Source organism: Mustelus asterias, chromosome 19 (assembly GCF_964213995.1).
Source record: "Mustelus asterias chromosome 19, sMusAst1.hap1.1, whole genome shotgun sequence".
NCBI classification, from domain to species: Eukaryota; Metazoa; Chordata; class Chondrichthyes; order Carcharhiniformes; family Triakidae; genus Mustelus; species Mustelus asterias.
Window position 1 is genome coordinate 24,330,282 of NC_135819.1, and position 71,685 is coordinate 24,401,966.

At 49.3% G+C, this 71,685-nt stretch overlaps 2 protein-coding genes across 2 annotated transcripts in view; both read right to left on the reverse strand.

Annotated features, from left to right (window-relative positions):
• Nucleotides 1-10,784: 10,784 nt before the first annotated feature.
• LOC144507654 (zona pellucida sperm-binding protein 3-like) lies at nucleotides 10,785-31,099 on the reverse strand. The gene is made up of 10 exons (XM_078234811.1): nucleotides 30,962-31,099; nucleotides 30,224-30,352; nucleotides 16,068-16,388; nucleotides 12,252-12,367; nucleotides 12,061-12,164; nucleotides 11,792-11,969; nucleotides 11,578-11,704; nucleotides 11,409-11,497; nucleotides 11,207-11,328; nucleotides 10,785-10,921 (listed from the first exon to the last, which is right to left on the reverse strand). The coding sequence occupies exons 1-10, from the start codon at nucleotides 31,097-31,099 to the stop codon at nucleotides 10,785-10,787; spliced, it is 1,461 nt and encodes a 486-aa protein (XP_078090937.1).
• A 39,881-nt stretch (nucleotides 31,100-70,980) lies between these two features.
• LOC144507655 (zona pellucida sperm-binding protein 3-like) overlaps nucleotides 70,981-71,685 on the reverse strand; it is a 2,976-nt gene continuing 2,271 nt past the window's right edge. The window contains exons 6-8 of the mRNA XM_078234812.1: nucleotides 71,612-71,685; nucleotides 71,403-71,524; nucleotides 70,981-71,117 (exon numbers count right to left, since the gene is read on the reverse strand). The exon at nucleotides 71,612-71,685 is cut by the window's right edge and continues 15 nt beyond it. Coding sequence (XP_078090938.1) covers nucleotides 70,981-71,117; nucleotides 71,403-71,524; nucleotides 71,612-71,685 — 333 coding nt within the window. The remainder of the gene's footprint in view (nucleotides 71,118-71,402; nucleotides 71,525-71,611) is intronic.

Below are 71,685 nucleotides of genomic sequence, written 5' to 3' on the forward strand. Positions count from 1 at the left end.
GATTGACGAGTACTCACGATTCCCTTTTGTCATTCCCTGTTCTGATATGACCGCTGCCACGGTTACCAAAGCATTACGGGATCTTTTCACCCTGTTCGGTTACCCCTGTTATATCCACAGCGATAGGGGCTCGTCGTTCATGAGCGACGACTTGAGGCAATACCTGCTCTCACATGGGATTGCCTCTAGTAGAACCACGAGCTACAACCCAAGGGGTAACGGACAGGTTGAACGAGAGAATGCTACAGTCTGGAAGGCTGTCTTACTGGCGTTGAGGTCTAAAGGTCTTCCAGTCTCCCGTTGGCAAGAGGTACTCCCTGATGCGCTCCATTCCATCCGCTCACTCCTGTGTACGGCAACCAACGCTACTCCTCATGAGAGAATGTTTTCATTCCCGAGGAAGTCTTCCTTTGGGACCTCACTACCGTCTTGGTTGACGTACTCAGGACCTGTCCTCCTGCGGCGGCATGTTAGGACCCGCAAGTCCGACCCTTTGGTTGAACAGGTCCATCTCCTCCACGCCAACCCTCAGTATGCCTATGTGGCATATCCTGACGGGCGAGAGGACACGGTCTCGATTCGAGATCTGGCGCCTGCAGGGGGCTTGGAAACCCCAGTCACTCCCACACCCCCAGCTAGGGAACCCCTGACCATTATCTCTTCTCCTGACACGGCGCGGGCAGTATCGGGACCACCACTTAACCCTCTTACTCCCGTGTACAGCTTGCCTGAGTCCAGGAGATTGTCGCCACCTCGAGGCGTGCTCGAGTCCAGCGGATTGTCACCACCTCGTGGTCTACCGGCCCGTGAGGAATTGGAGGAGTCACTGGACACCGCCTTGGAGAGAAGGTCACCGCGATCGCCTGAACCGGCGTCATCGCCGGTGTTAAACATAGAAACCCTACAGTGCAGAAGGAGGCCATTCGGCCCATCGAGTCTGCACCGACCACAATCCCATCCAGGCCCTACCCCCACATATTTTACCCGCTAATCCCTCTAACCTACGCATCCCAGGACTCTAAGGGACAATTTTTAACCTGGCCAATCAACCTAACCCGCACATCTTAGGAGGTCGCAGCGACGGTGCGGTCCACCAAACCGTTTGAACTTATAGACAGATACAGTTGTTCTGTTTTTTTTGTGCCCCGCTGGCCTTTGTTCTAAAAGGAGGGGTGAATGTGGTGAACCATTGTTGGTTACCAACAAGAGTGCTGGGCCATGGTTTGGCCAGTACTATGAGTCTGTAGATATGTTACTGTTGGGGTTAGGGTTGGGCTGTTCTACCTGTTAATATAGTCCTATGGTACAGTTTGCTCTGCCTTCCAGGAGTGGTATAAAGGTCACTGCTCTGCCTGGTGACCCTTTCGTCTGGGATTGTATATTGTATCTCGTAGCTCCGTTATTGTTGGCAATAAAAGTCTTTATTTCCCGGGTACATCCTGCCTCCCGTGTGATTTATCGCGCATCACAGGGAAAGTGCAGGGCTGATTAGGGACCAAGGGGGCAATCTGTGTGTGAAACCTCAGGACATTGGAAGGGTGTTAAATGAATCCTTCTCAGTCTTCACTCAGGAAAAGGAGAACACAAATATAGAATTCAGGAAAAGGGAGTGTGAGCAATTTGACATTGGAAGTGAAGAAGTATTGGAGGCTTTGACTGGTGTACAAATGGACAAATCCCCAGGCCCGGATGAATTGCATCCCAGGCTGCTGTGGGAGGCGAGGCAGGAAATTGCAGGGGCTCTGACGCAAATTTTAAAATTCCTGTCCACAGGGAAAGTCATGATGTGGAGATGCCGGCTTTGGACTGGGGTAAACACAGTAAGAAGTTTAACAACACCAGGTTAAAGTCCAACAGGTTTATTTGGTAGCAAAAGCCACTAGCTTTCAGAGCCTTAAGCCCCTTCTTCAGGTGAGTAAGAATTGTGATCTTATTGAGGTCTCTAAAATAATGAGGGGCATAGATCAGCTCGTCAGTCAACATCTTTTCCCAAAAGTAGGAGTCTAAAACAAGAGGGCATAGCTTTAAGGAGAAAGGGGAGAGATACAAAAGGGTCCAGAGGGGCAATTTGGTCACAGAGGGTGGTGAGTGTCTGGAACAAACAGTTAGAGGTAGTAGTAGAGGCGGGAACAATTTTGTATTTTATAAAGCGTTTAGACAGCTACATGGGTAAGATGGGTATAGAGAGATATGGGCCAAATGTGGGCAATTGGGACTAGCCTGGGGTTTTAAAAAAAAGGGGCAGCACAGATGAGTTGGGCTGAAGGGCCCGTTTCCATGCTCTAACCTCAATGACTCTAGATGGATTTAAGCAAAGCCTTTGACATTTCCCACATGGGAGACTGATGGAGAAGGTTGAAACACATGGAATTCAGGGAAAGTTGGTGAGATGGATCCAAAACTGGCTTAGCAATAGGACACAAAGAGTGGTGGTAGAAGGCTGAGTGACTGGAAGCTGGAATCCAGTGGTGTACTACAAGGATCATTCAGTGCTGGGCCCATTATCATCAATATTACTTATGTATATAATGTGGGGAATGATAACCAAGTTTGCAGATGACACCAAGATTGGTAGGGTGGTTAATAGTGAAGGTCGTAGTTTACAGGAAGATATAGATGGATTGGTCAGATGGGCAGAGCAGTGGCAAATGATATTTAACCCTGACAAGTGCAAGGTGATGCACTTCACAAGACAAGGGAGTATTTAATGAGTGGCAGGACACTAAGAAGTTCAGAGGAACAGATGGATCTTGGGATACTTATTCACAGATACCTGAAGGTGGCAGAGCAGGTGAAGAGGGTAATGAAGAAGGCATATTGGACACTTGCTTTTATCAGTCATTGCATAAGAGGACAACAGCAAGGAGATTATGTTAGAGCTGTACAGAACATTGGTTAGGCCACAGCTGGAGGACTGTGTGCAGTTCTGGTCACCTCACTATAGGAAGGATGCGGTTGCACCAGAGGAGGTTCACTGGGATGTTGCCTGGGATGGAGCACTTGAGCTACAAGGAGAGATTGGATAGGCTGGGATTGTTTTCTCTGGAGCAGAGAAGGCTGATGGGGGTGGGGGTGGAAGCATGATTGGGGTGTACAAGATGAGGGGAATGGACAGGGAGAGTAGGAAGCAGTGTTCCCCTGGTTGAGGGGGCATAGTTTTAGGCTTAAGGGCAGAGGTTTCAGAGAAATATTCTCTCAGAGTGGTAGTAATCTGGAATGCACTGCCTAGGGAGGTAGGGAAACTTTACAACCTTCAAAAAAGCATTTGGATGAGCACTTGAAATATAACATTCAAGGAGCTGGGATGAGTGAGGCTTTAGTGGTCATCTCTGGTGCAGACTCGATGGGACGAAGGGTCTTTTCTGTGCTCTCCAACTGACTAACTCCTCCGGTATCCCAGCCTGCACTTCACCCAGACATTCCCACACAGCCAGGGAGGACAACACCAGCATCCCAGGCTGCACTGTACCGGGCCATTCCCTCAATGACAAGTCAGCCACTACCAACGTTGTGTATTCATCTTGTTGGAACAGGGTCAGAGTTTGCTCACCTGACGCATTGATGGCATCATTGGCAGTTTGGGCAGGCCAGTCTAATCGAGCAGTCTATTTCTAAATACCTTCCTAATAAACACTCTGCTTGTTCCATACCTTTGGTTTAAAAGCCTGTATTTTGAAAATACCACAAAGAAACTGGCAACGAGGTGGTTTAAACAGCTGAAAAAGAACTGCAGAAATCTGGAGACAAAAATCATCAAACACTGCAGCCAGCCAAAATGGTTCAAGATGATCAAACCTTCCCTCCAGCAAAGCTGGCCATGGAGCGGTGCTGAAAAATAGCAACCACCACCATCCAAAGCACCAGTTAAAACAAAGATTTCCGTGACACCAACTTCAAAAAAAGCCTTGTTTGCCACATGCTCTGCTGGAAAGTTCGGGTGTGGAGATGCCGGCGTTGGACTGGGGTGAACACAGTAAGAAGTCTCACAACACCAGGTTAAAGTTCAACAGGTTTATTTGGTAGCAAATACCTGGAACAGTGCTCCCTCTACTGTGAGTAGCAAGTAAAGTAACAAATTAATGGAGACCAAAGGAAGGAACAGGCTGAGCTCAGGATTACAGAATTAAATAAGGTTGTTCTAAAGCTTTGTGGCACATTTGCTTTTCCACAAGACCTTTCCATTGAAGGTCAGGGAATTTAGACAAAACCTTTTTCACCCATAGGGAGGTGGGAATGTGCCATCACTGCCTGAAAGGGTGGTAGAAGTGGAAACCTCAACATTTAAACATCAAGCTGAACACTTGAACCTAAGACCAAAACAAGCTCATTAGAAGAGAGAAAGAGGAAAGTTGCTTGCAGCATGAGAAACAGTTAGAGTTGATATAGAAAGAGGAGCTGGCCGACTAAGGGAAATGTGGGACCTCAACTGAATGAGGCGGGTGAATTGATAACAGCAAACAATGAAATGGCTGATATGCGAAATAAATTTTTTGCATCAGTCTTCACCATGGAAGACATTAGAAATATCCCCAAGATCCTTACAAAAATCCCAATCGCAAGGGATAGAGTATTAGAGAAACCCAAGGGGCTAAAGGCGGACAAGTTGCCAGGACCCGATGAACTTCACGCTAGGGTTTTAATGCAAGCGGCTGCAGGGATAGTGGACCCATTGGTTAAAAATTTGCATCACTTGCTAAATTCTGGAAGGTACCAGAAGATTGGCAATCACCAATGTGACTGCCTTGTTCAAAAAGGGAGAAAGACAGAAGGCAGGGAGCTCTTGGCCAGTTAGTTTAACATCTATTATTGGCAAGACGCTGGAGTCAATAATCAAAGAGGAAAGAGCTAATCATTTAGGAAACCGGAATAGAATCAAACTTAGTCAACATGGTTCGATGAAAGGTATATCATGCTTGACAAATTTGCTGAAATTCATTGAGGATGTAACAGGGAGAATAGATCGAGGGGAAGCTGCAGATGTCGTGTATTTAGATTTCCAAAAGGCATTCAGCAAGGTGCCACACAAGATGCTGGTGCAAAAAGTAAAATCTCATGGAATTGAAGGGAGTGTGTTCGCATGGGTTGAAAACTGGCTGTCACATAGAAAACAGAGTTGTAATAAATGGGTCCTTGTCAGAGTGGAAAGATATAACCAGTGGTGTACCACAGGGATCAGTTCTTGGCCCACAATTGTTCACTATTTGCATTAATGACCTGGAGGAAGGAACAGAATGCGAGGTGTCCAAATTAGCTGATAAGATAGGTGGAAGGGCAGGTTGTGATGAGGAGATGGTGATTCTGCAGCAGGATAGAGATCGATTGGGTGACTGGGCAAAAACCTGGCAAAGGGCGTTTAATGTGGGGAAGTGTGAGGTCATGCACTTCAGTAGGAGGAATGAAAAGGCAGATTGGAGAGAGACTGCAGGTGACTGAAGTACAGAGGGATCTGGGTGTTCTAGTGCATGAATCAAAAAGCTCGCAGGCAAGTCTGTACATTTCAGGGCAATCCTTCATACGTTAAAGGACTCAGAAGAAATCTTGACAGTTTAAAAGTGACCAACTCTGGCTACTGCCTGATGGAAACCTTCCCAGAAGACTCGGCAGGACAAGCATAGCCGGCCTCAGACTGGGATAAGGAAAGGTGTGAGCCAGCCTGGAATATGCAAGCGGCCAGTGGAAGTAGAAAGGCAGACACACCTGTGATCTAATCATTGGAACAAAGGCAGATGGAGACCAGCAGACGAATAAGTAAAGAAATCAGCGGGGGGCAATGGCCATGGAAATCGGCCCATCCCCAGAATGGGACACCATTCAGGAAGCTACAGAGGGACATCAAAAGACATTAAAATATCAATCAAGGCAGTTTCAGCCTTGTGTTTGGACTTGACTCAATTTAAACCCAGACTGCGGGTGATCGAAAGCCCCATTGTCTTTGGAAGCATCTACGGGGGCGGAGTCGATCGGACCCTTTTGAAAAGTCAAGACTTAAAAGATACAGGTTCAAGGCAGAAGTCAAGAGCAAGAGAAGCAGACAAGCAAGAAGGAGCTCTCTTCCAGAATCGCAAGCTGAGAAGCAGACAAGCAGGACCGAGCTCTCTTCAGTTTCGACCCTGCACTAAGACATTCGAGCCGACCACAAAGGAGCCCCTTTTAGAATTGTGAGTATCCCAGCCAACCTTGTGAAGCCCCCGAGGATAGGATAGAGGTTGAGGGAAAGGGGAGGGGTGGTGTACTGTAATTTTAAAGTTCAGTAATCTTGTTTGAACTGTGTAAAGTAAGATGTTACTTGTGTCCGTTAGCATTTCTCCCACAGTGATAGCATAAAGCATAAGTTTTATTCATGTGTGGTGTGGCATTGGAGAGGTTGATTCTGTTGTTAAATAAATCACTAAGTTTGAAACTCGTTTTGGAGTTCGTCTTGCCTCTTGTTCTCTCATCAGCGCACTCTGGTGAGGTCAGTTTCAATATCCCTTACCGTAAATCCGGAGTCCAGAACCGAGGGTGATCTGAGCAATTCGAACCCGCTCACTCCAGGGAGACTGCTGGTCAGGAGATAAAGGATCAGAGTCTCTGTTTCTCTCTCTTGGGAACCCACTCGAGTGGTGTGGGTACAGGGTGGCTATTGTCCCACCGACAAGGGAGAGAATCACTCGGGCCTTGGTGGCGGTTTTGGGATGGCTGTGAGATACAAGGATCAGGCTACCGGTCAGGTATAAACGGTGAGCCTGGTTCAGCGCTCTCTCCTGCAGAGTTACCCCAGTGCGGCATTCCCCGATTCTTTGAAATTAGTAGGAGAGAGACACTCTCAGCTATCGGCAGACCCCCAAATACCGGCCCACAAGTGGAGTAAAAAGAAAGATCCCACTACAAAGTCCAACAAGCTGTCAAGGCAAATGGCGTTTTGGCCATTATTGCAAAGGGGTTGGAGTTTAAAAATCGGGAGGTTTTGCTACAATTGTACAGGGTGTTGGTGAGGCCTCACCTGGAATACTGCATACAATTCTGGTCACCTTTCCTAAAAAGAAGTGTAACATTGGAGGCAGTCAAAGGAGATTCACCAGGCTAAATTCTTGAGATCAGAGGGTTGTCCCATCAAGAGAGATTAAGTAGTCTGGGTCAGTATTCCTTGGGAGTTTGGAAGAGTGAGAGGTGACCCTTATTCAAATATACAAGATGCTGAGGGGGCTTGACAGGGTAGATAGTGAGATGTTTTCACTAATGGAAGACTCTCGAACAAGGCGACATAGCTCCAAGATAAAGGGCTGGTCATTTAAAACAGTGTAAAAATTCCTTCTGAGAATGGAATTCTCTGCCCCAAAGTGGGGGGGAGGAGACTGGATCTGAACACCTAGAAACTTGAAGCTCTCAAGCATTCCCACTTGATTCCTGTTGATGTAGACAGGGGCATGTCCTCCACTACACTTCCTGAAGTCGATGACTCTCTCCTCAGTTTTACTGACATGCAGAGATTGCTGTCACCAATTCTCTTTCCTGCACTCTCATGGTTTGAGCTCAAACCCCCTACAGAGCGTCATTAGCAAATCTCAAAATGGAGTCAGTTGGGGGGTGGAAGAGAGAAATTTTGTCACAGCTGTAGATCGAAGGAGTATAGAATTCCTACAATGCAGAAGGAGTCCATTCAAAGATTATAGCACAGGAACAGGCCCCTTCAGCCCTCCAATCCTGCACAGACTATGCTGCCTGAGTGAACTAAAACCCCCTACCCTTCCGGGGACCATATCCCTTTATTCCCATCCTCGTCATGTATTTGTCAACACGCCCCTTAAAAGTCACTCCTGTATCCGCTCCCACTACTCCCCCCAGCAGTGAGTTCCAGGCCCTCACTACTCTGTAAAAACTCTGCCGCATACATGTCCTTTAAACCTTGCCCCTCACACCTTAAACCTGGTTCCCCTCGTAACTGACTCTTCCACCCTGGGAAAAACCTTCTGACTATCCACACTGTCCAGGCTTCTCATAATCTTGTAGACTTCTATCAGGTTGCCCCTCAACCTCTGTCGTTCCAGTGAGAACAAACCAAGTTTCTCCAACTTCTCCTCGTAGCTAATGCCCTCCATAACAGGCAAAATCCTGGTAAATCTTTTCTGCACCTCTCCAAAGCCTCCACATCCTTCTGGTAGTGTGGGGTGACCAGAATTGAACTCTGTATTCCAAGTGCGGCCTAACTAAGGCTCTATAAAGCTGCAACATGACTTGCCAATTTTTAAACTCAATGCCCCGGCCGAAGGCAGCAAGCATGCCATATGCCTTCTTGACTACCTTCTCCACCTGCATTGCCACTTTCAGTGACCCTGTGTACCTGTACACACAGATCCCCTTGCCCAATGTTTCTGCCATTTACTGTACATCTATCTGTATTAGACCTTCCAAAATGCATTACCTCACATTCAGCCCATCAGACTTGCACTGACAACAATCCCACCCAGGCCCTAACCCCAGAACCTTGCATATTTACCCTGTTACAGTCAGGGGGGCTAAGAGGCAATTCAGCATGGCCAGTCAACCAAAACCACACGCCATTGGACTGTGGGAGAATGTGCAAACTCCACACAGACTCTCACCTGAGGCCAGAATTGAATCTGGGTCCCTGGCACCGTGAGGCTCATTGCTAACCACTGTGCCACAATGCTGCCTGAATAGAGTAAGGGGCTGAGGACACAGCCTTCTAAGGCACCAGCGTTGCTGTCTCTCCTTGTTGGCTGAATGGCAGGGCTGTGGGAGCCTTGTGAAACAGACAGGGGTGCCTGGGAGGATTAGGTGTGACATTGAAAGTTCATAAAAATCACAAGGGGGAAATAGGCAAGGCAAGGTCTTTTCCCCCAGGGTAGGAGCAACCTTTCCACAGAGGGTGGTGTGTATGGAATGAGCTGCCAGGGGAGATGGGTACAATTACAACATTTCAAAGACATGTGACAGGTACGTGGATGGGAAAGATAGAGGGATATGGGACAAACTGGTCCATGGACACAACCAGGTTTCCGAAACCAAACTAGTCCCATTTACAAGTCGGGCTGAAGAGCCTGTTTGTTGTATATCTGTCTGATACCAGAGTCAGCCTATAGGGCGTTGATCTGATCCATTGGTTGGGAGATTGCTTAGTGTTGTCCTGCAGGCTGCTTCCACTGTGAGGCATGCAGACAGTGCTCACACCAGAAGAATTGCTAGATTTTTAAATCTCACATTGAGCACAGTGCTAATGTCACACAGCAATGGGCCGTGTGAAGGGACTGTGGATGGACACTTGAACCAAAGCTGTAATGGGCAGATGTATCAGTGATGTGGAGATGCCAGCGTTGGACTGGGGTAAGCACAGTAAGAAGTCTCACAACACCAGGTTAAAGTCCAACAGGTTCATTTGGTAGCAAATACCAAAAGCTTTCGGAGCACAGCTCCTTCGTCAGATGGAGTGGTTATCTGTTCTCAAACAGTGCAAACAGACAAATCAAATTACAGAATACTGATTAGAATGCAAATCTCTACAGCCAGCCAGGTCTTAAATGTACAGACAACGTGGGTGGAGGGAGCATTCAACACAAGTTAAACAGATGTGTATTGTCTCCAGACAGAACAGCTGGTGAAATTCTGCAAGTCCAGGAGGCAAGCTGTGGGGGTTACTGATAATGTGACATAAATCCAACATCCCGGTTTAGGCCACCCTCATGTGTGCAGAACTTGGCTATCAGTTTCTGCTCAGCAACTCTGCGCTGTCATGTGTCGTGAAGGCCGCCTTGGAGAACACTTACCTGAAGATCCAAGGCTGAATGCCCGTGACTGCTGAAGTGCTCCCCCACAGGAAGAGAACAGTCTTGCCTGGTGATTGTCGAGCGGTGTTCATTCATCCGTTGTCATAGCGTATGCATAGTTTCCCCAATGTACCATGCCTCGGGACATCCTTTCTTGCAGCATATCAGGTAGACAACGTTGGCCGAGTTGCAAGAGTAGGTACTGTGTGGAATTTCAGAATTTCACCAGCTGTTCTGTCTGGAGACAATACACGTGTCTTTAACCTGTGTTGAATGCTCCCTCCACCCACATTGTCTGTACATTTAAGACCTGGCTGGCTGTAGAGATTTGCATTCTAATCAGTACTCTGTAATTTGATTTCTGTGTCTGTTTGCACTGTTTGAGAACAGATAACCACTCCATCTGACAAAGGAGCTGTGCTCCGAAAGCTTATGGTATTTGCTACCAAATAAACCTGTTGGACTTTAACCTGGTTTTGAGAGACTTCTTACAGATGTATCTGTGGCAGGGAGATTGCAGAGGATGTGGCCAGGTAGCTTTCTCCCTCAACATGTCACAGACAGTCCAGCAGATATGTCCAATAGGACTCAGCCAGCTTGACCAGTAGAACATTCTCCCAGGTCAATTCCTCATCTCTGTTCACTCAGTGAAAGTGATGTAGAGTTAGGCAGCCAGGGAGGACAGCTGGTTTAGTGATCTGACCCACTCCACAGGGTGAGCATCACCATGGGAGAGAAGGAGGCAGCCCCAGGAAACAGCCACAACAGCCAGGCTCAGCTCCACACCTGATCACAACCCTCCCCCATACTGGGCTCTGAAACAGACAGAAAACCAGCAGCAGCACCCATCAAATCCAGAGGGTTAGTGTTTCTCTCTCAACCCTCAGGAAACCAATCATTCATCCCAGTTCTGTGCTGGGATTGGCTCACACCAGCCATTAGTCCCATGAAGCCATCAAACTATGTGGAGGACACAATAACCAATCAGCTCTGAGACACTGGAAACAAGGACCGAATGCTTTATTGATCATTTGATGACTGGTTGAACAGAGTTTGTTTGTGTTTCCTGTACAGGAACAAGGTGATCAATGAAGCAGAGATCAGAGAGACAGCTGTCACAGTCAGGGTCACAATCAGGACCACCTCAGACTCCACACCTACAAAGCAATGAGAAACCAATGGTTACTGAAGCTAACACTGAGGGGGAAATGGAAACCAGCAGTCAGCCAACTCACCCCCTGGAGACCTCTCCTGTATCCTTCCCTCAGCCTCATTCAGGGAGGCTGTTGCCAGGTTGGTCCCATCAGTATCCAGAATGAGCAGGGGTCCAAGTGAGGCCTCAGCCTCCCACTTCAATCCAGCTTCACTCTCTGCAATATCAACCATTCCAGTTAGAGAGGGGAAAGGGGGAAGCTCCCACATCTAGAGGATCAATGTCCTACCAGCTTCAGCTACAAGATCTCTCCTTCCTCTGGATCCAAATCCCAAATCCCTTGTGGCCCCACAGTTCCCCACATGGCAACAGGCACAAATGTCAAAGCTCGATTCCTCCAATGGGGTCCAGCTAAACAAGAGAAATCAGTCAACCAGGTTGTGCATCACTTCTCCACACAAACACATCCCTGAGGGAGAGGGGGAACTTACACATTCTGCATCTTCTGTAAAGTACAAGCTTTGTTCCTGGAATCTCTCCGATCCACTGGAACAACTTTCAGGTGACAGGTGATGAAAATCTGAGGGACACATTCAACACAAGTGGTTATTTAGTGACTCCCTCCCAACATGGAGACCCCAATGATCAGCTTCCTCTTACCAAGGAACGCTCATCTCCAAAGAAACGGAAGGCATCCAGGTCAAAGCGGAGCTTGTCCGGCTCCCGCTCATCTCCTGGAAACACAAAGGTTGAAAAGGAGTCCTCAGCTTTGCTGTCCAGGAGGCAGCTGAAGAAAGATGGAAAAAGGGACATGAAGTGAATCCAGAGAAGCCATTGAGATGGGAGCAGCTGGAGAAAGCAGAGAGCTCCTTACCCATTGTAGTCAATGATGCTGTATCTCGGGCTGGAGTCCTTGTCTGGCCTCAATGTCGCTACACAGCGGTCAATGTAGAGCTTCAGGGCCATGTGGTTGCTCATTGAAACAGAGGCCTCAATGTGAATGAGCTCACCCAGGTAGTAGACAGTCGAAGTGCGCTCTGTAAGCCAGTCACCTGAAGGACAAGAGGACAAGGGTTGGAGACAGTGGGTGTAACTCCCAGTGAGTGAGGACAGGAAATCACTCCCCATCCACCCATCACATACCATTCATTCGGCGCAGTGAGACTGACAGATGCCCTTCTCCAGACCTGGTGGAGCTGAATGGGATCCAGGTGGGCTTGATGGGGTTACTGCTCACATTGCCCTTCCTGGAAAGACAGTGCAGGCATTTTAGGACAAGGTCAGAGGTCACGAGCAGCTGGAGATCTTATTGACAATCAAGTAAAGATTCTCACCTAAAATAACGACACTCAATGGGAACGACCGCTCCATTGGTTCTCACAATAACAGATCCATGATACTCTGGGCTGTGACTCAGGTGGGTGCTGTAGATCTGGAAATCTCCAGTCATCTGAAAGACAGCAGCTTAAGGAATGAAGAACTGATATGAAATGAGAATGTTCTACACTGGGGTTAACAATGAACTCATCTCATTAAAACAATTCTTCAGGGGGATTGACAGGGTCAGTGTGAAGAGGCGGCTGCCCCCAAGCTGGAGAGTCTGTTGGGGAGGAGTCATCTCAGGTCAGGGGTCAGTCATTTAGGATTTAATGTGATGAGGAATTTCTTCATTCAGCAGCTGAATAATCTTTGGAATTCTCTCCAGCCCCAGAGAGCTGGGAATGGTCACTCTGAGGATATTCAGGACAGAGGCATTTATTTCTGGCCATTGAGGGAATCATGTTGTCAGAACAGAAGGAAGGAGGTAGAAGAGGGGGAGGGGTAGCATTATTGGTCAGAGATTGTATCACAGTGTCAGAGAGGAGGTTTGATGAGGACTTATCTGTTGAGGTAGTATGGGCGGAGATTAGAAATAGGAGAGGAGAGGTCACCCTGTTGGGAGTCTTTTATAGACCTCCTAAAAGTTCTAGAGAGGTTGAGGAAAGGATTGCGGAGTCAATCCTGCTTAGGAGTGAAAGTAATAGGGCAATTGTTATGGGGGATTTTAACTTGACTAATATTGACTGGAATTGTTATAGCTCTAGCTCGTTAGAGGGGTCAGTTTTTGTTCAAAGCGTGCAGGAAGGTTTTTTGACTCAGTATGTAGACAGGCCAACTAGAGGTGAGGCTATATTGGATCTGGTGCTGGGAAATGAGCCAGACCAGGTGCTAGACTTGGAAGTTGGTGTGCATTTTGGTGATAGTGACCACAATTCGGTTACGTTCACCTTAGTGATGGAAAGGGATAGGCATGAACCTCGGGCCAGTGGTTTTAGCTGGGGGAAGGGTAATTATGAGGCTATTAGGAGAGAATTAGGAAACATAGGTTGGACTAGGAGATTACAGGGACTGGGAACGTCCGACATGTGGAGTTTTTTCAAGGAGCAGCTACTGCGAGTCTGTGATAGGTATGTCCCTGTCAGGCAAGGAGGAATTGGTAGGGCTAGGGAACCGTGGTGCACCAAAAAAGTTTCTTTGTTGGTTAAAAAGAAAAAGGAGGCTTATGTTCGGATGAGACGTGAGCACTCGGGTAGTGCACTAGAAAGCTTTAGATTGGCTAAGAGGGAGTTGAAGAGCGAGCTTAGAAGGGCTAAAAGGGGACATGAGAAGACTTTGGCGGATAGGGTTAAAGAGAATCCTAAGGCGTTCTATAGGTATGTCAAGAACAGAAGGTTGGTTAGGGCAAGTTTAGGGCCAGTTATAGATGGCAGAGGGAAGTTATGTGTGGAACCGGAGGAGATTGGTGAAGCATTGAACCAATATTTCTCTTCGGTGTTCACGCAAGGGGACATGAATATAGCTGAGGAGGACACTGGGTTGCAAGGGAGTCGAATAGACAGTATTACAGTTGATAAGGAGGATGTGCAGGATATTCTGGAGGGTCTGAAAATAGATAAATCCCCTGGTCCGGATGGGATTTATCCAAGGATTCTCTGGGAGGCAAGAGAAGTGATTGCAGAGCCTCTGGCTCTGATCTTCAGGTCGTCGTTGGCCTCTGGTATAGTACCAGAAGATTGGAGGTTAGCGAATGTTGTCCCATTGTTTAAGAAGGGGAACAGAGACTTCCCCGGGAATTATAGACCGGTGAGTCTCACTTCTGTTGTCGGCAAGATGTTGGAAAAAATTATAAGGGATAGGATTTATAGTTATTTGGAGAGTAATGAATTGATAGGTGATAGTCAGCATGGTTTTGTGGCAGGTAGGTCGTGCCTTACTAACCTTATTGAGTTTTTTGAGAAAGTGACCAAGGAGGTGGATGGGGGCAAGGCAGTGGACGTGGTATATATGGATTTTAGTAAGGCGTTTGATAAGGTTCACCATGGTAGGCTTCTGCAGAAAATGCAGATGTATGGGATTGGGGGTGATCTAGGAAATTGGATCAGGAATTGGCTAGCGGATAGGAAACAGAGGGTGGTGGTTGATAGTAAATATTCATCATGGAGTGCGGTTACAAGTGGTGTACCTCAGGGATCTGTTTTGGGGCCACTGCTGTTTGTAATATTTATTAATGATCTGGATGAGGGTATAGTTGGGTGGATTAGCAAATTTGCTGATGACACCAAAGTCGGTGGTGTGGTAGACAGTGAGGAAGGGTGTCGTAGTTTGCAGGAAGACTTAGACAGGTTGCAAAGTTGGGCCGAGAGGTGGCGGATGGAGTTTAATGCGGAGAAGTGTGAGGTAATTCACTTTGGTAGGAATAACAGATGTGTTGAGTATAGGGCTAACGGGAGGACTTTGAATAGTGTGGAGGAGCAGAGGGATCTAGGTGTATGTGTGCATAGATCCCTGAAAGTTGGGAATCAAGTAGATAAGGTTGTTAAGAAGGCATATGGTGTCTTGGCGTTTATTGGTAGGGGGATTGAATTTAGGAGTCGTAGCGTTATGTTGCAACTGTACACAACTCTGGTGCGGCCGCACTTGGAGTACTGTGTGCAGTTCTGGTCCCCACATTACAGGAAGGATGTGGAGGCTTTGGAGAGGGTGCAGAGGAGGTTTACCAGGATGTTGCCTGGTATGGAGGGGAGATCCTATGAGGAGAGGCTGAGGGATTTGGGATTGTTTTCGCTGGAAAGGCGGCGGCTAAGAGGGGATCTTATTGAAACATATAAGATGATTAGAGGTTTAGATAGGGTGGATAGTGATAGCCTTTTTCCTCTGATGGAGAAATCCAGCACGAGGGGGCATGGCTTTAAATTGAGGGGGGGTAGTTATAGAACCGATGTCAGGGGTAGGTTCTTTACCCAGAGGGTGGTGAGGGATTGGAATGCCCTGCCAGCATCAGTAGTAAATGCGCCTAGTTTGGGGGCGTTTAAGAGATCCGTAGATAGGTTCATGGACGAAAAGAAATTGGTTTAGGTTGGAGGGTCACAGTTTTTTTTTTTTTTAACTGGTCGGTGCAACATCGTGGGCCGAAGGGCCTGTTCTGCGCTGTAATGTTCTATGTTCTATGTTCTATGTTTTAACAGGAACATGGAGGCTGTGGGAATCTTCAATGACTGGGGAACAGGCTCAAGGAGCTGAATGGCCTCATCTGGTTAGCAGTGTTGCTATGCAACCTCAGCCCTTCCTGCAAGGAGAGATCATTAGCACAAGACCAGAATCAATTAACAGGGAAGTGATTCAATAAAAGCGTCAGTTAACAGGAAAAGGAGCCACAAGTTGTCAGTAATTTGGAACATGGAAATAGAACAGTTTGTAATCAGAACCCCATTTATTCCAATGACTGGGAAAGTGGGAAGTGTGGAGTTCCTCTTTCGTCCAATCCATCTCAATTCCCATTACATTCAGACTCGTCCCAAAATTGGATTAAACAGGACTGAAACTCAATCCTCTGTTGAGTTGATCTGAATGAGGGGAAATCAAACTGAAAATCCTCACAACAAGAGGGAAAGCTTGGAGGAAGCAAAGAGAAGCTTCCAGAACAATGGGGTTGGAGAGAGTCAGACCAGTGAAAGCAAAGTACAATCCTGAATAGAAAGCTAGTTTGGGGTTTATAAAGCTGGAGACAGCTATCTCCTCAATATCAATGACATCTCACCCAGTGTTGGAGTGAAGAGTGGGGAACAACCTATAGCCCCAGCTCAGAGGCAGAGTTTGAGGATTCACATTACCTGCAATCTGCTGCCACACTCATGGAGTCCATAGTCAAAGAGGACAGTGTGGTTCTGAGAGTAGATCCTGGTTGGCCGACAACCTGCTGTCCCCAGGGTCAGATCAGCAGCTTTAACCAGGTGCCTGGTTCCAAATAAATCCAGCTGGACCCTGACCAGCAGCTTGTCCTCTCCACAGTGCACCCTCACACTCGGCACTGGAGACACACCTTGACCCTCAGACACACTGAAATGGGAATCAAAGGGAGGCCCAGGAGGAGGGACTGTCTGAGGCCTCGGGGTGGCTTTGACTATTATCCATGGAAACCTGTGGCCTGGAAACTGTTGCCAAGTATCAGAGCAACAAACAGCTCCAACTAACACCAGCACTGGGAAGAAACCCCTCACTCCAAAATCCCCCGTCATCCCAAACAACTGAACCATCCCTTCAGGCACCAAGCGACACCTTTTATACACACAGCCCACACTCAGCTGACAGCAATTATTCCAGAATCAATAACTCCAATTGAACCAATTACCCAGCCCCTCCCCCCCCACTCCCCCCCCCCCCCCCCCCCCCGCCCTTCCTCTTTCAGGCATTTCTTTTGATGCCAATCAAGCAAACGAACTCAAATTAACTTAGGGACAAAGTAAAAGGGGCAGCTCCCCAAAAGGAAGGGGGGAACAGCCCGAACCAAAATCAAAGTCGAAAAGAAACTTAAAACGTCAAACCAAAAGATGATTATCGGGGTCGATAATACACCCCAGCCCCTGCGGCGCCCAGCGGTCGCGGAAGGCGTCAACCGCGCCCGTGGACACCGCATGTTCCCTCTCCAGAGACACCTGGCCGCGAATGTAGCCGCGGTAGAGGGGCAGACAGTCGGGATGGACGGCCCCGTCGATCGCCCGCTGCCTGGACCTATTGATGGCGAGTCTTGCCAGGCCCAGGAGCAGGTTCACGAGGAGGTCGGCATCCCATCACGCCCCTCTCCGCACCAGGTGCCCGTAGATCAGGAGCGTGGGACTGAAGTGCAAACAAAACATCAGTAAGAGGTGTTTGAGGAAACCAAAAAGGGTGTGCAGCCTAAAACACAGAACGTAGACATGGTCCACGGACTCCACGAGGCCACAGAAGGGGCAGTCTTGGGAGCCCGTGAACCCATGAAACCTACGGTTGTGCGGAACCACTGCATGCATCACCCTCCACCTCAGGTCCCCAAGATAATTGGGGAAGATCCCTCCGTCGAGGGACCTCCACTGGGGACCTCCGCCGCCCGGCGGCAACAAGGCCGCCAAGGTGTATCCAGGCGACGGGCGAGGATGCGGTAGTGGAAGGTGTGCAGCAACAGCCCGTACAGGAAACGCCTCCGTGCGGTGAAAAAGGCACGGAGGACATTTCCGTGACGCGGCTCATGCTGTGGGGCACCTGCCCCGGGAGGGGGGGCATAGGCTTTGGAGCAATGTGGAATTCCGCCCGAGCAGGGGAACGCTCAGGCAGGATCCCACCGCACTCCTGCGCCGCCTCGAGACCACGTGCACATTCGGGGCCGAGCACGACCGTCCTAAGGTCTTGGATGGCTTTGGCCGCGCCCCAGACGGGCACCCCCGTGCGCTCAGCCAGCACGCGGGGCCTCATCCTGCCCGCTCGTCCGCCATCCAGCACGTCCCTGATTCTGGTCACCCCGGCGTCCACGGCCCCCCTCTCCGTCAGCCACCTGAAGTTATACAGCTGGAGGAGCGGATTCCTGAGCAGCGGCTCTCTCATGAGGGCCGCTACTCCTGACGCTGCGTCGCGAGGCGACCGTGTTCCAGACAGTGAGGAGGTCCTGGTAAAAGACGGGCAACTCCCGCAAGGAGGTCGGAATACGCCCCAGATTTATATGCAGCAGCTGCACATCGTAATTCAGGCCGTGCAACTGGCGGAAGAAATACGTCGCCAGGGCACACCATCGTGGAGGAGGCTCGATGTAAAGGTATCTCTGCAGGGTCTGGAGGTGGAAGGTCGCTACCTGTGTGCGAAAACATACGAGACCCTTGTGGTGAACCATCGTTGGTTCACCACTGGGGTTGTTATTGTGTTACTGTTGGGCTAGGGTGTTGTTGTTATGGGGGTTGTACTATGTTGTTGGGTTAGGGTGTTTACCTGTCCTAAGTGTTATCATGGCACACTCCAGTGGGGTCCCGCCTCCGGTGGCAGGGTATAAGACCCCCTGCTCCGGCAGGACCCCTTCAGTCTGAACGGGTGAATTTGTGTTAGTAGTTTCATTGTTAATGTATTAAAGCCTTCAGTACTAAAGCCTTGTTTCCGGGTGCTCATTGAGGTGCATCAATTTAATACATTAACTGAGAATATGGAACAGATCCTAAAACCGGATCGTCTGACACTGGACCCACGTGCGGTCGGTGCAGCTAACACATTCGAACATTGGTGGAAGTGCTTCGAGGACTACCTGGCAGCCTCGGTAGCTATCACTACGGACAGTGATAGACTCCAGGTCCTCCACGCGAGGGTAAGCGACACGATTTACCTGGCCATTCGTGCAGCTTCCACTTACCAGGGTGCCGTCGAGCTCCTAAAGAATAGGTACATTACGCCACCCAACGAGATACATGCTCGTTATCTCCTCGCTACACGACGTCGGCAGTCGGGCGAGACCATAGAAGACTACGCCAATGAGCTCCTGCAGCTTGCCAGGGGTTGCGACTGTAAGGACGTCTCCGCCGAGCAGTACATGTACGACCTCGCCCGAGACGCGTTCGTAGCAGGGGTAGGGTCCTCGTACATCAGGCTTAAATTACTAGAAAAGGGGAAACTCAACTTGACCCAGGCAATGGGGATGGCCGTGAGGTTGGAGGCGGCGTCGAAGAGCTTGGCGCTGTACCCCGAGGACCACGTGCAGTCAACGTGGTTGGAGCAAGCTCTGCTCCCTCCTCGCCCCGCGAACCCGCGCTCCCAGATCGATTCGACGACGGCGGCAGCTTCAGGTGGCCAGCGATGCTATTTTTGCGGTGGGGCCAAGCATCCACGGCAGCAGTGTCCGGCAAGAACGGCAATCTGCAGCCAGTGCGGTAAAAAAGGCCACTACAGCAAAGTCTGCAGGTCCAAACCTAAAAATGGCAGTGCAGCTTGTAACCCTCCAGAACGGAGACCATCTCCTTCGGCGCTGCAGTACCCACGAGGTCCGACCACGTGCGATCTCAGGACGGCGCCATCGTGGCAAACAGAGGAGGAGGAAGACCACCAGGAGTCGCTGCGCTTGGCGCCCTCGCCCACGTGCGATTCATGGGGGCGGCCATCATGGTCCACGACGACTAGGAGCGACCAGCAGGGGTCCTCAGCATCCACATCGGCAGCATGCAGCAGCGACCAGCAGGGGTCCTCAGCATCCACATCGGCAGCATGCAGTGACGCCCAGGGGCCAACGGTGGCGTCGATCTCTCTGGATCAGACCAGGCATTTCAGACTGGAACATTCTATGATGGAGGTAAAGGTTAGTGGCAGAACTGTGAATTGTCTGTTTGACAGTGGGAGCACCGAAAGTTTCATACACCCTGAAACTGCTAAAAGGTGTGGACTCCGGGTTCTCCCTGCCAAACAGACCATTTCCATGGCATCACGGTCCCGGTCTGTACCGATCCAAGGACGATGTATGGTAACTCTTGAGGTACAGGGCACAGTTTACGAGCAATACAGGCTCCTTGTGTTACCTCACCTTTGCGCGCCAATTCTCCTCGGACTAAACTTTATGGTCCACATGAAGAGTGTGATCCTACAGTACGGTGGGCCACTCCCTTCACTGGCAGTAGGGAACCAGCCGCAGCCTCCAAATTGCCCAAAGCGCCCCGCGTGCAATCTATCCACCCTGAAGATCATGACACCATCCCTTTTTAAAAATCTGGTACCTGGCTGCAAGCCCATCGCTACTAAAAGTAGGCGTTACAGCGCTGAGGACCGGATCTTTATTAGATCTGAGGTTCAGCGGCTCCTCAAGGAAGGGATCATACAGGCCAGTGCTAGTCCGTGGAGAGCGCAGGTCGTGGTAGTCAAAAGCGGAAACAAACCTCGGATGGTCATCGACTATAGTCAGACCATTAATCGTTATACGCAGCTGGATGCGTATCCTCTCCCGCGCATTTCTGATATGGTCAATCAGATTGCGCAGTACCGAGTGTTTTCTACCATAGACCTTAAGTCCGCCTACCATCAACTCCCCATCCGCCCAGAGGACCGACAATATACGGCCTTTGAGGCGGATGGTCGTCTATACCAATTCCTCAGGGTTCCATTTGGTGTCACCAATGGGGTCTCGGTCTTCCAGCGTGCTATGGACCGAATGGTGGACCAGAACGGGTTCCGGGCTACCTTCCCGTACCTGGATAACGTCACCATCTGCGGCCATGACCAGCAGGACCACGACACGAATCTCCAACACTTTCTGCGCACTGCATCTCGCCTGAATCTGACCTATAACAGGGAGAAGTGCGTATTCCGTACGCGTAAGTTAGCCATCCTCGGATACGTGGTGGAAAACGGGGTCATTGGCCCTGATCCAGACCGTATGCGCCCACTCACTGAACTTCCCTTGCCCGCTAGCACGAAAGCACTGAGGAGATGCCTCGGGTTCTTTTCGTATTATGCACAGTGGGTCCCCAACTACGCGGACAAAGCTCGTCCGCTCATTAAGTCCACGACCTTCCCACTTACGCCGGAGGCCCAATTGGCCTTCAAGGTTTTGAAAAGCGACATCTCGAAAGCCACGATGCACGCGGTGGATGAATCCATCCCTTTCCAGGTGGAGAGTGATGCATCTGACTTCGCCCTAGCCGCCACACTAAACCAGGCAGGCAGGCCCGTCGCGTTTTTTTCCCGCACCCTTCAAGGCCCAGAGATTCGGCACTCAGCGGTGGAAAAGGAGGCTCAGGCCATTGTGGAGGCAGTCAGACACTGGCGCCATTACCTGGCAGGTAAGCGGTTCACCCTGATCACGGATCAACGATCCGTGGCGTTTATGTTCAGTAACACGCAGAGGGGCAAGATCAAGAACGATAAGATCTTGCGGTGGAGAATTGAGCTCTCCACCTATAATTACGATATTATGTATCGTCCAGGGAAGCTCAATGAGCCCTCGGATGCCCTCTCGCGCGGAACATGCGCCATCATGCAGGAGGACCGCTTGAAGGCTCTCCACAATGATCTGTGTCATCCTGGAGTCACCAGACTCTACCACTTCATAAAAGCCCGCAACCTACCCTACTCGGTGGAGGAGGTCAGGTCAGTTACTAGAAGTTGTCGGATTTGCGCAGAATGCAAACCACACTTTTATCGACCAGACCGGGCACATTTGGTCAAGGCCACTCGCCCTTTTGAGAGGCTGAGTGTGGATTTTAAGGGCCCCCTTCCCTCAACGGATCGGAATGTCTATTTTCTCAACATAATAGACGAATATTCCCGGTTTCCGTTTGTTTTCCCCTGTGCGGACACGTCAACTGCCACCGTCATCAAGGTTTTCAGTGAACTTTTTACCCTGTTCGGGTACCCCTGCTATATTCATAGCGACAGGGGCTCGTCGTTCATGAGCAACGACTTGAGGCAATTCCTGCTCTCATTCGGGATTGCCTCTAGTAGAACCACGAGCTACAACCCTAGGGGTAACGGACAGGTGGAAAGGGAGAATGCTACAGTCTGGAAGGCTGTCCTACTGGCACTGAAATCCAGGGGCCTTCCAGTCTCCCGGTGGCAGGAGGTCCTTCCAAATGCGCTCCATTCTATCCGCTCCCTCCTGTGTACGGCAACCAATGCTACTCCCCACGAGAGGATGTTCTCATTCCCTCGGAAGTCGTCCTCGGGGACCTCATTGCCAGCCTGGTTGACGTACCCAGGACCCGTCCTTCTGCGGCGCCATGTGAGGGCTCGCAAGTCCGACCCCTTGGTCGAACCGGTCCAACTCCTCCACGCCAACCCTCAGTATGCCTATGTGGCATATCCTGACGGGCGAGAGGACACTGTCTCCATTAGAGACCTGGCGCCCGCAGGGGACGTAGCAACTCCTGTCGCTCCTATTCCCCCAGTCACAGATCCACTACTCCTCATTACTTCCCCAGACGTGGCGCGGTCAGCACCGGGACCAGTGCATAACACTTTTACTCCCATGTACAGCTTGCCTGAGACTCGGAGATCGGCGCCACCATCATCACCACCACCACCACCACCAAACGTTCCAGGATCCCCTGCACCATCGCCTCACCAGGGCCGGCCGGCCCGGGAGTCCTTGAGGGGACAGCCAGATGTTGCTTTGAGAGAGCCACCGCAAGCACCTGCTCCGGTTTCGCAACCGGTGTTGAGAAGATCGCAGCGTCGGTGTGGTCCTCCAGACCGTCTGGACTTGTGAATCCTGTTATTTTTTTTGTTATTGTCTGTTTTCATCCACCCCGCCACCTTTGGTTCCTAAAGGAGGGGTGAATGTGGTGAACCATCGTTGGTTCACCACTGGGGTTGTTATTGTGTTACTGTTGGGCTAGGGTGTTGTTGTTATGGGGGTTGTACTATGTTGTTGGGTTAGGGTGTTTACCTGTCCTAAGTGTTATCATGGCACACTCCAGTGGGGTCCCGCCTCCGGTGGCAGGGTATAAGACCCCCTGCTCCGGCAGGACCCCTTCAGTCTGAACGGGTGAATTTGTGTTAGTAGTTTCATTGTTAATGTATTAAAGCCTTCAGTACTAAAGCCTTGTTTCCGGGTGCTCATTGAGGTGCATCAACCCTGACCGCCCTCCGCAAGCGGGAGATGCAGAACCGCGGCAGAAACCCAGTGCAGTCGGATGTCCCAGAAAAACCGCACAGATCCTGTGTATTCGGAGGAGAGCTCATCCGCTTCATCCTGGACCACAATGTCTTCACCTTCAACAACCAGTTCTTCATCCAGACACACGGAACAGCCATGGGGACCAAATTCGCACCTCAATATGCCAACATCTTCATGCACAGGTTCGAACAAGACTTCTTCACCGCACAGGACCTTCAACCGATGCTATACACTAGGTACTCTCCGGAATCGCTTGCATTCTTGGACACACGCATCTCCATTAAGGACGGTCACCTCAGCACCTCACTGGACCGCAAGCCCACGGATAACCTCATGATGCTCCACTTCTCCAGCTTCCACCCTAAACACGTTAAAGAAGTCATCCCCTACGGACAAGCCCTCCGAATACACAGGATCTGCTCGGATGAGGAGGATCGCAACAGACACCACCAGACGCTGAAAGATGCCCTCATAAGAACAGGATATGGCGCTCGACTCATCGATCAACAGTTCCGACGCGCCACAGCGAAAAACCGCACCGACCTCCTCAGAAGACAAACACGGGACACGGTGGACAGAGTACCCTTCGTCGTCCAGTACTTCCCCGGAGCGGAGAAGCTACGGCATCTCCTCCGGAGGCTTCAACATGTCATTGATGAAGCCGAACATCTCGCCAAGGCCATCCCCACACCCCCACCTCTTGCCTTCAAACAACCACGCAACCTCAAACCGACCATTGTCCGCAGCAAACTACCCAGCCTTCAGGAGAACAGTGACCACGACACCACACAACCCTGCCACAGCAACCTCTGCAAGACGTGCCGGATCATCGACACGGATGCCATCATCTCACGTGCGAACACCATCTACCAGGTACACGGTACATAGACTTGCAACTCGGCCAACGTTGTCTACCTGATACGCTGCAGGAAAGGATGTCCCGAGGCATGGTACATTGGGGAAACCATGCAGACGCTACGACAACGGATGAATGAACACCGCTCGACAATCACCAGGCAAGACTGTTCTCTTCCTGTGGGGGAGCACTTCAGCGGTCACGGGCATTCAGCCTTGGATCTTCAGGTAAACGTTCTCCAAGGCGGCCTTCACAACACACGACAGCGCAGAGTCGCTGAGCAGAAGCTGATAGCCAAGTTCCGCACACATGAGGACGGCCTAAACCGGGATGTTGGATTTATGTCACGTTATCAGTAACCCCCACAGCTTGCCTCCTGGACTTGCAGAATTTCACTAGCTGTTCTGTCTGGAGACAATACACATCTCTTTAACCTGTGTTTAATGTTCCCTTCACCCACATTGTCAGTACATTTAAGACCTGGCTGGCTGTCGGATTCGCATTCTAATCAGTATTCTGCAACTTGATTCTGTCTGTGCCCTGTTTGAGAGCAGATTTCCACTCCATCTGACGAAGGAGCAGTGCTCCGAAAGCTTATGGTATTTGCTACCAAATAAACCTGTTGGACTTTAATCTGGTGTTGTGAGACTTCTTACTGTGTTCACCCCAGTCCAACGCCGGCATCTCCACATCAATGGAAGAAGCCAGAGAGTGGTTGTGGAGGATTGCTTCTCTGAGTGGAGGCCTGTGACTAGTGGTGTGCCGCAGGGATCGATGTTGGGTCCATTGTTGTTTGTCATCTATATCAATGGTCTGGATGATAATGTGGTAAATTGGATCAGCACGTTTGCTGATGATACAAAGATTGGAGGTGTAGTGGACAGTGAGGAAGGTTTTCAAAGCTTGCAGAGGGATTTGGACCAACTAGAAAAATGGGCTGAAAAATGGCATGTGGAATTTAACGCAGACAAGTGTGAGATATTGCACATTGGAAGGACAAACCACAGTAGAACGTACAGGGTAAATGGTAGGACTCTGAAGAGTGCAGTTGAACAGAGGGATCTGGGAGTACAGGTACAGAATTCCCTAAAAGTGACGTCACTGGTGGATAGGGTCGTAAAGAGTGCCTTTGGTACATTGGCCTTTATAAATCGGAGTATCAAGTATAAAAGTTGGAGTGTTATGGTAAGGTTATATAAGGCATTGGTGAGGCCGAATTTGGAGTATTGTGTACAGTTTTGGTCACCTCGTTACAGGAAGGATGTAAATAAAGTTGAAAGAACATAGAACATAGAACATAGAACATAGAACATTACAGCGCAGAACAGGCCCTTCGGCCCACGATGTTGCACCGACCAGTTAAAAAAAAAACTGTGACCCTCCAACCTAAACCAATTTCTTGTCGTCCATGAACCTATCTACGGATCTCTTAAACGCCCCCAAACTAGGCGCATTTACTACTGATGCTGGCAGGGCATTCCAATCCCTCACCACCCTCTGGGTAAAGAACCTACCCCTGACATCGGTTCTATAACTACCCCCCCTCAATTTAAAGCCATGCCCCCTCGTGCTGGATTTCTCCATCAGAGGAAAAAGGCTATCACTATCCACCCTATCTAAACCTCAAATCATCTTATATGTTTCAATAAGATCCCCTCTTAGCCGCCGCCTTTCCAGCGAAAACAATCCCAAATCCCTCAGCCTCTCCTCATAGGATCTCCCCTCCATACCAGGCAACATCCTGGTAAACCTCCTCTGCACCCTCTCCAAAGCCTCCACATCCTTCCTGTAATGTGGGGACCAGAACTGCACACAGTACTCCAAGTGCGGCCGCACCAGAGTTGTGTACAGTTGCAACATAACGCTACGACTCCTAAATTCAATCCCCCTACCAATAAACGCCAAGACACCATATGCCTTCTTAACAACCTTATCTACTTGATTCCCAACTTTCAGGGATCTATGCACACATACACCTAGATCCCTCTGCTCCTCCACACTATTCAAAGTCCTCCCGTTAGCCCTATACTCAACACATCTGTTATTCCTACCAAAGTGAATTACCTCACACTTCTCCGCATTAAACTCCATCCGCCACCTCTCGGCCCAACTTTGCAACCTGTCTAAGTCTTCCTGCAAACTACGACACCCTTCCTCACTGTCTACCACACCACCGACTTTGGTGTCATCAGCAAATTTGCTAATCCACCCAACTATACCCTCATCCAGATCATTAATAAATATTACAAACAGCAGTGGCCCCAAAACAGATCCCTGAGGTACACCACTTGTAACCGCACTCCATGATGAATATTTACTATCAACCACCACCCTCTGTTTCCTATCCGCTAGCCAATTCCTGATCCAATTTCCTAGATCACCCCCAATCCCATACATCTGCATTTTCTGCAGAAGCCTACCATGGTGAACCTTATCAAACGCCTTACTAAAATCCATATATACCACGTCCACTGCCTTGCCCCCATCCACCTCCTTGGTCACTTTCTCAAAAAACTCAATAAGGTTAGTAAGGCACGACCTACCTGCCACAAAACCATGCTGACTATCACCTATCAATTCATTACTCTCCAAATAACTATAAATCCTATCCCTTATAATTTTTTCCAACATCTTGCCGACAACAGAAGTGAGACTCACCGGTCTATAATTCCCGGGGAAGTCTCTGTTCCCCTTCTTAAACAATGGGACAACATTCGCTAACCTCCAATCTTCTGGTACTATACCAGAGGCCAACGACGACCTGAAGATCAGAGCCAGAGGCTCTGCAATCACTTCTCTTGCCTCCCAGAGAATCCTTGGATAAATCCCATCCGGACCAGGGGATTTATCTATTTTCAGACCCTCCAGAAAGAGTGCAGAGAAGGTTCACAAGGATGTTGCCGGGACTTGAGAAGCTGAGTTACAGAGAGGGATTGAATAGGTTGGGACTTTATTCCCTGGAGCGTAGAAGATTGAGGGGAGATTTGATAGAGGTGTATAAGATTTTGATAGGTATAGATAGAGTGAATGCAAGCAGGCTTTTTCCGCTGAGGCTAGGGGAGAAAAAAACCAGAGGGCATGGGTTAAGGGTGAAAGGAGAAAAGTTTAAAGGGAATATTAGGGGGGGCTTCTTCACGCAGAGAGTGGTGGGAGTGTGGAATGAGCTGCCAGATAAAGTGGTAAATGCGGGGTCACTTTTAACATTTAAGAAAAACCTGGATGGGTTCATGGATGAGAGGGGTGTGGAGGGATATGGTCCAAGTGCAGGTCAGTGGGACTAGGCAAAAAATGGTTCGGCACAGACAAGAAGGGCCAAAAGGCCTGTTTCTGAGCTGTAATTTTCTATGGTTCTATGGTTCTATGATAGTCAGCATGGTTTTGTGAGAGGGAGGTCATGCCTCGCTAACCTGGTGGAGGTTTTTGAAGAAGTGACTAGAATGGTTGATGAGGGAAGGGCCGTGGATGTCGTCTATATGGACTTTAGTAAAGCGTTTGACAAAGTCCCTCATGGTAGGTTGGTGCAAAAGGTTGGATCTCAACAGATGGAGTTCAATCCAGATAAATGTGAAGTGATGCATTTTGGTAGAACTAACGTAGGAGGGAGCTATACGATAAATGGCAGAACCATAAAGGGTGTAGATACGCAGAGGGACCTGGGTGTGCAAGTCCACCGATCCTTGAAGGTGACGTCACAGGTGGAGAAGGTAGTGAAGAAGGCATATGGCATGCTTGCCTTTATAGGACGGGGCATAGAGTATAAAAGTTAGGGTCTGATGTTGCAGTTGTATAGAACATTGGTTCGGCCGCATTTGGAATACTGCGCCCAGTTCTGGTCGCCACACTACCAGAAGGACGTGGAGGCTTTAGAGAGAGTGCAGAGGAGGTTTACCAGGATGTTGCCTGGTATGGAAGGGCTTAGTTATGAGGAGAGATTGGGTAAACTGGGGTTGTTCTCACTGGAAAGACGGAGGATGAGGGGTGACCTAATAGAGGTGTATAAAATTATGAAAGGCATAGATAGGGTGAACGGTGGGAAGCTTTTTCCCAGGTCGGTGGTGACGTTCACGAGGGGTCATAGGTTCAAGGTGGGGGGGGAGAGGTTTAACACAGATATCAGAAGGACGTATTTTACACAGAGGATGGTGGGGGCCTGGGACGCGCTGCCGGGGAAGGTGGTGGGGGCGGACACACTGGGAACATTTAAGACTTATCTAGATAGCCATATGAACGGAGTGGGAATGGGGGGATACAAAAGAATGGTCTAGTTTGGACCAGGGAGCGGCGCGGGCTTGGAGGGCCGAAGGGCCTGTTCCTGTGCTGTATTGTTCTTTGTTCTTGTTGTTCTTTGTTGGCATAATTAAGGACTTCACGTACCAACTGACACAAGAACAGCTTCTTCCCTGCTGCCACCAGGCTTTTGAATGGAACTGCCTCACATTAAGTTGATCTTTCTCTGCACCCTAGCTATGACTGTGACACAACATTCTGCACCCTCTCATTTCCTCTCTATGAGTGGTATGCTTTGGCTGTCTCGCGTGCAAGAAACAATGCTTCTCACTGTAAACCAATACATGTGACAATAAGAAATCAAATCATAATCTTCTGACCCCATCGTGATTTCTCATTGAATGCACCCCTCGCCTCTGTGAAACCCAAGGAGGGGATTCACCGTCGGCAGGACCATAAGAACCCACCAGCCCAAGTGGCCAGAAAATCCCACCCAATGTGTAACCAATTTATTGGAGTTGATTGAAGAAGTAAAATGTGCCGTGAATAAAGGGGAACCAGTGGATGTACGGTACTTAGATTTCCAGAAGGTATTTAATAAAGTGCCACATCAAAGGCTGTGGTGAAAATTAAAAGTTCATGGTCTAGAACGGACCGGGGAAATGTTCCATTTCATTCTGGGAGAAAAAATGTTGGATTGGAACTAAGAACAATACAGGAACAGGCCCTATGAACCACCAAGCCTTCACTGATTACTAATCTTTATTTAGACCATTACTTGTTTCCCATACGCAGTTTCTATCCCTCTGTTTACCTCCCTTTCATGTGTCTCTCAAGATACACCTTGAATGTTGCCAATGTGCCTGATTCCACCACCTACTCTGGCAGTGTGTTCCAAGCACCCTTCACTCTCTGTGTGAAAGACCTCCTCTGCACATCTTCTCTAAACTCCCCCCCCCTCTCACCTTGGACCTGTGCCCTCTTGTAGTTGATTCTTCCAGCCTTGGAAAAAGCCTCTGACTATCAACCCTATCTCTGCCTCTCATAATTTTGTAGCCCTCTGTCAGGTCACCCCTCAGCCCCTGTCTTTCCAGAGAAAACAATCTGAGTTAATTCAACCTCTCCTCATACCTTAAACCCTCCATTGGAAGGGGTTAACTGAACCTGTTTATTTAGTGACTGTAATTAATGTCACTCCCCATGGATACTAAATGTGTCACTCGGGGGCTTCCCTCTTCTATTAATAAGGCAATCATTGAAATGAGAATCATTTCAATCACCCCCAGCAATAACAGGGACCAGAGACTCTACAGAACGGGAGAGGAGAGAGCAGAATCTGGGAACAATGGATCGGAATGTTACAACAATGAACAGGAGTTTAACTGATGGACTTAACTATCTTGTTTGGGAGACTTATTGGATGACATTAACATGGCGAATTTATGGGCTAATTTTCGTGATTCAAGCAGGTTACTATCCCATTCTCGCTATTGTTGGTATCCCGGGTAAGTCTCTAACTCTAACTTGTAATTCTATAACTGTGTTTAACTGCCTCACTCTTGTTTTTGTTTAAGTTTTGAGAAGACCAAAGCTGTTGACTTCAGTTGCAATCACAAATTTGGAAATGTTCCTCTGCTAACCACTTGCACAGCAAACCCGAGCTGAGATTAAAATATAAGGGATGGTTTAATTTTCCACCATCGCACGAGGGAGAGGTTTCACAACATTCACCTCTTCTTACTCTCACACAGTAAATGGGGGATAGGGAAAGAGAAAGAAGGTTAAGGACACAGCCACAATAAAATACAAGGATGGGTTTTATATGTGTCCAGAGTCTGGAATCATGAGTCAACAGGAATGTTCCTTCCGAGGGGAGGTTGACGGTTGTTGAATTCTTTGTCTTCCATCCTCCATGACGGGAGAAGTTACATCGAATGAGTCAGTCTGTAGGCATGAGTTCCAAGGTTCCAGCTGTCAGCAGGCTTGAAAAGGGTTAGAGTTCTCTCTGCTGCCACCAGCTTGATGGTAGACAGCACAGGCCATTGCCTGGAGTTCTGCTAATATTCGAGATGAGACAGGAACTGCTGGAATTCAACAGCATATTTTGGAGGAGGTCATGTGACGTAGCTGCTCAATGTTGGACACAGGGTGACTGGAATCTTGAGGTTTAATTGGAGTCGGGAGTTCTTTGCTGTCGGAGACATTGGTCACGAGTCGGTAAACAGGGTCTCTTTTCCAAACCGGTTGGAGCCGCTAATGTTGCGACCATTCGCACCATTATGGGAGACTCAGACCTGTGAAGACTTGTCTATGTTTGAAGGTGCCTGGATCAGACTCACACTCCATGCGGCCATTGTTACGTTGAAACTCAGGCAAGGCATCAGGTGACCAGCTGCAGACATTTTTTTCAGGTCGGCTAATGTCTGTTTTGAAAAGCACTGAAAAAATGTCTTTATAATGTATCCCAGCTGATGAATAAATATCTGTACATATAGATATTGTTTCTGTCACACCTCAACCATGACAGGAAGCAACACTTGAATCATACTGTGAGCATCCTGACCATCGAGCTGTGGACTTCCCTCTCTGCACCTCTCCACTGCTCAACCTCACTTTACCATTTGAAAAATCATTCCTTAACACCCAACAATTTGACCCAACCTTTGGTCATTTGACCCAGTTTAACCTATTTCCTCAGTGCCATGTTTTGTTTGTTTATGATTCTGTGAAGTGTCTTGAGGGTGAAAGATGTAAGGAGAGGATTCATAATTTTTGTATCGTTCCATTGTGATTGAATCTCACTGCCTTCCATCATAAACCTTCTATTTGTTCTTCCAGTTACTATCATTCCAACACATCCCTGGATACAAAAATACATTTCAAAATCTCCCTGTCCTGAATAAATCTGATAGGCTTGCTTGCATAATGATGGAGAATTTTCGTATTTATTCCCCGTCCACACAGTTAACTCAGTGATGATCATGATCCTGTTGCGGGGAAAGTGTGGCCTCTCCAAATGTGTAATGCGTTACCTCGTGGCCATGGCGACAGCAGATCTCCTGGTAATCATCTTGGATGTGGTATTGAGACAGATTCCAGTTGTTTTTTGGGAACAGTTTACTTTCCTGTACGATGTCCGAGTGTGTAATATCCATGGTGTGCTGCTTCATGCAGCCACTGACTGTTCCGTCTGGTTCACTGTCGCGTTCACCTTTGATCGATTTGTGGCAATTTGTAATGAGAATCTGAAAAAGAAATATTGCACGGAGAAAATGGCGGCTGTGGCCCTGGGAACAGTGAGTGTGCTGAGCTGTTTAAAGAACATTATGTGGTATTTTATATACACTGGTCAGTATTTGCTGTTCAACTCCCCCTTCTTTTGTGTTGTACCGGAGTCTGTTCGGTTTTCTGACGTCTGGGTATCAATCGAGTTCCTCCATCACATCCTGACCCCATTTGTACCATTTGTCCTGATTCTGCTGTTCAACATTTTCACCGTGAAACACATTTTAGTGAGCAGCAGAGCTCGCAAGAGACTGCAAAATCACAGCAACGGGGAGAGTCCCAGAGACCCAGAGATGGAGAATCGAAGGAAATCCATCATTTTGCTCTTTTCTCTCTCAGCAAATTTCATCCTGTTATGGGCAACATTTATGGTCTATTCCATATGGTACCGTATGTGGTTGTTGCGATATCGATCTGTAGACTTTCATCAAATTGTTATTGAATTTGGCTTCATGCTACAGCTCCTGGGCTGCTGCACAAACACTTATATTTATGCAGTGGTTCAGGCTAAGTTCAGAGAGCAGTTGAGGAATGTGTTTAAATATCCTTTTATTGCAATTGTGCGATATCTGAATCATAAGAAGATGTGAATCACTGAGATTAAAAATGTTTGCTCAATAACACAACATTGGTTTGAATTTATTTGGAACATCGGGAATGAGAATATGGCCGACAGGGGTGACTTAATCAGACAGGAACTGAAATCTCCCTTTCCCGATGGTGGGATGCGTTCATTAGATTACGTTAGCAGCAATTCAGTGGCGGACGATACTCACAATGTCTGCTGATGGGAAAATCATTTCCGTACTTCCGAATCTCATGCATATTCATTAAATTACAACATTCCCACAATAAGTCTGACCATCAAGGTGGAGTCAGCAGCAAATAGCAAACTTATGCTGCTCGGCTTAGGGTAAAGATGACCAGCACCAGGTGAGGTGGTCAGTTTGGATAAGTGGTGGGTGGGAGTCTTTGCTGAACTCTGAGGCAAAGAGGAAGGGGAGAGGAGAATGTTCATAGACATGGACTGTCACAAGCGGCACGAACAGAGAGTCATAAAGGTTTACAGCATGGAAACAGGCCCTTTGGCCCAACTTGTTCATGCTGTCCCAGTATTTATTATTAAGCTAGTTCTAAATGCCCGCGTTTGGCCCATATCCCTCTGTACCAAACTTACCCATGTAACTATCTAATTGCTCTTTAAAAGACAAAATTGTACCCACCTCTACTACTACTTCTGGAAGCTTTCAAACTTCTGTGTGAAAAAATTTCCCCCCTGGACCCATTTGTATCTCTCCCCTCTCACCTTAAACCTCTGCCCTCCAGTTTTAGACTCGCCTACTGTTGAGAAAAGATGTTGACTATTTAGCTGATCTATGTCCCACATTATTATATAGACCTCTAGAAGATCATCCCTACATCTCTTTCGCTCCAGAGAAAAAAGTCTCAGTCTATCCAACTTCTTATAACTCAAACAATCAAGTCCCGGCAGCATTTTAGTAAATCTTTTCTGCACTCTTTCTAGTTTAATAATATCTTTTCGATAATAGGGTGACCAGAACTGTACATAGTATTCCAAGTGTGGCCTTACCAATGTCTTGTACAACTTCAACAAGACGTCCCAACTCCTGGATTCAACGTTCCGACCAATGCCACTTTCAACTCCACTTTCAAGGAGTTATCAACATGTATCCCTAGAACTTTTTGTTCTATAACTCTCCCCAATGCCGTACAATTAACTGAGTAAGTCCTGCCTTGGTTCGATCGACCAAAATGCATCACCTCGCATTTATCTAAATTAAACTCCAGCTGCCATTCACCAGCCCACTGGCCCAATTGATCAAGATCCCGTTGGAATCCTGGATAACCTTATTGACTGTCCACTTTGCCACCAATCTTGGTGTCATCTGCAAACTTACTACCCATGCCTCCTAAATTCTCATCCAAATCATTAATGTAAATGACAAATAACAGTGGGCCCAGCACTGATCCCTGAGGCACACCGCTGGTCACAGGCTTCTAGTTTCAAAAACAACCCTCTACAACCACCCTCTGGCTTCTGTCATCAATCCAATTTTGTATCCAATTGGCTACCTCCCCCTGAACCCTGTGAGATTTAACCTCATGCAACAACCTACCATGCGGTGCCTTCTCAAAGGCCTTGATAAAGTCCATGTTGACAATGTATTATGGGTGGGGAGGGGCAATAAACTGCTGGGTGGGTGGTTTGGGGGAAAAAGAGTCACAATGCAGACATTGTCTGGCCTGTAGGATGGGTGCGTCCTGTCAGACATTGGGTCCTGAATGTCTAAGAGGGGACAGTTCTGCCACAAAGAGAAGGTCCACACTCAGAGGGAGAGCTGCAGCTTGACAGAGGGCGGGTTAACAGTGTCTGAGGGTGAATTGAGGGATGTACATTTCAGAACGTGGCTTTGGAACGAGGAGAGGAAGTCCCAGATGAAGACATAGAGAAGGCACACTCGGACACTGAGGACGATGGTGAGGATTCTGAGGAAGAGGCCAGGAATGTCAGAGCACCTTTCCAAGATGTGAGGGCCATGGAGAGATGTGCCAGGGAGGTCAGACACCATTTGATTTGATCTTGGTTTTGTGCAGGAATGAGGCACGGAATGAGGCACCCCATTAGCTGGAAAGCATTGAGATGCCGGGATGGTCACCACCTCCACCAGCCTCACCTCTGCCACCCCCAGAACAATCTTTAAAGCCACATCCTCTACCAGCCAGAAGGGCAAAGCAGACGTTTGCCCCCCACAGTTGTGGGTGACTAAGTGTGCAATGTGTGGCCAAATGGGCCACCTAAAATGGTGATTTACAGAGCATGCTGGGATAATTGGACAAGCACTGAAACAGCAGACTGCAGCTTCAAGGACAGAGATAAACAGGCTGCAACTCAGACAACTGAATACACAGGAAATAGGCCATCCCAAAGACAATGGACACTTCCTGGTCAAACATACTTGTTTACCTTAACCGCTTATTTGGGAGGGAGGTATGTGACCTATGTGCCTCCAGCACCTACAGGCATGGCCGTTGGGGACACACCCAGAGATCAGTGTGGCAGCACCTGATTGGACACTTATTGGTCAGGGTGATCAAGCCCTGATCGGTTGATTGACAAGAATCAGGAGACCACCCAAAAAGGACACAAAACCAAGGAGGGATAAAAGCTTCTGCACAACAGAGGCTTTCTCTCTCTCTCTCTCTGACCCCACGGACGAGCTACAACACCGGTGACCATCACCAGCGATGACCAGTACGAGGAGAGCCACCACACCCGAGAGGGAAGGAAAGCCAGAGCCAGAGCGCCAGACCAGACCAAAGGACCAGACTACGCAGAGGACGACCGAGACCAGCGCACAGATAAAGGCCAATATCTGCTTGGGTACTTGCCAGTCACGCAAAGTTAAGTCAAGGTCTTGTATTGGACCTGAATTCTCGTATTTTCTGTAAAGATAACTTATTGTTGGTTGGGTGGGTGATTATTGATTGTGTGTTTTAAATAAATATTGATTGAACGAACCAGCCGTCTACACACAGTTATTTGTCCACCGTATAAGGGTTAAAACAGACTGTGCAGCAGGAACAACAAATGCTTCAACACCCAGACCAGCTTTCTGCCTCTTCACACCTTCATTCCCTTCTCCTCGCACTACATCTTGGTGTGACATCAGCGTCTGAGAGAGAGGTGGCTGCTGCCTGTGACTCCCTGTTGTCATAGAAATTATAGAAACCCTACAGCACAGAAACAGGCCATTCAGCCCATCGAGTCTGCACCGACCACAATCCCACCCAGGCCCTACCCCCATATCCCTACATATTTACCCACTAATCCCTCTAACCGACACAACCCAGGACACTAAGGGCAATTTTAGCATGGCCAATCAACCTAACCCGCACATCTTTGGACTGTGGAAGGAAACCGGAGCACCCGGAGGAAACCCACGCAGACACGAGGAGAATGTGCAAACTCCACACAGACAGTGACCCAAGCCGGGAATCGAACCCAGGTCCCTGGAGCTGTGAAGCAGCAGTGCTAACCACTGTGCTACCGTGCCGCCCATGTCTGTGATAACTTTGTCCACTGTCCACTGATCTCCATCACTCCTCCTCAGCTGGCCCCACAACCTCTACCTCTGCCATCCATCCGTCTGTCCATCCCTCCATCCCTCCCTCCCTCTGCCCCGCTCTCCCTCCTTCTCTCCTTCTCTCTCTCTCTCTCTCTCTCATTAACGCACACACACACACACATAGACACACACACCCATTCACACGTTGTGAATCTGCCTCTGCTCCAGGATAAAAGGGGAGGGGAATGAGTCGGTCCCAGGAGGTGATGGGACTGAGGGGGGATCATAGGAGGTGATGGGACTGTGCGGGAGGGGAGTAGGGAGGTGGGTTCCAGGAGGTGACAGGACTGGGGGAGGAGAGTGAGAGGGTGTCCCAGGAGGTGATGGGACTGAGGGGGAGGGAAGTGGGGAGGGTTGCAGGAGATGACGGGACTGGGGGAGGGGAGTGAGGGGGGGTGGGTTCCAGGAGGTGATAGGACTGAGGGGGAGGGGAGTGAGGGGGTCTCAGGGGAATGAATTAGCTTATGAGGGGAATTGATGAGGGGAAGGTGTGACAACCCCAAAGGGGATGAAGAATTGTTTGAAAAAATTAAAATTCCTCTTGTGAAAGGTGTAGCCCCACTTGAGCTGTTCCCAGAGCCAGCCTGTCTGTCCAGGGGGGTCTTTATCAACTGACCAGAAGTGAATTGGGTGCCGCAGACAAAGACACTGTCCCACGTGAGGAATCAATATTCCCTCCTTTATCCCCTGGAATACACTGAGTCCATCTCCCTGCTCCTCCAGGTCGGCTAGCGGAACAGGCCGGACCACCCTCGCGCGCCCCCCAGTCCCAGCAGCCACCAGCAGCTCCGAGGGGACACTTCTCCAATCCCACCATGGAAGGGCTATCCCAGCTGTCAGCTACACCTGGCACCAGCGCAGAGACTCACAGCTTGATGGGATCCCTCAGTCCCAGCAGGCTTCTGGCTCACTCAGAGGAACCTCACAGCTGAAGATCCACAGCAGGCGGAGGCAGCATGTCCCAGGGAACCGGCACTCAGAGGGATGCTGGAGACCAGGACTCTGCTGACCCCCAGCCCAATGATGTGTCCCTGGGTCTGGACATCTCATAGCTGATGGAGCTGCAAAGGCAGTGTTGTACCTGTTAATTCTCAGATACTTTTGACCAGTTTGCTTACTCTAAGGTTTTACCCCTTATTTGCAAGATGGACAAAGGACAAACATAAGTAAAGGTTCAACAAGTTTATTAATAATAACACTATTAACCCTGAAATTGCCCACATAAAACAAGAGGATACCCCAGATTCAAGTATATTACCCGCAAAGATGGTTTGGTTGAACTGCAGGCCCGATTCTCTGAGTCCCTCTGGTCCGTCGTCACGAAGGTGAGTCTCGATGGCAGCTTCTCCCTTCCTTCCTTCTCTGGTCAGTCTTCCGAATGGTCAAGGCCGCCTCCCTCATTGAGGCTATATTGGATCTGGTGCTGGGAAATGAGCCAGACCAGGTGCTAGACTTGGAAGTTGGTGTGCATTTTGGTGATAGTGACCACAATTCGGTTACGTTCACCTTAGTGATGGAAAGGGATAGGCATGAACCTCGGGCCAGTGGTTTTAGCTGGGGGAAGGGTAATTATGAGGCTATTAGGAGAGAATTAGGAAACATAGGTTGGACTAGGAGATTACAGGGACTGGGAACGTCCGACATGTGGAGTTTTTTCAAGGAGCAGCTACTGCGAGTCTGTGATAGGTATGTCCCTGTCAGGCAAGGAGGAATTGGTAGGGCTAGGGAACCGTGGTGCACCAAAAAAGTTTCTTTGTTGGTTAAAAAGAAAAAGGAGGCTTATGTTCGGATGAGACGTGAGCACTCGGGTAGTGCACTAGAAAGCTTTAGATTGGCTAAGAGGGAGTTGAAGAGCGAGCTTAGAAGGGCTAAAAGGGGACATGAGAAGACTTTGGCGGATAGGGTTAAAGAGAATCCTAAGGCGTTCTATAGGTATGTCAAGAACAGAAGGTTGGTTAGGGCAAGTTTAGGGCCAGTTATAGATGGCAGAGGGAAGTTATGTGTGGAACCGGAGGAGATTGGTGAAGCATTGAACCAATATTTCTCTTCGGTGTTCACGCAAGGGGACATGAATATAGCTGAGGAGGACACTGGGTTGCAAGGGAGTCGAATAGACAGTATTACAGTTGATAAGGAGGATGTGCAGGATATTCTGGAGGGTCTGAAAATAGATAAATCCCCTGGTCCGGATGGGATTTATCCAAGGATTCTCTGGGAGGCAAGAGAAGTGATTGCAGAGCCTCTGGCTCTGATCTTCAGGTCGTCGTTAGAACATATAGAACATAGAACATTACAGCGCAGAACAGGCCCTTCGGCCCACGATGTTGCACCGACCAGTTAAAAAAAAAACTGTGACCCTCCAACCTAAACCAATTTCTTTTCGTCCATGAACCTATCTACGGATCTCTTAAACGCCCCCAAACTAGGCGCATTTACTACTGATGCTGGCAGGGCATTCCAATCCCTCACCACCCTCTGGGTAAAGAACCTACCCCTGACATCGGTTCTATAACTACCCCCCCTCAATTTAAAGCCATGCCCCCTCGTGCTGGATTTCTCCATCAGAGGAAAAAGGCTATCACTATCCACCCTATCTAAACCTCTAATCATCTTATATGTTTCAATAAGATCCCCTCTTAGCCGCCGCCTTTCCAGCGAAAACAATCCCAAATCCCTCAGCCTCTCCTCATAGGATCTCCCCTCCATACCAGGCAACATCCTGGTAAACCTCCTCTGCACCCTCTCCAAAGCCTCCACATCCTTCCTGTAATGTGGGGACCAGAACTGCACACAGTACTCCAAGTGCGGCCGCACCAGAGTTGTGTACAGTTGCAACATAACGCTACGACTCCTAAATTCAATCCCCCTACCAATAAACGCCAAGACACCATATGCCTTCTTAACAACCTTATCTACTTGATTCCCAACTTTCAGGGATCTATGCACACATACACCTAGATCCCTCTGCTCCTCCACACTATTCAAAGTCCTCCCGTTAGCCCTATACTCAACACATCTGTTATTCCTACCAAAGTGAATTACCTCACACTTCTCCGCATTAAACTCCATCCGCCACCTCTCGGCCCAACTTTGCAACCTGTCTAAGTCTTCCTGCAGACTACGACACCCTTCCTCACTGTCTACCACACCACCGACTTTGGTGTCATCAGCAAATTTGCTAATCCACCCAACTATACCCTCATCCAGATCATTAATAAATATTACAAACAGCAGTGGCCCCAAAACAGATCCCTGAGGTACACCACTTGTAACCGCACTCCATGATGAATATTTACTATCAACCACCACCCTCTGTTTCCTATCCGCTAGCCAATTCCTGATCCAATTTCCTAGATCACCCCCAATCCCATACATCTGCATTTTCTGCAGAAGCCTACCATGGTGAACCTTATCAAACGCCTTACTAAAATCCATATATACCACGTCCACTGCCTTGCCCCCATCCACCTCCTTGGTCACTTTCTCAAAAAACTCAATAAGGTTAGTAAGGCACGACCTACCTGCCACAAAACCATGCTGACTATCACCTATCAATTCATTACTCTCCAAATAACTATAAATCCTATCCCTTATAATTTTTTCCAACATCTTGGCCTCTGGTATAGTACCAGAAGATTGGAGGTTAGCGAATGTTGTCCCATTGTTTAAGAAGGGGAACAGAGACTTCCCCGGGAATTATAGACCGGTGAGTCTCACTTCTGTTGTCGGCAAGATGTTGGAAAAAATTATAAGGGATAGGATTTATAGTTATTTGGAGAGTAATGAATTGATAGGTGATAGTCAGCATGGTTTTGTGGCAGGTAGGTCGTGCCTTACTAACCTTATTGAGTTTTTTGAGAAAGTGACCAAGGAGGTGGATGGGGGCAAGGCAGTGGACGTGGTATATATGGATTTTAGTAAGGCGTTTGATAAGGTTCACCATGGTAGGCTTCTGCAGAAAATGCAGATGTATGGGATTGGGGGTGATCTAGGAAATTGGATCAGGAATTGGCTAGCGGATAGGAAACAGAGGGTGGTGGTTGATAGTAAATATTCATCATGGAGTGCGGTTACAAGTGGTGTACCTCAGGGATCTGTTTTGGGGCCACTGCTGTTTGTAATATTTATTAATGATCTGGATGAGGGTATAGTTGGGTGGATTAGCAAATTTGCTGATGACACCAAAGTCGGTGGTGTGGTAGACAGTGAGGAAGGGTGTCGTAGTTTGCAGGAAGACTTAGACAGGTTGCAAAGTTGGGCCGAGAGGTGGCGGATGGAGTTTAATGCGGAGAAGTGTGAGGTAATTCACTTTGGTAGGAATAACAGATGTGTTGAGTATAGGGCTAACGGGAGGACTTTGAATAGTGTGGAGGAGCAGAGGGATCTAGGTGTATGTGTGCATAGATCCCTGAAAGTTGGGAATCAAGTAGATAAGGTTGTTAAGAAGGCATATGGTGTCTTGGCGTTTATTGGTAGGGGGATTGAATTTAGGAGTCGTAGCGTTATGTTGCAACTGTACACAACTCTGGTGCGGCCGCACTTGGAGTACTGTGTGCAGTTCTGGTCCCCACATTACAGGAAGGATGTGGAGGCTTTGGAGAGGGTGCAGAGGAGGTTTACCAGGATGTTGCCTGGTATGGAGGGGAGATCCTATGAGGAGAGGCTGAGGGATTTGGGATTGTTTTCGCTGGAAAGGCGGCGGCTAAGAGGGGATCTTATTGAAACATATAAGATGATTAGAGGTTTAGATAGGGTGGATAGTGATAGCCTTTTTCCTCTGATGGAGAAATCCAGCACGAGGGGGCATGGCTTTAAATTGAGGGGGGGTAGTTATAGAACCGATGTCAGGGGTAGGTTCTTTACCCAGAGGGTGGTGAGGGATTGGAATGCCCTGCCAGCATCAGTAGTAAATGCGCCTAGTTTGGGGGCGTTTAAGAGATCCGTAGATAGGTTCATGGACGAAAAGAAATTGGTTTAGGTTGGAGGGTCATAGTTTTTTTTTTTAACTGGTCGGTGCAACATCGTGGGCCGAAGGGCCTGTTCTGCGCTGTAATGTTCTATGTTCTATGTTCTATGAGTCTTCGCTGCTAGTCCGTCTGAAAATGTGTCCCTTTATCCCCCTGCCTGCTTGCCTTTCCAGAAATTTCTCTGGCTTCCGGCCAATGAGGTCCCAGGAGGGGGTTCCAATACCCAGTGGGTTTCTTGATATCTGCCTGACAGGACACCAGGGTCCGCCCCCAGGTGTCCATCTCCATTCTGTTGCTTACATGTAACTGCAGGAACTCTCGGTGACAGAAAGTCTGGCCCGATCTGGGCTTCTAACAATAGGCCGGTGCATTTCAATGAGGTGCAATGATCTCCTGCTCAGTATCAGTAACGACCTTTGATGGGTGGTTGGTGGGTCAGGCCCAGACATGTTTGTGTATTTGTACAATTGGCCTGCCTGAGGTTTGACTGTGTTTGATTTTAATATGCCCAATTCTTTAATTTAGGATATCCAATTTTATCAGCCTTAAAACTAGGCCCTGTTTATATCACCACATTCCCTCCTCTTGATCCAATGAGCATCAGCGAACCGGTTAACACAATTCTTACCAAACCATGGCAACAAGCAAGTACCCTAATCTGGGGTTGACAGTATCATCCCTAACTCACAATAGTACCAACAAATTTAAATGAAGTAAAATAATTTTTTAAAAAACAAGAAGAAACAATGCATCAATCGGGTACATACAAAACAAAGCAATAAACAGTACAACATGACAAGTGACGATACATATTAAATATAGATGGGAGAGTATCAAGGCTCTTGATTGTAGAGCCTCTCCCGATGTCGGATGGCCCTTGCCGAGTCCAAGTTTTGCAGAAATTCCTGAACCACATATCTCCGGGGTATCGTAGGCTGATCTTCTGGCCTTTGGTTGATGTGGTGTCTGTGGTTCGGTCTGAGACGAGGAGTCCCAGATAGCAGAGAAGTATGTAGTTCATTTGGGGGGAGATCAAGGTAGCACCTGTTAATTCTTATTAATACCTGATTCTCTTTTCCTTTTCTTTACTAGAATGTCGTATGACTCCCCTCTTCTTTAAAAAAAACAAAGAAATCAGTAAATGAATAATAAAGGCCCAATAGTGTCGTACGAAGGGTTGGTCGGCAATCAATGTTGATGGGGTTGAGTGGGGTAAGGAGTTTGCAGAGCGTGAAAATAAAATGTTGGGTATGTGGCATGTGTCCTTGTTGTTGGAGGACTATGGCACAGTATAACATTAGATTCTTCATCCCACAACCAAACCGTGGTGTGTCAGAAGATTATGACGCAGTATAATGTGGGCAGATAAGAAACCCTTTTCAATCGGGTGATGCGTGGAGTGGATGGATAAAGCTATTTACAATCTGGACTGTGATGTCCTGATTCTTTCTCAGTGGAGGGAACCTATGTGGGCCGGCTTTGGCTGCCAGATACCCACTGCATTACCACCTCTGGTAGTGAGCGCCGGGTCAAACGGTTCTGGGAGTCCCGGTACCAGGGGCGCCATAGGGGGTAAGGTTTGCGGGTTCCCCACCCTTTTCGTCGGGGTCCCCTGGGCCGGGGTTTTATTCCTGAAACCCTGTAAATTGGGGCGGGAACCGAGGGTGCGTGTGCTGGTCCTGGGGATACTGGGTGGGGGTTATAGTAGCTTGTCGGGCCGGTCCTTCGAGGGGCATGGGTCGGGGTCCATCGTTGGGGAACCACTGAGATGGTCCTGTGGGGTAGTTGGGTGGTGCCCTACAGTCCCGGGCAAAATGGTTGGGTTGCCCGCAGGTATAACACTGTGCTTGTGGGCGTGGGCCTCTGGGCTCAGCTCTGTATCGTTCTCGGTGTCGGGGGTTGGGCCTATGTCCTGTGCGGCCTTGTGGTTCCCTGTGTCGGCGATCAGCAGGGGTGTATGGGTGTGCGGGGTTTGCTGGTCCCCTGAAATTTGGTGGTGCCCTACAGCCCCGGGCAAAATGGTTGGGTTGCCCACAGTTATAACACTGTGCTTGTGGGGGTGCATATCTGGGGTTGGTTTTATCTTGTTCCCTGTACCTGGGGTTGGGAATATATCGGGGGTTCTGCGCGGGGCTGCGGTTTTCTGTATCGATGATTGGCAGGGGTATATGGGGGTGAGTTCCCCTGTCCCCTGTTTCCACCTCCCCCTTCGTTACGCCAAACCGGGATCAGGTCTGTTTGGATCGGGTTCATCATTCCGTGTTTTGTGGGCTTGGGGGTGTCTGTTTGTCTGACTTCCCGTTCCCACACACGAGTCATTTTGCGGATGGCCCAGGCTTCTGTGTGTGTATTATCATCAGGGTCAAAATTCTCACAGGCTTTCCGACTCCCCTCGGTGGCGTGTGCTATCAGGGTCCGGATCCATGTGGACCGGTGGTGTGCGTTTAATTGGACTCGATTTAATTGGCCAAAAACCGCAACAAATTGGTTCCATAGTCGGCCAGCATAGGCTGTCGGGTGTTCCCCTTGCTTTTGTTGGCAGTTGTTTAAGCCTTGGACCGGGTCATCCCTATTGTAGCCTATGGCGGCCAGAACGGCCGCCTTCATTTCTGGTAGGGTTCCCCCGGCCACGTTCTGGGGTTCGGGTAGGGCGGAACGGATGGCAGGACTTAAACATGATGTGGAGATGCCGGCGTTGGACTGGGGTAAGCACAATAAGAAGTCTCACAACACCAGGTTAAAGTCCAACAGGTTTATTTGGTAGCAAATAATTAATAATTTGGTAGCAAATGTTTAATAACTTAAACATAACAGAATAAGTTTAACCTCTTCTGCCTCGTCTAGGCCATTTAAAACACGATATTGGGTGACCTGGTCAAAGAGAGCATGTGGATCCCCAGAGGGTTCAAATACTCCAATCGCTTTAGCTATGTCAGTGAGCTGTGTCATGGTGTATGGAGTTACCTTCGTCACATTGTGGTTCTGTCCGTCCTGTCGTCGGGTGGTGACCGGATTCATCGGCACAGGAACCGAATTAGTGACTGGACTTATCAGAATGGGAATTGGACTAGGGGCTGAGACTGAGTTTTCTAGGATAGGGGCCAGATTAGGTGGTGCCGTTGGTTCCTTCACCGGGAAGGGAGGTGGGGGTCCCCACTCGGCAGTGACTCTCGCTGTTGCATAATGGCAGGCATCCTCTTCTAAATCCCCCCACTCTACCCCTGGGTCACTATCCCCTGTTTCGGTCGTGTATGCGCACATTACACCCCTTTTTATGTCTAGTTGTGATTTTAAATCTTCAATCTCGCACGGGCATTTGGATTGGTCTGTTGCGCGGGCTGTATTTGCTTTTCCTGCTTGGTGCAAAACTTTTACTGCAGCCTGCAGGTCACTGCATTTACGTTTAACTTCCTCTACCTGTTGCAGCGCAGCCTCTCTCTCACGGACAGCACGCTGTGCCTTTAGGTAGGCTTTATCACATTGAGCCTGGAATTGGCTCATGTGTATCATATTGATTTGGTTCCTTTCCTCTCGTGTGTCTACCTCCCCTTCCAATTGTTGTATGCGCACAGTAGCACTCATTAAGTCCTGCTTTAGTTGGGTTACCTGGGCCTCTCTGTCCCGTTTAAGCCGGATAATCTCCGCTTCTCTACCAAGGAGCTCTCTAGACAACTAGCAATCGCAATCGCCTTCCTAAGCTTGGGAGCCCTTTTACCCATTTCCTTATGGGCACGATTCCAACAATTCTCTCCCTCGGATCCCAGATCCAGTTTCGGGGCGTCACCCCACTGTACCCATTTGGGCCACTTATGGTTCAAATATAAACGGAGAACTTCCTCCCATTCAGCATGACTGGCCATAATTATTTCCTTTTAGGATTCGTCACTGGAGTATAGGTAAGGAATCGGGGTAGGGGTCCGGTTTTCACTAAATTCCCTCCCGTAGATTTTACCCAAATTCCCTAGACTGTTCTAGTTCTGACCACACAGTTTGTCCACTTTGTGTTACAGACACCGGGTTTATGGCCCAATTTACTGGTCGAATCTGTATTAGTCCTTCACTCACTTAAGACTGACCGTCACGTGGGGTAGCTGCCCTCTTAATTCAGGCTCAGACGGAGTGTTGGAGAATACCGGGTTGAAGGTTCGACTTCGGAGCAACGTATCACTTCTTATCGAAGTCCCACCTGGGGTGCCAATGTTGTACCTGTTAATTCTCAGATACTTTCAACCAGTTTACTTACTCCAAGGTTTTACCCCGGTGTCCTTATTTGCAAGATGGACAAAGGACAAACACAAGTAAAGGTTCAACAAGTTTATTAATAATAACACTATTAACCCTTAAATTGCCCACATAAAACAAGAGGATACCCCAGATTCAAGTATACTACCCGTAAAGATGGTTTGGTTGAACTGCAGGCTCGATTCTCTGAGTCCCTCTGGTCTGTCGTCACGAAGGTGAGTCTCGATGGCAGCTTCTTCCTTTCTTCCTTCTCTGGTCAGTCTTCCGAATGGTCAAGGCCGCCTCCCTCGTCGAGTCTTCGCTGCTCGTCTGTCTGAAAATGTGATCCTTTATCCCCCTGCCTGCTTGCCTTTCCAGAAACTTCTCTGGCTTCCGGCCAATGAGGTCCCAGGAGGGGGTTCCAATACCCAATGGGTTCTTGATGTCTGCCTGACAGGACACCAGGGTCCGCCCCCCAGGTGTCCATCTCCATTCTGTTGCTTACATGTAACTGCAGGAACTTTCGGTGACAGAAAGTCTGGCCCGATCTGGGCTTCTAACAATAGGCCGATGCATTTCAATGAGGTGCAATGATCTCCTGCTAAGTCTCAGTAGATTGTAACGACCTTTGATGGGTGGTTGGTGGGTCAGGCCCAGACACGTTTGTGTATTTGTACAATTGGCCTGCCTGAGGTTTGACTGTGTTTGATTTTAATATGCCCAATTCTTTAATTTAGGATATCCAATTTTATCAGCCTTAAAACTAGGCCCTGTTTATATCAGCAGAGTTGCAACTATCAGGAAGGAGTGACAGCGTCCCTCCTTGAACTGCAAGGTTGACTGGAGGAGTCCCATTACCTTCTGTCCGAGGAGGTGATGCTATCACTATAGCGCACTGAGGCCAGCACCACAAGGATGGCGAGTTTGCCGCAGGACATGAACTCCATGGCAGCAGATGTCCGCACCATGGCTCAGGTCATGACCTCCATGTCCGGGGCCATGAACTCTACTGGGGCACGTGGGAACTCACAAGTGTCAGCAACAAGGCATGGTGGGGCTTCTGGGTCTCACTCCAGCTGCCCCTCTCTCCCATGGGGCCCCCATTAACCTGAAGGGAAGAAGATCAGCAGGAGTACAGCCCGGGGCCTTCCTGCCGGGGAGACGGGGTGCCTCCAACCCACTGACACCCCCCCACCCCCTCTCCCTGCGAGCCACACACCTCCAGCCCCTGACACAGAGGGGGGCAGCAGTCAAACATCCGTGCTGCCCGAAAGCAGGCCTGGACCTGCAAGCACCCGCAAGAACACCCTTCCGCTCCCCGCCCTCCCCCCCGCCCCCCCCCCCACCACACCACCCCACAGGACACCCTCCAAGATCATCTCAGGCAACAGGGCATGGCAGTCAGTCGGTCACCTCAACCTCAGCTGTGGATCCTGGGAAGGCACCTTGACATAGTGGAAGGATGTGGAAGATTCACAAACTGTATGCACTTAATGGGCATGGGTGAACATCGGCACCAGTGTAGATCAGTCACCATTGTATCAAATGTAAATGTGAGGTCATCCATTTTGGTCGGAATAACAGCAAAATGGACTATTATTTAAATAGTAAAAAATTGCAGCATGCTGCTGTGCAGAGGGACCTGGGTGTCATTTTGTAGGAATCTCAAGGATTTGGTTTGCAGGTGCAGCAGGTAATTAAGAAGGCAAATGGAATTTTGTCCTTCATTGCTAGAGGGATGGAGTTTAAAAACAGCGAGGTTATGTTGCAGCTGTATAAGGTGCTGGTGAGGCCACACCTGGAGTACTGTGTAGTTTTGGTCTCCTTACTTGAGAAAGGATATACTGGCACTGGAGGGGGTGCAGAGGAGATTCACTAGGTTGATTCCGGAGTTGAGAGGGTTGGCTTATGAGGAGAGGCTGAGTAGACTGGGGCTCTTCTCATTGGAATTCAGAAGAATGAGGGGAGATCTTATAGAAACATATAAGATTATGAGGGGAATAGATAAGATAGAAGCAGGGAAGTTGTTTCCACTGGCGGGTAAAACTAGAACTAGGGGGCATAGCCTCAAAATAAAGGAAAGCAGTTTTAGGACTGAGTTGAGAAGGAACTTCTTCACACAAAGGGTTGTGAATCTGTGGAATTCCCTGCCCAGTGAAGCAGTTGAGGCTACCTCATTGAATGTTTTTAAGGCAAGGATAGATAAATTTTTGAACAGTAAAGGAATTAAGGGTTATGGTGAATGGGCGGGTAAGTGGAGCTGAGTCCACAAAAAGATCAGCTATGATCTTATTGAATGGCGGAGCAGGCTCAAGGGGCCAGATGGCCCACTCCTAGTTCCTAGTTCTTATGTTCTTATGTTTGTCATTAAAATTTACCCACAGAGCCTGTCTGTTTCCGCTGACCCACGCTGAACGAGGCAGTTCCTGTTGAGTGTGAGGATGGCAGTGCCCACACCAACGATGCAGTAAGAAGGTGCTGCTGCTGGCATGGAAGAGTGAACACCTCCCCCCCCCACCCCCACACTCCTCTTCATGGAACCCCCAACCCTCCTCCATCAAAGCAAACCCCTCTCATGTCTAATACTGTCCTCCAGTGACCTCGAAGCCAGGGGCTGTCGAGGTGATGCTAAGCTGCACACCTCGGCTGTAAGATGGATGTGAACACCAGGATCCCTGATGTGGGTGGGGCCTGGAGTAAACACTGTGCATCCCACGTTTCTGAGTCCTATAATAAGCCCATTCGATGTTCGGACACGTGAGGCTCTCTGTCAGGCTGGAGTCAGACATATCGCTGAGGGGGAGAGGAGCATCGCTCTGTCCTCAATACAACTCATCACCCACAGAGTCTGACCAATAGCTTCAGCACTCTGCCCATGACACTGGGCTACAACATGGGAGCACACTACTGGCACCACATCACTGGTGAGATGTTGGTGTCCATGGTGAGAGAGCGAGTCGCTCCTTGTCCTGCCCATCCCTGAAGTGAGACACAATGAGGCCATTCCTAGCGCGTCGGCCCAGTCGGGTCCTGCCCATTGCCCGGGCTTCTTCTGCCTCCTCCTCTGCGTGGTCACCCTCACCGCCCTCCTTGACATCTTCCTCAGCCAAGGAAATGTGGCACTCTTTCATCTCCTCCGGGCCCAGCTGGTCTCCCCTCAGTAGCACAAGTTGTGGAGAGCACAGCAGACTGCAATGATGCGGGAGACCCTCCGGGGGGGTGATATTGCTTCTCTCTCCCTCTGGAGTTCTGCTGTGTGAAGACAGGTCTTCCTCTGGAGGCTGCTGTCTGAGGGTCTGAAGACATGTGTCTCCCTGTATCTCTGCCCAGAGGGGTTAAAAGGCTTGAGGACCAGTAACTCACCTAAACCTGTGTGTTTTTCCAACTGATTTTGAAGAGGAGTTTAAGTCTATAAGAGGAATATTGCTTAAATTGGAACTAATAGAAATAGCTAGCAGTTAAGAATTGTATCTCATCACGTTTAAGTATTTCAATTGATAAAAGAACAAAGAACAAGGAACAGTACAGCACAGGAACAGGCCCTTCGGCCCTCCAAGCCTGCACCAATCATGGATGCTTGCCTAAACTAAAACCGTATGCGCTTACGGAGTCCGTATCCTTCCATTCCCATCCTATTCATGTATTCGTCTAGTTGCCCCTTAAATGCCGCTATCATACCTGCTCCCACTGCCTCCCTGGGCAGCGCGTTCCAGACATTCACCACCCTCTGTGTAAAAACTTTTCTTGCACATCTCCTCTAAACTTTTCCCCACGCACCTTAAACCCATGTCCCCCAGTACTTGACTTTTCTACCCTAGGAAAGAGCATCTGACTATCCACTCTGTCCATGCTCCTCACAATTTTGTAAACCTCTATCAGGTCACCCCTTAACCTGCATCATTCCAGTGAGAACAAACAGAGTTTATCCAACCTTTCCTCATAGCTAATACCCTCCAGACCAGGCAACATCCTGGTAAACCTCTTCTGTACCCTCTCCAAAGCATCCACATCCTTCTGGTAGTGTGGCAACCAGAATTGTACACAACATTCTAAATGAGGCCTAACTAAGGATCTGTACAGCTGCAGCATGACCTGCCAACTTTTATACTCAATGCCCCGACCGATGAAGGTAAGTATGCCCTATGCTTTCATGACATCTTTATCCACCTGCGTTGCCACTTTCAGTGATCGGTGGATCTGTACACCCAGATCTCTCTGCCTGTTAATACTCTTGAGGGTTTGATGCGCGACAATTAAGCACGTGGAACCAAGGCTTCGATATTGAAGGCTTTTATTGTGTAACAATGGAACTACTAACACGAATACACCAGTTCAGACTGAAGGGGTCCTGCCGGAGCAGAGGGTCTTATACCTCGCCACCAGAGGCGGGACCCCACTGGAATGTGCCATGATAACACTTATAACAGGTAAACACCCTAACCCAACAACATTGTACAACCCCCACAGTAACAACACCCTAGCCCAACAGTAACATAATAACAACCCCCAGTGGTGAACCAACGATGGTTCACCACATTCACCCCTCCTTTAAGAACAAAAGGTGGCGGGGTGCAAGAAAAAAAACAGGTCATATAAACAGAATTCACAAGTCCAGACGGTCTGGAGGACCGCACCGACGCTGTGATCTCCTCAACACCGGTTGCGAAACCGGAGCAGGTGCTTGCGGTGGCGTTCTTTCCAAAACAACGTCTGGCTGTCCCCTCAAGGACTCCCGGGCCGGCTGGCCCTGGTGAGGCGATGGTGCAGGGGATCCTGGAACCTTTGGTGGTGGTGGTGGTGGTGATGATGGTGGCGCCGATCTCCGAGTCTCAGGCAAGCTGTACATGGGAGTAAAAGTGTTATGCACTGGTCCCGGTGCTGACCGCGCCACGTCTGGGGAAGCAATGAGGAGTAGTGGATTCGTGACTGAGGGAATAGGAGCGACAGGAGTTGCTACGTCCCCTGCGGGCGCCAGGTCTCTAATGGAGACAGTGTCCTCTCGCCCGTCAGGATATGCCACATAGGCATACTGAGGGTTGGCGTGGAGGAGTTGGACCGGTTCGACCAAGGGGTCGGACCTGCGAGCCCTCACATGTCGCCGCAGAAGGACGGGTCCTGGGTACGTCAACCAGGCTGGCAATGAGGTTCCCGAGGACGACTTCCGAGGGAATGAGAACATCCTCTCGTGGGGAGTAACATTGGTTGCCGTACACAGGAGGGAGCGGATAGAATGGAGCGCATTTGGAAGGACCTCCTGCCAACGGGAGACTGGAAGGCCCCTGGATTTCAGTGCCAGTAGGACAGCCTTCCAGACTGTAGCATTCTCCCTTTCCACCTGTCCGTTACCCCTAGGGTTGTAGCTCGTGGTTCTACTAGAGGCAATCCCGAATGAGAGCAGGAATTGCCTCAAGTCGTTGCTCATGAACGACGAGCCCCTGTCGCTATGAATGTAGCAGGGGTACCCGAACAGGGTAAAAAGCTCACTGAATGCCTTGATGACGGTGGCAGTCGACGTGTCCGCACAGGGGACAACAAACGGAAACCGGGAATACTCGTCTATTATGTTGAGAAAATAGACATTCCGGTCCGTTGAGGGAAGGGGGCCCTTAAAATCCACACTCAGCCTCTCAAAAGGGCGAGTGGCCTTGACCAATTGTGCCCGGTCTGGTCGATAAAAGTGTGGTTTGCATTCTGCGCAAATCCGACAGCTTCTCGTCACTGACCTGACATCCTCCACCGAGTAGGGCAGGTTGCGGGCTTTGACGAAGTGGTAGAGTCTGGTGACTCCAGGATGACACAGATCATTGTGGAGAGCCTTCAAGCGGTCCTCCTGCATGATGGCGCATGTTCCGCGCGAGAGGGCATCCGAGGGCTCATTGAGCTTCCCTGGACGATACATAATATCGTAATTATAGGTGGAGAGCTCAATTCTCCACCGCAAGATCTTATCGTTCTTGATCTTGCCCCTCTGCGTGTTGCTGAACATAAACGCCACGGATCGTTGATCCGTGATCAGGGTGAACCGCTTCCCTGCCAAGTAATGGCGCCAGTGTCTGACTGCCTCCACAATGGCCTGAGCCTCCTTCTCCACCGCTGAGTGCCGAATTTCGGGGCCTTGAAGGGTGCGGGAAAAGAACGCGACGGGCCTGCCTGCCTGGTTTAGTGTGGCGGCTAGGGCGAAATCAGATGCATCACTCTCCACCTGGAAAGGGATGGATTCATCCACCGCGTGCATCGTGGCTTTCGAGATGTCGCTTTTCAAAACCTTGAAGGCCAATTGGGCCTCCGGCGTAAGTGGGAAGGTCGTGGACTTAATGAGCGGACGAGCTTTGTCCGCGTAGTTGGGGACCCACTGTGCATAATACGAAAAGAACCCGAGGCATCTCCTCAGTGCTTTCGTGCTAGCGGGCAAGGGAAGTTCAGTAAGTGGGCGCATACGGTCTGGATCAGGGCCAATGACCCCGTTTTCCACCACGTATCCGAGGATGGCTAACCTGCGCGTACGGAATACGCACTTCTCCCTGTTATAGGTCAGATTCAGGCGAGATGCAGTGCGCAGAAAGTGTTGGAGATTCGTGTCGTGGTCCTGCTGGTCATGGCCGCAGATGGTGACGTTATCCAGGTACGGGAAGGTAGCCCGGAACCCGTTCTGGTCCACCATTCGGTCCATAGCACGCTGGAAGACCGAGACCCCATTGGTGACACCAAATGGAACCCTGAGGAATTGGTATAGACGACCATCCGCCTCAAAAGCCGTATATTGTCGGTCCTCTGGGCGGATGGGGAGTTGATGGTAGGCGGACTTAAGGTCTATGGTAGAAAACACTCGGTACTGCGCAATCTGATTGACCATATCAGAAATGCGCGGGAGAGGATAAGCATCCAGCTGCGTATAACGATTAATGGTCTGACTATAGTCGATGACCATCCGAGGTTTGTTCCCGCTTTTGACTACCACGACCTGCGCTCTCCACGGACTAGCACTGGCCTGTATGATCCCTTCCTTGAGGAGCCGCTGAACCTCAGATCTAATAAAGATCCGGTCCTCAGCGCTGTAACGCCTACTTTTAGTAGCGATGGGCTTGCAGCCAGGTACCAGATTTTTAAAAAGGGATGGTGTAGTGATTTTCAGGGTGGATAGATTGCATGCGGGGCGCTTTGGGCAATTTGGAGGCTGCGGCTGATTCCCTACTGCCAGTGAAGGGAGTGGCCCACCGTACCATAGGATCACACTCTTCATGTGGACCATAAAGTTTAGTCCGAGGAGAATTGGCGCACAAAGGTGAGGTAACACAAGGAGCCTGTATTGCTCATAAATTGTGCCCTGTACCTCAAGAGTTACCATACGTCGTCCTTGGATCGGTACAGACCGGGACCGTGATGCCATGGAAATTGTCTGCTTGGCAGGGAGAACCCGGAGTCCACACCTTTTAGCAGTTTCAGGGTGTATGAAACTTTCGGTGCTCCCACTGTCAAACAGACAATTCACAGTTCGACCACTAACCTTTATATCCATCATGGAATTTTCAAGTCTGTAGTGCCTGGTCTGGTCCAGGGAGATCGACGCCACCGTTGGCCCCTGGGCGTCACTGCATGCTGCCGATGTTGATGCTGAGGACCCCTGCTGGTCGCTCCTAGTCGTCGTGGACCATGATGGCCGCCCCCATGAAGCGCCAAACGCAGCGACTCCTGGTGGTCTTCCTCCTCCTCCGTCAGCCACGATGGCGCCGTCCTGGGTTCGCACGTGGTCAGACCTCGTGGGTACTGCGACGCCGAAGGAGATTGTCTCCGTTCTGGAGGGTTACAAGCTGCACTGCCGTTTTTAGGCTTGGACCTGCAGACTTTGCCGTAGTGGCCTTTTTTACCGCACTGGCTGCAGATTGCCGTTCTTGCCGGACACTGTTGCCGTGGATGCTTGGCCCCACCACAAAAATAGCATCGCTGGCCACCTGGAGCTGCCGCCGTCGTCGGATCGATCTGGGAGCGCGGGTTAGCGGGGCGAGGAGGGAGCTGAGCTTGCTCCAGCCACGTTGACTGCACGTGGTCCTCGGGGTACAGCGCCAAGCTCTTCGACGCCGCTTCCAGCATCACAGCCATCTCCATTGCTTGGGTCAAGTCGAGTTTCCCCTTTTCCAGCAATTTAAGCCTGATGTACGAGGACCCTACCCCTGCTACGAACGCGTCTCGGGCGAGGTCGTACATATATTGTTCGGCTGATACGTCTTTACAATCGCTACCCCTGGCAAGCTGCAGGAGCTCATTGGCGTAGTCCTCCATGGTTTCGCCCGACTGCCGACGTCGTGTAGCGAGGAGGTAACGAGCGTGTATCTCGTTGGGTGGCTTCGTGTATCGTTTTTTTAGGAGCTCGACGGCACCCGGGTAAGTGGGAGCTGCACGAATGGCGAGATAAATCGTGTCGCTTACCCTTGCGTGGAGGACCTGGAGTTTATCACTGTCTGTAGTGATAGCTACCGAGGCTGCCAGGTAGTCCTCGAAACACTTCCACCAATGGTCGAATGTGTTAGCGGCACCGACCGCACGTGGGTCCAGTGTCAGACGATCCGGTTTTAAGATCTGTTCCATACTCTTTTTTTGTACAGCTGTGAGTTTTCTGTTACACAATAAAATTGATGCGCGACAATTAAGCACGTGGAACCAAGGCTTCGATATTGAAGGCTTTTATTGTGTAACAATGGAACTACTAACACGAATACACCAGTTCAGACTGAAGGGGTCCTGCCGGAGCAGAGGGTCTTATACCTCGCCACCGGAGGCGGGACCCCACTGGAATGTGCCATGATACCACTTATAACAGGTAAACACCCTAACCCAACAACATTGTACAACCCCCACAGTAACAACACCCTAGCCCAACAGTAACATAATAACAACCCCCAGTGGTGAACCAACGATGGTTCACCACAGGGTTCTACCCTGAGTAGAAGGGTAAAGATTGAGTTAATTCTTCTTGTTATGATTAAATTGTGTTGTTAAATAAAGTTTGTTTTGATAAAAGTATGTGAGTGGAATCACACCTGGAGTGAAACACCTTATCTTCACAAGTTCCAGTCTAACTTCATAATGTAAGCAGCACGGTGGCACAGTGGTTAGCACTGCTGCCTCACAGCACGAGGGACCCTGGTTCAATTCCTGGCTTGGGTCACTGTTTGTGTGGAGTTTGCACATTCTCCCCCTGTCTGAGTGGGTTCCCTCCAGGTGCTCTGGTTTCCTCTCAAAGATGTGCTGGTTAGGTGCATTGACCCGAACAGGTGCTGGACTATGATGACTGGGGGAATTTCACAGTAACTTCATTGCAGTGTTAATGTAAGCCTACTTATGACTAATAAATTTTTTAAAAACTATGTCATTAATATAGAAAGGCTGAAACCCCAGCACTAACCCTGATCGCACTCCACTCGTGCGAAAATGGGCCAAAATGGCCCATTTACCCCTGCACTTTGCTTCATATCTTTGATTTATTATTGTCACGTGTATTAGCATACAGTGAAAAGTATTTTGAACTTTACCTTGGAGTTTCTGACCTGGTTCCTAAACAGGGTGTGGTTGGCTGGGAGATGTCACACAGGTTGGCCGTGCTGTGCTGGAATAAGCCACTTGTGTAGAAATTCAGAGTGGCTTTGAGTTTCAGGGCCACAGGCTGTGGTGAACTCCCATTCCATGTGGTCTCAGCTGTTGCAGGGTCTGCCAGAGGTGGTCCACTGTCCCCCAGCACAGGCACAGCCTTCTACAGCACTCTCTGACGTCTGCAGGTACGACAACCAATGTGTGAATCCCCACAGCCTCGGAGGCTCATGCTTGTGCAGTGCTGCTCGTGGAACAGCGACAGACCCAGCCCCTCCCTCCTCCACAGGGCTCTGGTCCCACCCCGGTGTCACGGCACTTCGGGGTCTCTGCTGCTGCTCTGTGCCAATAAGTAGGATAGCCAGCACGACAGGCTCCAGGATCCTCTGGACATGCGCTGTAAAGATGGGGAGGACCACAGTGAGCTATAATGGTCCATGTTAGAGTCCCGACCCCCATCCCTCTCCCGGGTGGGTGGGGGGAGAGATTTCCAAATTTTACACAAACTCTGGGGGAAGGAGTCGGTCACCATCTCTGTCTGTGTCACAAATTATCACTTCTAGAATCTTCCACACCACTGAATAGAACCCGAATGGTCTGTAGCTAAGGGCTTGTCGGTTTTTTAAACAGGCCTGTATATTAGCAAACCTATCGCAGTCCTTCCCCTTTGTCCCCTCACTCCCCTCCCCCCGCCTCTGCACTTGTTTCCCATCTGTTACATCTCTGACTTTTCCAGCTCGGATCAAAGATCATCCAGCTGGAAGATTCTCTTTGTTTCTCACTCCACAGACCCGACCAGACCTGGTTCCATTCAATGAGGAATTCCTGTTCAGAAAAAGGCCCTTTGGCCCATCACATCTGTGCCAGTCAAAGTCAAGACACCTAACTACTCCAATCCCATTTCCCAGCACTTGGCCCTTTGCCTTGGCACCGTAAGGGCACATCATAACATTTGAGAAGTATTTAGATGGTCTCTGCCTCCACCACCCTTTCAGGCAGTGAGTTCCAGATTCCCAGCACCCTCTGGGTCAAACAGTTTCTCCTCACATCCCCTCTAAACCCCCTGCCCCTTCCCTTCAATCTCTGCCCCCTGCTCATTGATCCCTCCACCAAGGGGAAAGCTTTCTTCCTGTCTGCTCTCTCTGCCTCTCATCATTTTACATCTCAATCATGTCCGAGTATTTCCAGCATTCTCAGATTGTAAAGTTAGGAGTCACTTGGTAAAAGGAACAGAAGGGAAGGTCTGTGATAGGGAGCGAGGCAGGATCGATGGCAGGTGACAAATGGTTAACAATACAAAACATTTGGAAATGCAAGAAGGACCTTTAGAAAGTAATTAGATGAGCAAAACGGGGGCCTGGAAAAAGATTTATGAACTAGATTAAGGAAAATTCCAAGATATTCTGTTAAAATATTAAGGGGAAGAGGGTAACCAGGGTGTGGTGAACCATTGTTGGTTACCACCAGGAGTGCTGAGCCATGGTTTGGCCAGCACTATGAGTCTGTAGATATGTTACTGTTGGGGTTAGGGTTGGGCTGTTCTACCTGGTAATATAGTCCTATGGTACACCCCAGTTGGCTCCGCCTTCCGGGAGAGGTATAAAGTTCACTGCTCTGCCTGGTGACCCTTTAGTGTGGGATTGTATATTGTATATAGTAGCTCCGTTATTGTTGACAATAAAAGCCTTTATTTCCCAGGTACATCCTGCCTCCCGTGTGATTTATCGCGCATCAATTTTATTGCCAACAAAAAAATTTTTTTGACCAAAAAAAAAGAAAATCATGGAGCAAATGCTGAAACCCGAACGGCTTACGTTGGATCCACGTGTGGCGGGAGCATCGAACACGTTCGACCATTGGTTGAAATGTTTCCAAGATTACAAGGGAGGCAAGAGAGGGGGGGGAGTGGCACTGTTGATCAGGGATAGTGTCACGGCTGTAGAGAAGGTGGACGCCGTGGAGGGACTGACTACGGAATCTCTGTGGGTGGAGGTTAGGAACAGGAAGGGGTCGGTAACTTTGCTGGGTGTTTTCTATAGGCCGCCCAATAGTAACAGAGATGTTGAGGAGCAGATGGGGAAACAGATCCTGGAGAGATGTAGGAATAACAGAGTTGTCGTGATGGGAGATTTTAATTTCCCAAACATAGATTGGAATATCCCTAGGGCTAGGGGTTTGGATGGAGAGGAGTTTGTTAGGTGTGTCCAGGAGAGTTTCCTGACACAGTATGTGGATAAGCCTACTAGAGGAGAGGCTGTTCTTGATCTGGTGCTGGCTAATGAACCTGGACAGGTGGAGGATCTCTCGGTGGGTGAGCATCTTGGGGATAGCGATCATAATTCTATCTCCTTCACGATAGCATTGGAAAGAGATAGGGTCAGGCAGGCTAGGAAAGTGTTTCTCTGGAGTAAAGGGAAATACAGTGTCATCAGGGAGGAAATTAGACGGGTAAATTGGAAGGAGGCATTCTTGGGGAAAAGTGCCGAAGGAAAGTGGAGGATTTTCAAGGAATGTTTGTCTGGAGCTCTGCATGACAACGTTCCGATGAGACAGGGGGGTGTTGGTAGGGTACGGGAACCGTGGTGCACGAAGGTTGTGATGAACCTGGTAAATAAGAAAAGAGAGGCGTACAGAAGGTTCAGAGAGCTAGGAGGTGTTAAGGATTTAGAGGAGTATACGCGATGTAGGAAGGAGCTTAAGAAGGAAATTAGGAGAGCGAGAAGGGGTCATGAGAAGACCTTGGCGGGTAAGATTAAGGAGAATCCCAAGGCTTTCTACAAATATGTCAAGAGTAAAAGGATGAGATGTGAAGGCATAGGACCCTTAAAAGGTGAAGGGGGAAAAGTTTGTGCGGAACCGTTAGAAATGGCGGAGGTGCTTAATGAATACTTTACCTCGGTATTCACGGTGGAAAGGGATCTGGGTGGTTGTACTGCTGGATTGCGGAGGACAGAAAGGATCGAGCATGTGGACATAAAGAAAGAGGATGTGTTGGAACTATTGAATGGCATCAAGGTTGGTAAGTCGCCGGGACCGGATGGGATGTACCCCAGGTTACTGTGGGAGGCGAGGGAGGAGATTGCGGAGCCTTTGGCGATGATCTTTGCATCGTCGATGGAGACGGGAGAGGTTCCGGAGGATTGGAGGATTGCGGATGTGGTCCCTATATTCAAGAAAGGGAACAGGGACAGCCCGGGAAATTACCGACCGGTGAGTCTAACCTCAGTGGTTGGTAAGTTGATGGAGAGGATCCTGAGAGACAGGATTTATGATCATCTAGAGAAGTTTAGTATGATCAAAAGTAGTCAGCACGGCTTTGTCAGGGGCAGGTCGTGCCTTACGAGCCTGGTTGAGTTCTTTGAAAATGTGACCAAGCACATTGACGAAGGAAGAGCGGTGGATGTGGTCTATATGGACTTCAGCAAAGCGTTCGATAAGGTCCCCCATGCAAGACTTCTTGAGAAAGTGAGAGGGCATGGGATCCAAGGGGCTGTTGCCTTGTGGATCCAGAACTGGCTTGCCTGCAGAAGGCAGAGAGTGGCTGTGGAGGGGTCTTTCTCTGCATGGAGGTCAGTGACCAGTGGAGTGCCCCAGGGATCTGTTCTGGGACCCTTGCTGTTTGTCATTTTCATAAATGACCTGGATGAGGAAGTGGAGGGATGGGTTGGTAAGTTTGCTGACGACACCAAGGTAGGTGGTGTTGTGGATAGTTTGGAGGGATGTCAGAAGTTGCAGCGAGACATAGATAGAATGCAGGACTGGGCGGAGAAGTGGCAGATGGACTTCAACCCGGATAAGTGTGTGGTGATCCATTTTGGCAGATCCAATGGGATGGAGCAGCAGTATAAAATGAAGGGTACCATTCTTAGCAGTGTAGAGGATCAGAGGGACCTTGGGGTCCGGGTCCATAGGACTCTTAAATCGGCCTCGCAGGTGGAGGATGCGGTCAAGAAGGCGTATGGCGTACTAGCCTTCATTAATCGAGGGATTGAGTTTAGGAGTCGGGAGATAATGCTGCAGCTTTATAGGACCCTGGTTAGACCCCACTTGGAGTACTGCGCGCAGTTCTGGTCACCTCATTACAGGAAAGATGTTGAAGCCATTGAAAGGGTGCAGAGGAGATTTACAAGGATGTTGCCTGGATTGGGGGGCATGCCTTATGAGGATAGGTTGAGGGAGCTTGGTCTCTTCTCCCTGGAGAGACGAAGGATGAGAGGTGACCTGATAGAGGTTTACAAGATGTTGAGGGGTCTGGATAGGGTGGACTCTCAGAGGCTATTTCCAAGGGCTGAAATGGTTGCTACGAGAGGACACAAGGTTTAAGGTGCTGGGGGGTAGGTACAGGGGGGATGTCAGGGGTAAGTTTTTCACTCAGAGGGTGGTGGGTGAGTGGAATAGGCTGACGTCGGTGGTGGTGGAGGCAAACTCGTTGGGGTCTTTTAAGAGACTTCTGGATGAGTACATGGGATTTAATGGGATTGAGGGCTATAGATAGGCCTAGAGGTGGGGATGTGATCGGCGCAACTTGTGGGCCGAAGGGCCTGTTTGTGCTGTGGCTTTCTATGTTCTATGTTCTATTACCTCGACGCCTCCACAGCGGTCACCGACGACGCCGACAGACTCCGGGTCCTCCACGCGAGGGTAGGCGACGCTGTATATTTAGCGATCCGTGAGGCCCAGACTACAAAGGGGCCATCGAGCTTCTCAAAAAGCGATACAACAAACCGCCGAATGAGATTCATGCTCGACACCTTCTAGCCACTCAACGGCGGCAACCCGGCGAAACGACGGAACAGTACCTGTGTGAACTTCAGCAGCTAGCCAGAGCCTGCAACTGCAAGCCAGTGTCGGCAGCCCAGTACATGAGCGACCTAGTTCGAGATGCGTTCGTGGCGGGAATCGGCTCTTCGTACATTCGCCTTCGGCTGCTGGAGCAAGGTAGCCTCGACCTCACTGAAACCGTAGAATTAGCTGACGCTCTAGAAACGGCCTCCAAAAGTCTGGAGATGTACCCCGACGACCGCGTGGGGACATTGTGGCAGGTGCAGCCGCAGACTCCACTTTATTCAGCGGTTTCGAAAAACTGCGCGATTGCGTTTCCAGCCTCGGACCTGACGACGGCAGCAGCTCCAGGTGGCCCACGGTGTTACTTCTGTGGGGGGGTGAAACACCCTCGGCAGCGATGTCCAGCTAAAGCGGTATTGTGCTCCGCCTGTGGCAAGAAAGGACATTATTCCAAAGTATGCCGGACCAAACCACCCTCCAAACATAGCAGTGTGGCGTGTGATTCCCCGGAGCCGGCCTCCTTGTCTTCTGCGTCTTCGAGGTCTTCCACCACGTGCGATTCCAGAGCGTCGCCATTCCTAACGACGGAGTCGCAAGACACGTGCGACCTGCAGGGGCCGCCGTTTTTGGCGCCATCGACCACGTGCGACCTATGGGGGCAGCCATTTTGGTCAGCACCAACCGCAAATGACCAGCAGGGGCCGTCATCGACCATCTCAGCTGCCTGCAGTTGCACCCACGATCCAACGGTGGCGTCAATCATCCTGTACCAGGCCAAGCCTTACAGACTCGACAAGTCCATGATGGACATACAGGTAAACGGACGCCAGATTTATTGTTTGTTTGACAGCGGGAGCACGGAGAGCTTCATTCACCCTGACACCGTGAAGCGGTGCGGTCTCCAGATTTGGACTGTCAAGCAGACAATTTCGATGGCGTCAAGGTCCCGGTCTGTCACCGTGCTAGGGAGCTGCGTGGTCAACCTGACGGTTTACGAGAACTTCAGGCTCCTTGTGTTACCGTACCTTTGCGCGCCGATACTCCTAGGACTGGATTTTAAGGTCCACCTGAAGAGTGTAACCCTGCAGTACGATGGGCCACTCCCTCCGCTTTCAGTGGGAGCACTGCAGCCTCTAAATTGCCCAACGCGCTCCACATGTAGTCTCTTGACACTCAGGATTACCACACCCTCCCTATTCCAGAATCTCGTGCCTGGCTGCAAGCCCATCGCAACAAAGAGCAGGCGTTACAGCGCTGAGGAACGGATCTTCATTCGATCTGAACTTCAGCGGCTCCTCAAGGAAGGGATCATCCAACCTAGCGCTAGTCCATGGTGAGCGCAAGTCGTGGTGGTTAAGAATGGGAACAAACCCCGGATGGTCATAGACTATAGTCAGACCATTAACAGATACACACAGCTGGATGCGTATCCCCTCCCGCGCATATCTGACATGGTCAATCAGATTGCACAGTACCGGGTGTTCTCCACCATTGACTTGAAGTCTGCTTACCACCAGCTCCCCATTCGCCCAGAGAACCAAAAATACACGGCCTTTGAGGCGGATGGTCGTCTGTACCACTATTTAAGGGTTCCCTTTGGTGTCACGAATGGGGTCTCGGTCTTCCAGCGTGCTATTGACCGAATGGTGGACCAGAACGGGCTGCGGGCTACCTTCCCGTACCTGGATAACGTCACCATCTGCGGCCATGACCAGCAGGACCACGATGCCAACCTTCTTAGATTCTTACGCACTGCATCTCACCTGAATCTGACCTACAACAGGGAGAAGTGTGTATTTCGCACGCCTAGCTATCCTCGGATACGTGGTGGAAAACGGGGTCCTTGGCCCTGATCCAGACCGTATGCGTCCCCTCCTCGAACTCCCCCTGCCCACTAGCATCAAAGCACTGAGAAGATGCTTAGGCTTCTTCTCATACGATGCACAGTGGGTTCCCAATTACGCGGACAAAGCCCGTCTGCTCATCAAGTCTACCTCCTTTCCCCTAACAACAGAGGCTCGCTTAGCCTTTGCAGGAATAAAAGCCGACATCGCGAAAGCCACGATGCACGCTATTGATGAGTCCATCCCCTTCCAGGTGGAGAGTGATGCATCTGATTTCGCTCTGGCCGCCACACTTAACCAGGCGGGCAGGCCCGTCGCCTTTTTCTCTCGCACCCTCCAAGGCCCTGAAATTCGGCATTCTGCGATGGAAAAAGAGGCCCAGGCCATTGTGGAGGCCGTTCGGCATTGGCGCCATTACTTGGCGGGAAAACGGTTCACTCTGCTCACGGACCAGCGGTCCGTGGCGTTCATGTTCAACAACACGTTACGGGGTAAGATCAAGAATGATAAAATCTTGAGGTGGAGCATCGAACTCTCCACCTACAATTATGATATCATGTACCGTCCAGGGAAGCTCAACGAACCCTCGGACGCCCTGTCGCGTGGAACATGCGCTAGTGTGCAGGAGAATCGATTACAGGCTCTCCACAATTACCTCTGCCATCCGGGAGTCACTCGGCTCTTCCACTTTATAAAGGCCCGGAATCTACCCTACTCGGTGGAGGATGTTAGGTCCATAACCAGAAGCTGCCAGGTATACGCGGAATGCAAACCGCACTTCTACCGACCTGACAGGGCACACCTTATTAAGCCACTCGTCCTTTCGAAAGACTGAGTGTGGACTTCAAGGGCCCCCTTCCCTCGACAGATCGGAACATGTACTTCCTCAATGTGATTGACGATTCCCTTTTGTCATTCCCTGTTCTGATATGACCGCTGCCACGGTTACCAAAGCATTACGGGATCTTTTCACCCTGTTCGGTTACCCCTGTTATATCCACAGCGATAGGGGCTCGTCGTTCATGAGCGACGACTTGAGGCAATACCTGCTCTCACATGGGATTGCCTCTAGTAGAACCACGAGCTACAACCCAAGGGGTAACGGACAGGTTGAACGAGAGAATGCTACAGTCTGGAAGGCTGTCTTACTGGCGTTGAGGTCTAAAGGTCTTCCAGTCTCCCGTTGGCAAGAGGTACTCCCTGATGCGCTCCATTCCATCCGCTCACTCCTGTGTACGGCAACCAACGCTACTCCTCATGAGAGAATGTTTTCATTCCCGAGGAAGTCTTCCTTTGGGACCTCACTACCGTCTTGGTTGACGTACTCAGGACCTGTCCTCCTGCGGTGGCATGTTAGGACCCGCAAGTCCGACCCTTTGGTTGAACAGGTCCATCTCCTCCACGCCAACCCTCAGTATGCCTATGTGGCATATCCTGACGGGCGAGAGGACACGGTCTCGATTCGAGATCTGGCGCCTGCAGGGGGCTTGGAAACCCCAGTCACTCCCACACCCCCAGCTAGGGAACCCCTGACCATTATCTCTTCTCCTGACACGGCGCGGGCAGTATCGGGACCACCACTTAACCCTCTTACTCTCGTGTACAGCTTGCCTGAGTCCAGGAGATTGTCGCCACCTCGAGGCGTGCTCGAGTCCAGCGGATTGTCACCACCTCGTGGTCTACCGGCCCGTGAGGAATTGGAGGAGTCACTGGACACCGCCTTGGAGAGAAGGTCACCGCGATTGCCTGAACCGGCGTCATCGCCGGTGTTAAACATAGAAACCCTACAGTGCAGAAGGAGGCCATTCGGCCCATCGAGTCTGCACCGACCACAATCCCATCCAGGCCCTACCCCCACATATTTTACCCGCTAATCCCTCTAACCTACGCATCCCAGGACTCTAAGGGACAATTTTTAACCTGGCCAATCAACCTAACCCGCACATCTTAGGAGGTCGCAGCGACGGTGCGGTCCCCCAAACCGTTTGAACTTATAGACAGATACAGTTGTTCTGTTTTTTTTGTGCCCCGCTGGCCTTTGTTCTAAAAGGAGGGGTGAATGTGGTGAACCATTGTTGGTTACCAACAAGAGTGCTGGGCCATGGTTTGGCCAGTACTATGAGTCTGTAGATATGTTACTGTTGGGGTTAGGGTTGGGCTGTTCTACCTGTTAATATAGTCCTATGGTACAGTTTGCTCTGCCTTCCGGGAGAGGTATAAAGGTCACTGCTCTGCCTGGTGACCCTTTCGTCTGGGATTGTATATTGTATCTAGTAGCTCCGTTATTGTTGGCAATAAAAGTCTTTATTTCCCGGGTACATCCTGCCTCCCGTGTGATTTATCGCGCATCACAGGGAAAGTGCAGGGCTGATTAGGGACCAAGGGGGCAATCTGTGTGTGAAACCTCAGGACATTGGAAGGGTGTTAAATGAATCCTTCTCAGTCTTCACTCAGGAAAAGGAGAACACAAATATAGAATTCAGGAAAAGGGAGTGTGAGCAATTTGACATTGGAAGTGAAGAAGTATTGGAGGCTTTGACTGGTGTACAAATGGACAAATCCCCAGGCCCGGATGAATTGCATCCCAGGCTGCTGTGGGAGGCGAGGCAGGAAATTGCAGGGGCTCTGACGCAAATTTTAAAATTCCTGTCCACGGGGAAAGTCATGATGTGGAGATGCCGGCTTTGGACTGGGGTAAACACAGTAAGAAGTTTAACAACACCAGGTTAAAGTCCAACAGGTTTATTTGGTAGCAAAAGCCACTAGCTTTCAGAGCCTTAAGCCCCTTCTTCAGGTGAGTAAGAATTGTGATCTTATTGAGGTCTCTAAAATAATGAGGGGCATAGATCAGCTCGTCAGTCAACATCTTTCCCCAAAAGTAGGAGTCTAAAACAAGAGGGCATAGCTTTAAGGAGAAAGGGGAGAGATACAAAAGGGTCCAGAGGGGCAATTTGGTCACAGAGGGTGGTGAGTGTCTGGAACAAACAGTTAGAGGTAGTAGTAGAGGCGGGAACAATTTTGTATTTTATAAAGCGTTTAGACAGCTACATGGGTAAGATGGGTATAGAGAAATATGGGCCAAATGTGGGCAATTGGGACTAGCCTGGGGTTTTAAAAAAAAGGGGCAGCATAGATGAGTTGGGCTGAAGGGCCCGTTTCCATGCTCTAACCTCAATGACTCTAGATGGATTTAAGCAAAGCCTTTGACATTTCCCACATGGGAGACTGATGGAGAAGGTTGAAACACATGGAATTCAGGGAAAGTTGGTGAGATGGATCCAAAACTGGCTTAGCAATAGGACACAAAGAGTGGTGGTAGAAGGCTGAGTGACTGGAAGCTGGAATCCAGTGGTGTACTACAAGGATCATTCAGTGCTGGGCCCATTATCATCAATATTACTTATGTATATAATGTGGGGAATGATAACCAAGTTTGCAGATGACACCAAGATTGGTAGGGTGGTTAATAGTGAAGGTCGTAGTTTACAGGAAGATATAGATGGATTGGTCAGATGGGCAGAGCAGTGGCAAATGATATTTAACCCTGACAAGTGCAAGGTGATGCACTTCACAAGACAAGGGAGTATTTAATGAGTGGCAGGACACTAAGAAGTTCAGAGGAACAGATGGATCTTGGGATACTTATTCACAGATACCTGAAGGTGGCAGAGCAGGTGAAGAGGGTAATGAAGAAGGCATATTGGACACTTGCTTTTATCAGTCATTGCATAAGAGGACAACAGCAAGGAGATTATGTTAGAGCTGTACAGAACATTGGTTAGGCCACAGCTGGAGGACTGTGTGCAGTTCTGGTCACCTCACTATAGGAAGGATGCGGTTGCACCAGAGGAGGTTCACTGGGATGTTGCCTGGGATGGAGCACTTGAGCTACAAGGAGAGATTGGATAGGCTGGGATTGGTTTCTCTGGAGCAGTGAAGGCTGATGGGGGTGGGGGTGGAAGCATGATTGGGGTGTACAAGATGAGGGGAATGGACAGGATGAGTAGGAAGCAGTGTTCCCCTGGTTGAGGGGGCATAGTTTTAGGCTTAAGGGCAGAGGATTCAGAGAAATATTCTCTCAGAGAGTGGTAGTAATCTGGAATGCACTGCCTAGGGAGGTAGGGAAACTTTACAACCTTCAAAAAAGCATTTGGATGAGCACTTGAAATATAACATTCAAGGAGCTGGGATGAGTGAGGCTTTAGTGGTCATCTCTGGTGCAGACTCGATGGGACGAAGGGTCTTTTCTGTGCTCTCCAACTGACTAACTCCTCCGGTATCCCAGCCCGCACTTCACCCAGACATTCCCACACAGCCAGGGAGGACAACACCAGCATCCCAGGCTGCACTGTACCGGGCCATTCCCTCAATGACAAGTCAGCCACTACCAACGTTGTGTATTCATCTTGTTGGAACAGGGTCAGAGTTTGCTCACCTGACGCATTGATGACATCATTGGCAGTTTGGGCAGGCCAGTTGAATCGAGCAGTCTATTTCTAAATACCTTCCTAATAAACACTCTGCTTGTTCCATACCTTTGGTTTAAAAGCCTGTGTTTTGAAAATACCACAAAGAAACTGGCAACGAGGTGGTTTAAACAGCTGAAAAAGAACTGCAGAAATCTGGAGGAGACAAAAATCATCAAACACTGCAGCCAGCCAAAATGGTTCAAGATGATCAAACCTTCCCTCCAGCAAAGCTGGCCATGGAGCGGTGCTGAAAAGTAGCAACCACCACCATCCAAAGCACCAGTTAAAGCAAAGATTTCCGTGAAACCAACTTCAAAAAAAGCCTTGTTTGCCACATGCTCTGCTGGAAAGTTCGGGTGTGGAGATGCCGGCGTTGGACTGGGGTGAACACAGTAAGAAGTCTCACAACACCAGGTTAAAGTCCAACAGGTTTATTTGGTAGCAAATACCTGGAACAGTGCTCCCTCTACTGTGAGTAGCAAGTAAAGTAACAAATTAATGGAGACCAAAGGAAGGAACAGGCTGAGCTCAGGATTACATAATTAAATCAGGTTGTTCTAAAGCTTTGTGGCACATTTGCTTTTCCACAAGACCTTTCCATTGAAGGTCAGGGAATTTAGACAAAACCTTTTTCACCCATAGGGAGGTGGGAATGTGCAATCACTGCCTCAAAGGGTGGTGGAAGTGGAAACCTCAACATTTAAACATCAAGCTGAACACTTGAACCTAAGACCAAAACAAGCTCATTAGAAGAGAGAAAGAGGAAAGTTGCTTGCAGCATGAGAAACAGTTAGAGTTGATATAGAAAGAGGAGCTGGCCGACTAAGGGAAATGTGGGACCTCAACTGAATGAGGCGGGTGAATTGATAACAGCAAACAATGAAATGGCTGATATGCGAAATAAATTTTTTGCATCAGTCTTCACCATGGAAGACATTAGAAATATCCCCAAGATCCTTACAAAAATCCCAATCGCAAGGGATAGAGTATTAGAGAAACCCAAGGGGCTAAAGGCAGACAAGTTGCCAGGACCCGATGAACTTCACGCTAGGGTTTTAATGCAAGCGGCTGCAGGGATAGTGGACCCATTGGTTAAAAATTTGCATCACTTGCTAAATTCTGGAAGGTACCAGAAGATTGGCAATCACCAATGTGACTGCCTTGTTCAAAAAGGGAGAAAGACAGAAGGCAGGGAGCTCTTGGCCAGTTAGTTTAACATCTATTATTGGCAAGACGCTGGAGTCAATAATCAAAGAGGAAAGAGCGAATCATTTAGGAAACCGGAATAGAATCAAACTTCGTCAACATGGTTCGATGAAAGGTATATCATGCTTGACAAATTTGCTGAAATTCATTGAGGATGTAACAGGGAGAATAGATCGAGGGGAACCTGCAGATGTAGTGTATTTAGATTTCCAAAAGGCATTCAGCAAGGTGCCACACAAGATGCTGGTGCACAAAGTAAAAGCCCATGGAATTGAAGGGAGTGTGTTAGCATGGATTGAAAACTGTCACATAGAAAACAGAGTTGTAATAAATGGGTCCTTGTCAGAGTGGAAAGATATAACCAGTGGAGTACCACAGGGATCAGTTCTTGGCCCATAATTGTGCACTATTTGCATTAATGACCTGAAGGAAGGAACAGAATGAGAGGTGTCCAAATGAGCTGATAAGATAGGTGGAAGGGCAGGTTGTGATGAGGAGATGGTGATTCTGCAGCAGGATAGAGATCGATTGGATGACTGGGCAAAAACCTGGCAAAGGGCGTTTAATGTGGGGAAGTGTGAGGTCATGCACTTCAGTAGGAGGAATGAAAAGGCAGATTGGAGAGAGACTGCAGGTGACTGAAGTACAGAGGGATCTGGGTGTTCTAGTGCATGAATCAAAAAGCTCGCAGGCAAGTCTGTACATTTCAGGGCAATCCTTCATACGTTAAAGGACTCAGAAGAAATCTTGACAGTTTAAAAGTGACCAACTCTGGCTACTGCCTGATGGAAACCTTCCCAGAAGGCTCGGCAGGACAAGCATAGCCGGCCTCAGACTGGGATAAGGAAAGGTGTGAGCCAGCCTGGAATATGCAAGCGGCCAGTGGAAGTAGAAAGGCAGACACACCTGTGATCTAATCATTGGAACAAAGGCAGATGGAGACCAGCAGACGAATAAGTAAAGAAATCAGCGGGGGGCAATGGCCATGGAAATCGGCCCATCCCCAGAATGGGATACCATTCAGGAAGCTACAGAGGGACATCAAAAGACATTAAAATATCAATCAAGGCAGTTTCAGCCTTTTGTGTTTGGACTTGACTCAATTTAAACCCAGACTGCGGGTGATCGAAAGCCCCATTGCCTTTGGAAGCATCTACGGGGGCGGAGTCGATCGGAGCCTTCTGAAAAGTCAAGACTTAAAAGATACAGGTTCAAGGCAGAAGTCAAGAGCAAGAGAAGCAGACAAGCAAGAAGGAGCTCTCTTCCAGAATCGCAAGCTGAGAAGCAGACAAGCAGGACCGAGCTCTCTTCAGTTTCGACCCTGCACTAAGACATTCGAGCCGACCACAAAGGAGCCCCTTTTAGAATTGTGAGTATCCCAGCCAACCTTGTGAAGCCCCCGAGGATAGGATAGAGGTTGAGGGAAAGGGGAGGGGTGGTGTACTGTAATTTTAAAGTTCAGTAATCTTGTTTGAACTGTGTAAAGTAAGATGTTACTTGTGTCCGTTAGCATTTCTCCCACAGTGATAGCATAAAGCATAAGTTTTATTCATGTGTGGTGTGGCATTGGAGAGGTTGATTCTGTTGTTAAATAAATCACTAAGTTTGAAACTCGTTTTGGAGTTCGTCTTGCCTCTTGTTCTCTCATCAGCGCACTCTGGTGAGGTCAGTTTCAATATCCCTTACCGTAAATCCGGAGTCCAGAACCGAGGGTGATCTGAGCGATTCGAACCCGCTCACTCCAGGGAGACTGCTGGTCAGGAGATAAAGGATCAGAGTCTCTCTGTTTCTCTCTCTTGGGAACCCACTCGAGTGGTGTGGGTACAGGGTGGCTATTGTCCCACCGACAAGGGAGAGAATCACTCAGGCCTTGGTGGCGGTTTTGGGATGGATGTGTGATATAAGGATCAGGCTACCGGTCAGGTATAAACGGTGAGCCTGGTTCAGCGCTCTCTCCTGCGGAGTTACCCCAGTGCGGCATTCCCCGATTCTTTGAAATTAGTGGGAGAGAGACACTCAGCTATCAGCAGACCCCCAAATACCGGCCCACAAGTGGAGTAAAAAGAAAGATCCCACTACAAAGTCCAACAAGCTGTCAAGGCAAATGGCGTTTTGGCCATTATTGCAAAGGGGTTGGAGTTTAAAAATCGGGAGGTTTTGTTACAATTGTACAGGGTGTTGGTGAGGCTTCACCTGGAATACTGCATACAATTCTGGTCACCTTTCCTAAAAAGCGTAACATTGAGGGCAGTCCAAAGGAGATTCACCAGGCTAAATTCTTGGGATCAGAGGGTTGTCTTATCAAGAGAGATTAAATAGTCTGGTTCTGTATTCCTTGGGAGTTTGGAAGAGTGAGGGGTGACCCTTATTCAAACATACAAGATGCTGAGGGGGCTTGACAGGGGAGATAGTGAGATGTTTGCACTTCTGGGAGAATCTTGAACAAGGTGACATAGCTCCAAGATAAAGGGTTGGTCATTTAAAACGGAGTAGAAATTCCTTCTTAGAGAATGGAATTCTCTGCCCCAAAGTGGGGGGGGGGGGGGGGGGGGGGGGGGAAGAGAGACTGGGTCTGAACACCTCGAAACTTGGAGCTCTCGAGCATTCCCTCTTGATTCCTGTTGATGTCGACAGGGGCATGTCCTCCACTACACTTCCTGAAGTCGATGACTCTCTCCTCAGTTTTACTGACATGGAGAGATTGCTGTCACCAATTCTCTTTTCTGCGCTCTCATGGTTTGAGCTCTAACCCCCTACAGCAGCGTCATTAGCAAATCTCAAAATGGAGTCAGTTGGGGGGTGGAAGAGAGAAATTTTGTCACAGCTGTAGATCTGAGTATAGAATTCCTACAATGCAGAAGGAGTCCATTCAAAGAACATTACAGCACAGGAACAGGCCCTTTGGCCCTCCAAGCCTGCACCGAATATGCTGCCCGAGTGAACTAAAACCCTCTACCCTTCTGGGGACCATATCCCTATATTCCCATCCTATTCATGTATTTGTCAACACGCCCCTTAGAAGTCACTACCGTATCCGCTCCCACTACTCCCCCTGGCAGTGAGTTCCAGGCCCTCACTACTCTGTAAAAAATCTGCCTCGTACATGTCCTTTAAACTTAAAACTGGGTCCCCTCGTAACTGACTCTTCCACCCTGGGAAAAACCTTCTGACTATCCACACTGTCCAGGCTTCTCATAATCTTGTAGACTTCTATCAGGTTGCCCCTCAACCTCTATCGTTCCAGTGAGAACAAATCAAGTTTCTCCAACTTCTCCTCGTAGCTAATGCCCTCCATAACAGGCAAAATCCTGGTAAATCTTTTCTGCACCTCTCCAAAGCCTCCACATCCTTCTGTTAGTGTGGGGCAAGCAGAATTGAACACTGTATTCCAAGTGTGGACTAATTAAGGCTCTATAAAGCTGCAACATGACTTGCCAATTTTTAAACTCAATGCCCTGGCCTATGAAGGCAAGCATGCCGTTTGCCTTCTTGACTTTCTCCACCTGCATTGCCACTTTCAGTGACCCGAGTACCTGTACACCCAGATCCCTTTGCCCATCAATGTTTCTGCCATTTACTGTATGTCTCCTATCTGTATTAGACCTTCCAAAATGCATTACCTCACATTCAGCCCATCAAGCTTGCACTGACAACAATCCCACCCAGGCCCTAACCCCAGAACCTTGCATATTTACCCTGTTACAGTCAGGGGGGCCAAGAGGCAATTCAGCATGGCCAGTCAACCAAAACCACACGCCATTGGACTGTGGGAGAATGTGCAAACTCCACACAGACTCTCACCTGAGGCCAGAATTGAATCTGGGTCCTTGGCACCATGAGGCACATTGCTAACCACGGCCACATTGCTGCCCGAATAGAGTAAGGGGCTGAGGACACAGCCTTCTAAGGCACCAGTGTTGCTGTCTCTCCTTGTTGGCTTAATGGTAGGGCTGTGGGAGCCTTGTAAAATAGACAGGGGTGCCTGGGAGGATTAGGTGTAACATTGAAAGTTCATAAAAATCAAGGGGGAATGAGGTCAGGTACCTTTCTCCCTCATCATGTGTCCGACAGTCCAGCAGATATGTCCAATAGGACTCAGCCAGCTTGACCAATAGAACATTCTCCCAGGTCAATTCCTCATCTCTGTTCACTCAGTGAAAGGTGATACAGGGTTATGCAGCCAGGGAAGACAGCTGGTTTAGTGATCTGCTCCTCTCTCCCATGGTGGTGATCACCACCATGGGAGAGAAGGAGGCAGCCCCAGGAAACAGCCACAGCAGCCAGGCTCAGCTCCACAAGGACATCCCCAGACCTGATCACAGCCCCTCCCCCAACACAAGATTCTCTGAAACAGACAAAACCAGCAGCAGCCCCATCAAATCCAGAGAGTTAGTGTTCCTCTCTCAACCCTCAGTAAACCAATCATTCATCCCAGTTCTTTGCCGGGATTGGCTCACCCCAGCCAACAGTCCCATGAAGCCATCAAACAAACATGTGGAAGATGCATTGAACAAACAGCTTGCAGACACTACAAGGACAGTGCTTTATTGATCATTTGATGACTGGTTGAACAGAGTTTGTTTGTGTTTCCTGTACAGGAACAAGGTGATCAATGAAGCAGAGATCAGAGAGACAGCTGTCACAGTCAGGGTCACAATCAGGACCACCTCAGACTCCACACCTACAAAGCAATGAGAAACCAATGGTTACTGAAGCTAACACTGAGGGGGAAATGGAAACCAGCAGTCAGCCAACTCACCCCCTGGAGACCTCTCCTGTATCCTTCCCTCAGCCTCATTCAGGGAGGCTGTTGCCAGGTTGGTCCCATCAGTATCCAGAATGAGCAGGGGTCCAAGTGAGGCCTCAGCCTCCCACTTCAATCCAGCTTCACTCTCTGCAATATCAACCATTCCAGTTAGAGAGGGGAAAGGGGGAAGCTCCCACATCTAGAGGATCAATGTCCTACCAGCTTCAGCGACAAGATCTCTCCTTCCTCTGGATACAAATCCCAAATCACTCGTGGCCCCACAGTTCCCCACATGGCAACAGGCACAAATGTCAAAGCTCGATTCCTCCAATGGGGTCCAGCTAAACAAGAGAAATCAGTCAGTCAACCAGGTTGTGCATCATTTCTCCACACAAACACATCCCTGGAGGGAGAGAGGGGAAACTTACACATTCTGCATCTTCAGCAAAGTACAAGCTTTGTTCCTGGAATCTCTCCGATCCACTGGAACAACTTTCAGGTG

Coding starts and splice junctions, on each gene's coding strand:
- LOC144507654 (XM_078234811.1), bottom strand. CDS start 31,099: ATGAAGCAGCACACCATGGATATTACACACTCGGACATCGTACAGGAA. Junction 12,368..16,067: donor AGTGTGGCAGCAGATTGCAG/GTAATGTGAATC, acceptor GCTGTCTTTCAG/ATGACTGGAGATTTCCAGAT. Junction 12,165..12,251: donor ATTGAGTGTCGTTATTTTAG/GTGAGAATCTTT, acceptor CTGTCTTTCCAG/GAAGGGCAATGTGAGCAGTA.